This window comes from Alosa pseudoharengus, unplaced genomic scaffold (assembly GCF_046254945.1).
Source record: "Alosa pseudoharengus isolate Yale_2024_CS ecotype anadromous, Long Island Sound unplaced genomic scaffold, YU_APseudo_1.1 YU_APseudo_1.1_scf_22, whole genome shotgun sequence".
Classification (NCBI taxonomy): domain Eukaryota; kingdom Metazoa; phylum Chordata; class Actinopteri; order Clupeiformes; family Clupeidae; genus Alosa; species Alosa pseudoharengus.
The window spans coordinates 18,059,086-18,129,819 of NW_027468680.1; the positions used below are offsets into that span (position 1 = coordinate 18,059,086).

The window sequence follows — 70,734 nt, forward strand, 5'->3', positions numbered from 1 at the left end:
TAACCCAATACTTGCGTGGAAAAGTGTCTTTTAACTTGTGCTGCAACTATTTGTGAAATGTTCCCTATTGTATGGTGTTGCCACCAGGCAACATTACCCAATTTGGCTTGATTAAACAAAATGAGACATCCATTTGATTGAATAATTCTTCAGCAGGGATGGGAACCCCAGTGCTAACCAATGCAATTGCAAAAAAGAGGTCACATGAATCTCAGGCAGTCATTTTGCTTCCTCATTCAGGGCTTCTGTAGGTGTCTTGCAACATCAAATGTTCCCTTGCAGAAATGGCATTTTTCAGTTATTTCCTTCCAGTAAATCATCAAGAACAAATATCAGCAACCTTTATTGATAAATAAGATGTGTTATCAACAACTTTTCACAACATATCAATGTAGGTGTCATCAGGGATGAGGAAAAAAGCATCAAGATGTATCTTAAAATAAAATATAAAATTTGAAGTGCATCAAAATAAACCTCAAAATATAGTAGGCATGTATCAAAAATATATAAAAATATTTATATGGAAATTAGGGAAATGCCACACTGGCCAGTGTGAAGATGACCTGCTATTAAAAAGGTATGGGACTCTGGGACCATAAAACTAAAATAAAACTAACACAGTTAAACTAACCTCCATCTTCATATAAAAAATAAAATATGATTAGATTCAGCAGTTCAGCTACTGTCCTTGTTCCTGTATGTTGAGCAATCCCGTGAGGATCAGAAATAATGAGATAGAAGAGAGATGTGTAAAAACAGCTCAAGAATGGGTCGTGTTGATGGGGTATAAAACATGCAGAAAGTTCTTGGCTTTACCCTGCAGCACAAGGTGTGGTCCATAGATCAGAGATGAGGACAGTAATCCATCCCAGACCCAGTGGGGAAGCCCTCTCTTTCTTCAGGCCAGAACATCTACAGGCCTCTGCAGGCCTTTAGGTTCCATTGACATAATAAGGACTGGACATTGGTTCCATGGAACATAAAAAAACTTTGTGATGCAATCATGGCTTAGGATGAAAATGTTCTAAAATCATATTTATCTAATTTTCAAACATCTGTCTCCTATTCACTGTGATTTACAACTCTATACAAGTTCCCTATCCAAATAATGGTCTTGATATCATTTTTTAACCTTTGGACTTGGACTTTGAACTAAGGACTTGCATTAAACAAGGTAATTTATTATGTATTATTTTTTAATTATATTGTCAAATATTAGACCTAATGAATAAAATATATTAAATAGATTCCAACATCCACACATAATTCTGATTTAGTTATTTCACATAATTAGTTCAGTTTTAGTTGAGAATAAAATGTTTTCTACATTTTGCCCTTTAGTTTCCAACACCTCTCTTAAAAATGAGTGAGGAAATGCGAACCCGTGGCAGCAGCAGGAAGAGGAAACGGTCCTCTCGACAGTCTCGCCGAGCTGTTTAATCAAACAGCGGCTACTACTTGCTGTCTAGCCAAGATGGACACTCCTCACAGCCAGGACCCTCTGTCAGTCACCACACTGATCTACAGGACCAGTTGAGAGCTGACCCCCTCTTTCTTCTGAGGGATGATGTTCTCGTAAGTGATGATGAGGACTCAAGACGGTCCAAGAGGTCCAGGCCAGTTGAGTCTTCCATGCCAACCAATGGCAGAAGGTCCCCACAACCAGCAACCTCACGAGACCTCTATGCCCCTTCAGAATTGCAACAGAGAGCAAGGTCACCATCTCCACCAAGGGCAGACATACCCATTACCACTATTAGTGATGGTGAAGATACTGCTTTACCATCTGTGACAAGTGCAAACACCTCCAATCATCATGAGTGATGATGTTGATGATCAAGATTGAACTTGAGGATGTCATTTTTGTTGCCGTGCTTCACCCTCCTCAGATTGAGGTTGAATTCTACCTGGTGCACCAATTCATGATCATTTGGGAAACCACCAACCACCTCCCCATAAATGTCACTTATGACCTTCCCACCATGATCTTCAACCCTGAGAATGCCAATGGACAGATGGATTGTAGAAGCTGTGTGAATCAGTGGCTTCAGCAGAGCCCCACCTGCCCCATGTGCAGAACACAAATTCATTAGAGCACCGCAAACTGAGAGACTGATTTTCAATAATAATAATACATTTTATTTAAAGCGCCTTTCAAGTCACCCAAGGACACTGTACAATAAGAGAAAGGATATAGACATAAGAGTAGCATAAAAACATCAAACAGAGACAGTATACAAGAGAACATAGACATAAAAGCAACATATACAGGGACAGTACAAATAGACAGTACACTTAGTGAAACACACTAAACATTCAGCAGGGGACAGACATTGCAACAACAGTATAAAAAAATTAAATAAAACAGTAATAGAGGAGCAAGTGGGATGGAGGAGGCAAGGTTATGAGTAGGAAGGAAAAGCAAGAGTGAAAAGGTGAGTTTTTAACATGGATTTAAAGGTGGACAGGGAAGTGCTTTGACGTAGTGCAAGTGGGAGGGAGTTCCAGAGTTTGGGGCCAGCCACGCTAAAGGCCCTGTCACCCATGGAACGGAGAGGTGCAGTGGGGGTGGATAGGAGGTGGGCATCAGTGGAGCGTAAGGTGCGGGTTGGTTGGTAAGGGGTCAGGAGGCTTGAAAGATAAGAGGGTGCAAGATTATGTTGTGCTTTAAAGACAAGAAGGATGATTTTGAATTGAATACGGTATTGTACAGGGAGCCAGTGTAGTTGATGGAGGATGGGAGTGATATGTTGCCAGGACCTGGTACGGGTGAGAACTCTTGCAGCGGAATTTTGAATGTATTGTAGCCTGTCTAATCTTTTTGCTGAGACACCAAAGAGCAGGGCATGTAGTCAAGTCTGGAGGTTATGAAAGCATGAATGAGAATCTCAGCAGTGGTGGGGTTAAGGGACGGGCGGAGTTTAGAAATGTTTTTGAGGTGGAAGAAGGCTGTTTTAGTGATGTATTTGATGTAAGAGTCAAAGGAAAGGGTAGAGTCAATTATGACACCAAGGTTTTTGACTTCAGAGGTAGTGGTGGTGAAGTAACCAGGGATGGATAAATGTGATTGTTCCAGCTTTTTCAGTACAGATGGTGTGGCAATGAGTATGGCTTCTGTCTTGTCATGGTTTAATTTGAGAAAGTTGTGTGTCATCCAGTTGCTTATGGCATTGAGACAGGTGACCAGATTGGAGGGAGGGAGTGTGTGGGAGGGCTTAGTGTGAATATAGATTTGTGTGTCGTCAGCATAGCAGTGGAAGTTTAAACCATACTGACGTAGAATATGACCAAGGGGGAGGATGTAAATGACAAAGAGCAGGGGACCTAGGACAGAACCCTGGGGAACACCATGTGAAAGGGGTGAACTGGGGGACCTGAAATTACCCATGGAAACAAACTGTTCCCTAGCTGTGAGATATGACCTAAACCAGGAGAGTGGAGTGCCAGTGATACCCAAGAGTGTTTCCAACCTGGTGAGCAGTGTGTTGTGACAGACCGTGTCGAATGCAGCTGTAAGGTCCAGCAGTAATAGAATGCTGACGTGGCCTTTATCAGCCGCAAGGAGTGGTCTAAAATCTTTTCTTTAGAACGTCAGACCAAACGAATGTCACTATTTTGTTGGGCGACATGATAAAATGGAGGCTTTATTCCTCAAAATCTTTTAAAGTAAAAATGTATATGTAAATCTGCAAACAGTCAACAGATCAACTATGCTGATCTGCCTGACATCCCATAGCCTAAATACTGTTTCAGAGATGTACTCAAAAAGTCACAAATGAACTTGTAAAGTGACAGGCCTTCAAACTAACCACAGAACCTATGAGTGCTATAGAATGTGGGTTTAAAGCAACCTAATGCAGTTCTATTAAATAAGTCCTTCAAACTTATGGTACACTGCCATATAAGTTTGATGATGGTAAACGCACACCTTGTGAGGTGCTCATGATGGTGGATAAAGACTTGAAATTAGAGCTAATGAAGGCGCAAGCCGAAACGTTGGTCTAATAAATAATTGCATATTGAAGTTCTGAGTGTGCCACAACACTTCTTCTTATTTCACACTGCCATATAATACAGAGAATGAAGTCTCTGACATTGGTTTTTGACTAACTGGATGCAGTCTCAGCGCTAAATGGTTTTATATTGATGCAAGGGGCAGACATATGAATGTTTTATTGTGTTGATTTAGATCAGGGGTGGGCAAACATTTTGGCTGTGTTTTTTATGTTTTATATTTATATGTAAATGATAATAATGACAAAGTAATTTTGTTTTAATAGGAATATGAATAAATGAATATAAATATGAATTAATTTGATGCTGTTTCACTTTAAGAGCCAGCTCCACTCAAATATAGCCTTTGGTGCTGTGCCTATGGCTGTGCCCTCTCACAGTGTATAATGGTCAGTAGTGGGAACTACTACTGATTTCCTTCTAAAAGTTTCTTTTAATTTCTTTTATTAAAAAGGATATATCAGTTATCAACAATGACAAGCCAGCTGGAACCGGATCTGGCCCGTGGGCCGTAGTTTGCTCAACTCTGGTTTTTGAGCAATGTTGCAGGGTAACCACATAACTGGTTCCATGTGTTCCAATTGGATGGTCATGTTAATTTGCTTTCTGATTATTCAGGTTCTCATGAATAAGGTGCCTAAAAAAACAAAAAAAGTTTACCAATATCTGAGGAAATACTCAGGAACATTGCCCAGCAACAGTGCTCAGAAAGATGCACAACAATGCATTGTACTAGTACAGTTTTGTCAATGGCAGATGTGCTAACATGGCCATCTCCCAAACATCCCTTATGAAAATGAACTATAGTATTTTGGGACAAAGTATTATAATAATCTTAATATACACTTATACTTATAAACTATAGAAGTACTTTAAGACTGTATGAACACTATAGAGAGTAAGGATATTATAGCGGTATTACAGAACACCATAGAGGTACGATACACTACCATAGAACTACTATAGAAATCTTGGTGTTACCTTAGTAATTTGTCTGGTGAGTGTTTTCACAACACTGTCACTGTTGCCCGCATCATGAATGACAGCACATGACAGGAGTGTGGTATCCCCACCTCCACTCCCATGAGCTCATTAGAACTGCATGACCCCAAACCAGACCAGGTGTGTCTGTGGGAAAACACAATTAGTTAGGGACCGTTCATTATTTATAAACGGGATCACCGGAGGGATTTTGAGTGCTTCGATCAAAAGTTGCATGACCCTCCACCGCCTGCAATATAATTTTCAACGACCCTCCAGCAGCATTTACAAAAATGACATGACCCTCCCCGGCCAATTGACGATGTCGTCCGCCCTCGCTCTTATGCGCTATGCTATGATAACACATCAACATATGCTAACGTCCTAAAATCAACCTGTGCTTTCTGATCTTACACATCACACTTCACCAAGATGGTGGCCATTTCAGTAGATTTACTCGCTAACATTGTTGTGGAAACACAATAAGCATGGAAACTAAATGCACACTTCCTGCAACTGCATTATTCTACTTGAAAAGTTACTCCTCTAGTAAGTATTCACATGAAATAAAACAATAAAGCATTGAGACCATTCAACAAAGCACACTGGGTAATAACAAATTCAACACATGAACTTGTTGCTTTTTTCCAGGTTTATCATTTTAACGTTTCCTTGCTGTCTTGCTGTTTTAATATTTTCCCGTAGAATATCCCATATTTCTGTAATACTCATAACATTAGTCCTGCATTCTGGCCTGTCTCTGTGTTGTCCTGTTGTTACCCCTTGCCCTTCCAGTGAAACAGATGTATTCAAATCATCGTTTTGCTTGCTTGAATGCGAACTCAGAGTGATGTTAACCTAGGCCTATTTAAGTTAACGACGTGGTTGTCATGAGAGCAAGATTCATTAGCGCTTGCGGTGTTCGGCCGTAGGCTATGCCTATGTGCGCACCTGCCAGGCTACTCAGCTAGACAAAGAATTCCCCCTGTATATTCACTCCAAGTTGGCCTACCGTAACTTACCAACTACACTGTAGACCATAAACTGGCTATTTATATGACCAAATGTATTTGTTCAACTTTATGAAGCAGAATTACGCACTACTTGGAACGTAGGATTAACACATTTTTGTTGGCAGGAGAGAGAATGACAGCATTAACAAATTGCACTTGTTGCTGGTTACCAATAAATACTATATATTTTTTTGCAAACAACAAAAACAGAAAGGATGGAGACAGCAAAGCTAGAGATGGGCAGGAACAAGGTCAATTGGTAGAAATGCTTGTCAAAACGTTAGGAGCTGGATGTGTGGATGAATGAAGCATGCTTTGCGTTAAGCATGCACACTGTTTAAAGTTAGGCTACACGGTAAACTACAAGTAAACCAAAGTTAAATTTAGCTTGTTTAGGGCTGGATAAAGTTGACCAAATGGATATAGGTTGTTAGGCGTGAATAAAGTAGGCTACTTTGTTGCTCCAACCCTTCCAACGTTAATGGGGACGAATGTTGACATTTTCCATATTTTGCTTGAGAAATCCGGGAAATCTCCCTTATTTTCATTGTTCAATGTTGACAGAGCTATGGAACGAAAGAGAACGTTATGGCGACAGAACAACAATCAAACAAGCCACTTTTATTTTTTGCTGTTTTCATTATTACAAAAGATGGGTGACCCTCCCTCCTAGACAAAAAAAAGTTAGGTGACCCTCCCCTCAACAAAGAATAAAAAGACATGACCCTCCCCTATTTTCCTCCGGTGACCCCGTTTATAAATAACGAACGGTCCCTTAGAAGTTGAAGGAGTTCATAGCTTCCTGATGATGTGTTATTGACCAAAGTCACAAAGTCTTATCTCCTAAAACAATGTATGCAAGGTGAATGCCAGTGCTGCCATTGATATTTTGTTTTGTATCAATTGAGTGTTCTAGGTAAAAGAAGACACTGACATAGAATATCATGTAACACCTTTACCATCCTCCAGATTAGAAGAGTATGATTACTGTAAGTGAAGCCCCCCTCTGAACAGTTGAAGTGATATAACCCCAAATTGACCTAATCTCAGTCATGTATGCATGCAATGGTATGTAGGCCAAGAGCAGAGACAGACATTAAAAACATTATTTGAGAGCCTGAGGATTTTTCTTTTCTTTTTCTTTTTTTTTTAAATCTGAAAGCTGAATAGATTTCAACTACTGTTTATCAGTTAAGAGCATCCTTTTAAACATGGTAGGATACAGTTGTACAACTGTCCAAACAAACAAAAACATAGTTAATAGTTAGGGCAAAAATGTGCTGCTGCATTTGCAGTGAATGAAGAACTGTATATGCCCCTGGACATACAAGCTTTTTTGGACAACAGCCTAAAAATTGTTAAACAAAGAGAGACACTTTAGTTTTCTCTTCCCAGATTCTATCATTCCCATTTTTACAGCTTGCTACCTGTAATTAGCTACGGCTAATTCATATTATTAATATAATAATCATTAATATCCCTGGTGTTAATAAAGTAGTGGAATGGCTTGTGTAGTGCCGCTGTACTCTCTTACTGCAGGAGGCACACCACTCAAATGCGCTAAATTACATAACGTTGGCTGGTGACCCGCCACTAAACATGCGTCCTGATCTGAATGTACTCAATGCGGGAGCGTACCCGACCGTCATACAGCCCGCTCACAAGGCGTCCGCAACAAATATGGAAAAAAGTTGAGGGTACTTTGTACTCCGATGACGCAGCTGAGCATTGCAATGCAGGGGAGCCAATGGTGTGTCCTGATGCGACAAGAGGGAACCAACTGGGGCGGCCGTTCTGGGAGTTCCCTGGACGTCATATGTGGATATATAAGCCGTAGATGGAGTTTATTGTGGGGTTTGAAGGGGGCGCGTCTCCTAGCGAGAAGCAAACAATTCGATGATATTTGTTACTGGTTGCATGCGTAACCATAACACAACTTGGACAGTTTGTTATTCATCTTTGACCAGGTTAACAGAAAGCTTTGCTGTTTTTGTTTTGTGATGAAACTCTTGGAACTGAGCGCAGAGCAGTAAGATCGATCCATCCTGACAATTTAGAACGGTTGATGTGATAACTTTTGTCATAGTGATATCCTTACTAAAAACAACTGTAGAATCTGCTTTTGCACAAAAAGTGCGTTGTGCATGTCAAGTAATTGTATTGGTCAAATACGAAAGCGTGTAAGAAGGACTTGTGACATCCAGTTTTGACTATGCCTCTCGATTTGGGAATGTATGACAGCCGTGCGGATTATAAATCCGAAAAACAGTGTCAGAGAACATCGTTCGCCTTTTACCAAGCAGTGAGGGACTTGTTACCAGTATGGGTGCTGGAGGATATGCGAACAATGGAGGTGTTTCACTGGGAGGACGATGGACGTGCGTGCGCTTACTCCCCGTGCGAGGCTATGTTGTATGCACTGGTGCACGACCATCAGCAGTACGCGAGGTACCTCCTAAATCGCTATTCAATCCAAGCGCTGGAGATGCCAAGTCGAAGCTTCTGCTGCTGTCAAGCGTCTACCACGCCGCACCTCAACATCGCCGTCCGTTACAACCGCGTCAACATTCTTAAAATGATCATGGACTCTGCCAGAGTCTTCTCGGAAACTGAGAGGCAGAGCTATCTGAACCGCCACGGTTGTGTTCACATCGATGGCGGCAAGACCGCACTGCAGCTCACTTGTGACTTGGTGCGCCCTGAATGTTTGATCCTGTTGCTGGGGCACGGTGCCTCCCCTTACGTGACGGACCGCTCTGGTGATACCGCTTTGGACTGCCTCCTGAATCAGATATGTCAGAGCGATTTCGATATGCGGCGGAAGCACGTTTGTCTTGGCTACCTCATCCTCTTCATGCCAGAGTTGCGTTTCCGGATGAAGAGCCAGCTGCAAACGGACGCGCTGCAGTGGAAGACGCTCCTGGGCGAGCAGGCGTTCCAGTGGCTCTCGGGGACGGCCCCTCCGTCCCTGTTCGTGCAAGCCACGCAGAAGCTCACACAGTCCATCCCCCCTGAACAGCTGGATTCTCTTCCAGATTTCCTCAAGCCACCTGACTTCAGACTGCACCAGCTGCAGAAAATGGCATAGACTTTTTGCCACCAAAACTCAGGGATGGAATACATTGTAAATAGTTTCACAGACTGGAATGTTGGGACTTCTGCTGTAAATAACTGTTGGATATTGTGGGTATGGTTTTAAATATTGCATTTAAAAAGACTAGCATTTTAGCCATGTACAGTGTGTAAATAAAAGGTCATTTTCTTTGTAAAAAATTATATATATATATATCTTGCCCTATTTTGTTGCTGTGGCAGACAGACACAACACAAGTATTAACTCCTAAATACACCTGTGTGATGAAATAATCAATCAACCTTAAAATCACCCACTGCCTAATTATACAGCGTTGAACAGAGCATATGCCAGAAGAGCCATACTACTCCTTACTGCATGCTATAGTGTGAAACACACCACACAGAACAATTGTAAACATCTTTATTTGTGAAGTTTGTGAAGCATGGATCAAGTACAGAGCAGGGAGTCATTGGTGTTTTAACTCATTCTGTTAGCTGCATTGCTGACTAAGTCAGGCATACATACAATGGAGCACACTGGGGAGGGGGAGGGTTAATGTTATTGTGTTAATTCCTGGGGCAGAAGAGGCAGAGGGTTGAGAAATATGAACTCCGCAGGAGGGTAGAGGGGGGTCCTGAAGCTGGGCCACTGGGTGATCCATTCCAAGCACTCTTGACGAGGCTGCACAGCAGTCGCCTCTTATGCAACAGATACAGTGGCAGCCAAGGCTAGATCAAATTTTATCACCACAAGCACAACCAGTAACCAGCGATAACTGTCCTCTTGACATAATCAGTAGTGATCTCTTTGGATATCCATTTGGAAAGACACTTTAAGTCAAAAGTAAATTTGGATCTATGTAAGAATGACCATGGCAGGCAATTACAGTGCCCGAGACAGCACTATTCTGTCCGACATCCTGTATCTGCAAACATTTCCTGTGTATTTCATGACAAAATTAAGGAAAGACTGACTATCTGTCTGCATGATAAGGGAACACTCAAGTCAACAGTTTGAATATTTGATGTTTTTTTCCTTAAGACAGGAAACCAACAGAAACCAGAGATACTTTAAGTGAGACAATCAAATACTTGTTCAGCACAATCCTTCAAACATTTCTCCAATCAATACCTCACACCTAAAAGGTAGATAAAGCTGGAACAAAAGTGCTGTTGCAAAGATTATGTTGCCAAGACAAAAGTGCTTTCGCAGGAACTAGGTGATCAACAGTGTTGCAACCTGACACAATTGCAACCTCTAACTTGTTGGCATTTTGTGTGAATGAGGCCCTTGTGACTGAGACACCCTTGTGGCTGGCGCTTCAGGAGACCCACTATGGGAATGACTTATTTCAGGCTTATCAGCATGGGAAGGAAGAGAAAGCACAAAGCCAAGCTCGGACTGGTAAGCCGTCCCCAGTTTTTCACAGTTTCACAATGGCCATCATGCAGTCCATGGGCAGTAGCAGCCAGCCTTAGAGTAGAAGCTGTTCAAAACCCCGCGTCCCTACTAAAAGTCAAAGCCGATGAGCGAGCAGATGAAGAAGACCCCCCGCACACACTAATAAATCCTATAAATTCACACACATGACTTCATTCATTTGCTACAAGGCCAGTGCATATCATAAAAACAAAGACAATTGTCCAGCATGAAACAACAATCATCTTTCACAAACAGATACTTCTGTTAACATCATTTCCCTTTCACATGTAAAGAGTGAAGTGTTAGAGGTTAGACAGCAACCATCTTAAAATGGCATATATTAAAATGCTTTACAGATGTATACCCTGGTTATGTTCTGAAGAAAATTAAAAACAAAAAAAAACTGGGAAATGCCACTCTGGAGTTTCCTTGTACAGTACTTCCCATGACGTATGCAATACATGCACACTATCTCTTGAATGTAGTACAGTACTTCCCATGACTAGTATGCACTACATACACACTATCTCTTGTACACTATCTAGTACAGCTACTCTTTTCCCATGAGTATGATATTTACACAATTCCCTATGTTATCCTCAAAGCTACTTTGACATATAGTGATTCTCATTCGGTTGCATATACATGATAACGGTGTCACAGGCTGTTTCTGATCAATCTGTTCTTAGAGGAGTACAAAACTGCAACAAGTCTAACCATTTTTTCTTGATTTCTTAATACTATGGGTATCTGGACTTGTTTGATTCAGAACACTATGTCAAGTAAAGTTAATAACGGCCATGATCAGTCATCCAGTGTCTCTCACTTTGTGATGGTGACTGACTTCTCATAATTGGTACCTCACAGATCCTTTTAAAATAATTCCTTCTTGTAATAAAAAAGATAATCTCTTCTAGAGAAGATGTAATAAATTATTCCACAATTAAAATGGGTAGATTAAGACCAATTTTGATGAGCCACAATATCAGTTGAGTGATCATAAGTCTGTACAGCATAAAACAACAACCACACTTGAACCAGTCATGCCTACCAAGCATGGCCGATCCCTTTTGTTACCACATGGTTATTTACACAGGTTAGAAAGAAAACAATTAAAGTGCACACTAGCCAATCAAACCCAACCATTTCAGCAGTGGCATGGTGTGACTGGACACAAAACACAGGGCTCGTGGTTGGAGGAGGGGCTACAGAACGAAACAGCATAGGAGACAAAAACAAAATAACCGAAATTAAAAACTAAATAAAACTTCACTCTCTTAACTAGGAGTTGAGGGAGCAACGGAATCAAAATGAACCATAGGAGACGGAAGACAAAGAGAGTTGTAAACAAAAGCAAAGCCTTCATCAGTACGCCAAAGAGTTCTATCTGGATGACGGCGTGGTTGGAGGCTGGGGGGGGTTAGATGACCTCCCACTCGTCCTCCAGGTCATCGGTGCTCAGGGAGCCAGTGGACGGGTGCGGTTTGGGGCTGTGGGGCTGCAAAGCCTTGGTGAGGCGCTGGGTCAGGCCACCGGCTGGAGTCACTGCCCACAGCTCATCCAGAGGAGTCACTGATGGGAGACAAGCAAGAGGTAATCAGCACCAAAAGACATGGCGCGCGTGCACGCACACAATTTTATTTTAGCCTGTCTTCTGAAATGGAATCTTGTATGAGGATGGTGGTTGTCTCACCTGTTAACCAGTTGACCAGGCCAGGGATCTTCTTCCAGTAGTCTCCTGCAGGATTTTTGTCTGTAATTCCGTACCGCCGAGCCACCTCGCCATTGGGGCACCGCACCCACACCGTCCTCATGCTCACAGCCAGCTGGCTGGCCTGCAGGCCTACAGTCACAGACGGACAGGCGGACACAATCAGACAGGCAATATACCACATGTTGTAGTATTTTCGTTGCATTTCAGTCACATTGTTGACAACCAACTCAAAATCAGCGTTTAACATAGTTTTTTACACGGCTCTTCACAATGCAAGTAGAACGCTCCATTGACTTGAATGGGATTTCCAAAAGTTCTAGCGGTCATTATTTTCGAGGAAAAGACCTCTGAAAAAAATAATGACCGCTTTTTGTGCTTCTAATTCAGGTCTTTCATATCTCTACGCAAGGACTGGAACTTGAAGTGGTGTTGATGTGGAAGTGATGTACCTGGAATGTGTTCCCAGTCTGTGCCCACCGGCATCTCATCAGTAATGCCCACCCTCACGTGCACGTTGGCCCGGCTGTCCAGTGCCCACAGCATGCGGTCATTCGGACTGGTGTAGACTCGAACCAGCTGCACTCCAACCGGCTACACACACACACACACAGAAATCAGTGTAAATCAAAAGACTATTTTTATAACAGTATCTTGTAATGAAAAACTGATGTTTTGAATGATTACAGTACTTAGATGTTAAAGTGAAGAGTGTCATACAAGCCGTAATTTAAATCAAGTACAATATATAAGATGGTATACGATAAATCCGAAACACCTCAACAAATACATGACAACGCATGTTTTCGTCTGATCACGATAGTCTGTAAATACCATGACCTGTAAAGGCGAACCATGAACGAGTTAAAGAAGAAACACGTGTTTGGAGTTTTCACCCAAGAGCCTGTTAAATCTCACTGGCACTGAGACACCACAACGTGTTGAGCTCTCTGCCGGGGTTGGGTACAGTACTCTTCAGATAGCAGCTCCACTCAGTGACGTCAAATGAGCCATATTTGTGTATAGGCTCATACATACCACTTTTCCACCAGAAGATTTCTGAGAGCTATGTCTGTGCGCAAGAGAGTGTGTGTGTGTGTGTGTGTGTGCTTTTAGATAACACCAAGACAAGAGTGTGTGTGTGTGTGTGTGTGTGTGTGCTTTTAGATAACACCAAGACAAGCCCTCAGACTCAAGTCATGCCTGCCAGAGTCTTGTGAGGAGGTCATGGACCTTGGAGTTTACTTTCTTAAGAGTGTGTTTTCTGTGAGTGGCGTCACAGTAAAAACTGTGTGAATGAAAATGAGGGGGGTGTTCCTACTGTTATCTAGGGAAAAAACACACACGCACAAGCAACTTCAATCAGGGGCCAAACCGTCTCTTTAATCAAGTCATATCAGGTCTTTCTTGAGGATCAAAGTCTTCTTTGTCTTTAAGATTCTTTGTCCATTTTGTTTGTGTCTGTGTGACTGTGCATATGAGACAGGCGGACAAACTCTGTATCTATTACGAATAAGGACAGGTTGCAGAGTATGGGAGTGAGCGAGTGAAAATATGTGTGTGTGTGTGTGTGTGTGTGTGTGTGTGTGTGTGTGTGTGTGTGTGTGTGTGTGTGTGTGTGTGTGTACATACATACCAGCGCGGGTGACTCGATGCAGATCCAGGCGGGGAGCATCATGCTGGGATTGAGCGGCTGAGTCCCCACCCTGAAGTAAACCATCCCGCACGAGTCACACCCCCACACATTCTGGCTCCCGCATGACAGACTCACCAGCCTGGCGCGACCTGCATGAAACAAACACAAACACACACACACACACACACAATCAATACAAAATATTAACAAACTTGTCAAAAAGCAAGCCACTTTTAGGGTATATACAGAACTCCTGAAGTGAAATTCAATACCTTTTAATACCTTTTTTTAATACCTTCTCCAAAAAATGTAAAACCTCAACGCCAAGGTGATTTTCGTTGCCAAAACCTTTCTTTGTCAAATTTAGTAATTTAATATATTGATCGGGGTATGAAATTAATTGATTTCGAATTTCAGTTCATACCCATCTGATCCTATTCAATCAGATTTAATCCTATTTGTATAGTCTACAGATTTTGTGGAAGGGTTCACATTCCAGGAGCGGCTATTTGGATATTCATTGTTTAAAAAATAGTTATGACATTTAATACCTCGTAAAATTGTGATTACTACATTTTAATACCTTTTAATGGCCTTAATTTTTGCTAAGTTAATTTACTACATTTTAAAACCTTGAGGACACCCTGACTTTACACACCCAATACACTGATATACAAAAGCATAGAGAAATGGTTATTTGACATTATATTAAAACAAATCAGCATGTTAAGCAGGAAGACCCACATCACAGCCTTATTATTTACACACAGAACTTCTCCTTTCGTGTGTGTGTACATATTTGGCGTGACCCTTCACCATCCTCCTCCAGAGAGCCCCACCATGGCTCAAAACATGCTCTCCTTGTGACATGCTCTATTCCTGTCAATGTCCTGACAAACGATGACCACCATCAGGATGCTCCTCTGGGCCAGAATGCTCACGTGCAGTTTAAAAAGGTAGAGACCTCACCCTACCAACAACGCCAGAAACCAGACCCCTCCACAACAGCGGACGCCAGATTCTTTTTAGAGAGAGAAAAAAAAAAAAAAGAAGGCAGAAAGTAGACCACTGGGAAACGGCAGCGACCTGAGCCTAAAGCGTAACTGGGCCAGGGTCACCAGGACAGGTCCCTGGGTGGACAACTCTCAAGGTGTCTCACAGCATCTCGTGAAACGTGCAGACGCTGTGAAATCCTATCAGTACCATCTTGTCAACGGTCAGGACCCAGGAGTCTTCCTTGAAAGTGCTTTTGCGCTGAGATTTTTCACATAAGCACAAGGGGCCGATTTTACGTTCATGGATTTGCCTCCAGAGTAGGCTAACGTTTAAGCCAAGAAAAGTCCGTAGCTGTTAGGAATTTTAAATGGTGGCTAAGGTACATGAAAAGATTTTGAGGGGGTAGACCCATGTTAAATTCAATTTCTAAACTCGTTTGATCATGTTGATGGGTATATATTTGTTGCATGACTCATACCGTGTAAAAAAATATATACTCGTAACTCGTTACAGAAATGTGCTGAAGTTGTTTAACTTCTGAGAAAAAACTGAGAAAGTCCTGTATTTTACATGATGGTCTATTAAGACCAATGGTTTTTAGCCTCCAAAGCCCCAGTGTGTCGCAACATATGTGCTGAGTCTAAAAGGGGTCCAAACTAAAAGAAAACTTCTCCACTGAACTCATTCCCCACTGAAAACTTCTCCACTTTTACTTTAGGACTAGGCTTAATCCATGCACGGGAAGCATCTGGGTCCACTGTGGTGCTGCTCCAGCTGATTGCTAAACTGTCTATGCCAGTACACACTGAAGCAGACTTCTTATTCTGACTGACTGCAAAGGGCTTTACACTACTGTCTCAATACTAGTACAAAAAGGTAATTCAGACTTATGGCTGAAAGCCATTGTGCTTTGGGTATGAAAACTGCCTGTTCTTACTTGTGTTCTTACTTACATGTGAGTGTGTGTGTGTGTGTGTGTGTGTGTGTGTGTGTGTGTGTGTGTGTGTGTGTGTGTGTCAGAAGTGGGTCAGGTACAGTAGTAATGGATAACATGTGGTCGTCAACTGTAGAACTACAGAACCTTGGAGACAATGGAGCCTTTACAAGCTTTGTTTACGTTACTAGGCCAGTTGTGACTAAAACAAAAGGCAGTGCTGTTTATTTTTTTTCTCATGTGCGTGGCTTGGTAAAACAGATCCTTGTCTGCACAGCAAACGAAGCACTTGTTGATTCTGTGGCCATTTTGCTGATGACTCTTTCAAGGAGCTGTAGGGTCCTGACCCAATATTTGGGGTTGGGGTGTGTGGCCACTGAGAGGGTGTTGGTGACGGAGGAGGACTCATCATATGTCCAGTAGCACGGAGGAACAGGCTAAAAATGACTGGCTCATACAGATCCTGTTACACAGACACACACACCTCCCAAAAACGGGCATGGGTACAGCTGCCCATCACATGCTCCTCTATTTGTAGACCAGTCCCAGACACATATACATTCTCACACACACACACACACACACACACACACACAGCAAAAACACAGCGTTCCAGGATGTCCTTTCAATCTCATCAATCTCCTGCTACCCCATTTCATCCACACTCTTCTGTTTAGCTCTCCTTACTCAATCCAACTTCCGCAAATGCACACCCAACTACATATGGGTATAGTACTACATATGCACCAGCAACATTAGAACAGAGTTTTAATGTTGCTGGTGCATATTCTCCATACAGCTTTTCGAGAAAAACTTGTTTGTTATAATTTTTGGCACTGCCACAATCGCTGCTAAAATAATACAAGAAGCAGAATAATTTGAGCAATAACTGGTAAACATAATAACATTCATACAAACAGTCCCGAAGGCAGTGCAATGTCAACCTATAGGAGTCTCTAAAATACATGCACATAACACATAACCTTAGAAATGCACATAACCTTAAACATACACCAACATGATGGTGACATATATTGAACCTTGAGACCTTGCATGGGGACAAGGCCATTATTATGGAACATGTCTTATGCAAGAACCACCTGGCCTTGTAAAAATATAAACACGTCCCTCAACAGAGAGTCTGGATATGTGAGAACCCTGCAGTGTCCCCCACAGCACCCCCCCCCCCCCCCGCCCAGACGAAATGTACACCGATCAAAGTAGAAATGTCACACGGTGTAACTACAGGATGTGAGGACCATGACTGACAACTGCATCTCTGTCACGGCAACATTTTTCTCTTCCAAAGCCTTACATACAAAAGTATGTACATACCAGACAGCATAGAGTGAAAGTGTGTGTGTGTGTGTGTGTGTGCAATATTTAATATTGTATAATATATAATAAATTATTGCCAATATGTGGAGCATTTATTGTCAACTGATCTGGGGGTGTGGCTCAGGGGAGGGTGTGTGTGGCTCAGGGGAGGGTGTGTGTGGCTCAGGGGAGGGGGTGTGTGGCGGTGGATTGCTGAGGTGACCTGTCTTGTTCCAGCGGAGGAAACTATGTTCCCCACGCAGCCTGGCGTCACTCCTGACCTCAGCGCGGTGTACCCAACACCAAAACAGACCACTGACATTTCAGCCGGCTCTTCCAAGAATGTGCCCAATTTTTGTCCCTGCAGCAGGACGTTGGGCTCGTTTATGCACACAGCTTTGCCCAACAAAAACATGTCAAATTGCTTATTTACTGCAGTGAAGTGCACTGAAATGGTGTGATTAAATAACTTCAACAGCTGGTCTAGGGAAATCAGCTAGTAACCAGGGTTTTATTGATGTCCCCCCCCAACACACACACGCGCACACACACAAACACAAACACAAATGCACACAAACACACACAGCTGATCTAAATTTAACACCCATGTGACCTAGAGGGTGTCTGCTGTTTACTCTGCTGATGCAACAGACTTTGTACATGTGAGTTTCTGTGTGTGAGAGAGCATGTGAGTGTGTGTGTGTGTGTGATGCTTGTGTTTGGAAAGAAAAGCCTCATCCCATGCCATATGAGAGGAACTCATGGCAGTCTTCAGGTGTGTGTGTATGTATGAGAGAGGACTGCCAAGTCCCCATAGTGGTCTTGCCTCTAGGGGTAAGGGTTGAGGGTCAACCCCGGGCCAGTGGACGAGCGCTGCGGGGTGCAGAGGTGTCGTGGATGTCCATGTGCACCAATGGTATGTCTAGGATGTCAATGTGCACATGATGGTGTGCGTGAGTGCTTGTGTGTTTGTGGACTTGCATGAACGATTTTGCAGATGCCCCAGCACACACAGTAACAGAAGACTTATGCTGACCACAAGACCAGGGGTAAAGTGCAGTGGAACTATGCATGCAATGCTTCTCTTTTATAAATATATACAGTGGTGTGAAAAAGTGTTTCACACCTTCCTGATTTCTTATTTTTTTGCATGTTTTTCACACTTAAATTTTTCAGATCATCAAACAAATTTAAATATTAGTCAAAGATAACACAAGTAAACCCAAAATGCAGTTTTTAACCCATTCGTGCTGGATGCTGCATGACGCAACATTCTATCTCCCGCCGGTTGCCGCATAGCGCAACATTGAATCTCCCGCCGGTTGCTGCATAGCGCAACATTGAATCTCCCGCTGGTTGCTGGTAGCACAGCATGCTTTTTATTTCATGTTTCTGGGTGTACAGAGGCTTAGATATAAAGGTTTTGGTAGACGTTGACAATTCTTAGTATTTTTTCAGAAAACCCTCAGGAAAATAAGGTTATATAGTCTAGAAAACCATAGGATTCTATAGGCGTTTTTAGCAGGCATTTTATGAGTAAATGGGTTAAATGAAGGTTGTTATTATTAAGGGAAAACAAAATCCAAGCATGTGTCACACAGGGCCATGTAGGTTTGGATTTTTCCCCTTAACCCATTTACTCCTAAAATGCCTGCTAAAACGCCTATAGAATCCTATGGCATTCTAGACTAAATAACCTTATTTCCTGAGGGTTTTCTGAAAACATACTAAAAATTGTCAACGTCTACCAAAATTTAATATCTAAGCCTCTGTAGAACCTAGAAACATGAAATAAAAAGCATGCTGCGCTACGCAGCATCCAGCGGGAGGGTCAATGTTGCGCTACGCAGCATCCAGCGCGAATGGGTTTTTAATAAAAACCTTAATTTAATACTTCATTTAAGTATTTTGTGTTTATCTTTATCTTATATTTAAATTTGTTTGATGACAAACATGCAAAAAAAAAGGATCTATTGGATGATGGATGGATGGAATTTAACTGTCTTATGCAAAAGGTGCAAAAGGGTTGTTCTTATGTTTTATGTTAATCAGTTATGGGTGTTTTGGGTGTAACATCCTTTAAACCAATGAGGATGACATCTGTCATTCCCTATAACAGCAAGCTGTATCCCTATAATTTCAAACAGCGTATCGGTATTTTGATAGTCAGCGGCGCATTTGAAGGAATCTGCTTGCACGCAAGACCATATGGAACAGGGATTCCATTAAACCTTGCTTTACTAAAACCTGTTTGTGACTAGCAGAGTATAGCCTATATGCATCTGCACAAGTCTAGTATTTGAACTCATAGGCAAAGTCTAACTAACTTAACCACGGTCTCATAGCCAATGACAAAACAGTTAATTACTTTCACTATTGACTGACAAGGGGTAACCATCAAAAACATTAAAAAAAGCAAGCAAAGCTGAAAAAAGCAACACTTACCCCAATAATGTTCGAATGACTGAATAAAAATCCTAAGGATATTCCTTCAGAGGAGTTGTTGCTTACATCTCGTGACAGTGCATCTTCAGCTGTGCTTTAAATGCACCTTTCGCTATTGACCAGGATTTTCTTGGTCAGTGGCATAATGATTTTTAGAGGGTGTAAGATAGCGATTTTTCGATCATGCGCCAGAACACACCTTATGTCGCTAATTACCACACCCCTAGGCGCAAGGTTTTAATAAAAGAGGAAAAATCAACACTTTATTGAGTGTAAGATAAGAATAAGCCTTGCGTCACGCTTTGCACCACCTTGCACAGGGTGCACGATAGAGGCCTTTAACTCTTTAACACTGACTGTGCGTGCTTACAGTTTTAAACTCACAGTTTTTATGTGCGCACATATTGCATTTGTGTGTGTGTGTGTGTGTGTGTGTGTGTGTGTGTGTGTGTGTATGTGTGTACAGTATGTGTGTGTGTGTGTGTGTGTGTGTGTGTGTGTGTGTGTGTGTGTGTGTGGATGTGTCTGCATGTATGCTTGTACATGTGAGTGTGAGACTCAACACCTACCAAGCTGGTTGAGGTCCAGCAGGGTCCAGTGCATGCCCGTGGGGCAACCCACGCTCAGCGGGCGAATGTGGACGCGGCCGTGCTGGTCCAGGCCCCACAGGGCGTCCCGGCAGGCGGAGAGGTGCACCATCTCGGTCTCCGGCGGGAGCTGGACGGTGGAGGGGCGCAGCTGTGGGTCCCCGTCCCACATGCAGAACAGATCCTTCCTGCTCTGGCCCAGCCACAGAAAGCTCCCTGCACACACGCACACGCACGCGCACGCGCACACACACACACACACACACACACACACACACACACACACGCACACACGCACACACACAACGCAAATCACTGAGCCATCACTAGTGGTTACTAATGGTGCTGCTTATCAGAGTATCGAATGGCCTTCTGTCTGTGTGTGAGCAACTGCCTTCAAATTAATACTATATTTTGGGGCGAGCTCAACGGCAAAGTGAGACACAAATGAGTTGCTTGAGGATTTCCAAAATGTCAGAGCTGCAGCAACTCTTAACAGCAGTAGAGCAGTTAACAGCAGCAGAGCAGTTAAGCAGAGCAAAGGGCACTGAAAAAGGCAACTAGTCCTATTGTATCTACTGTATGCCAATGCTTAACAGAAACTAATTACAGATATCTCAATGAACCACAATGACATCAATAAATGCTCAGTCGCTGTGGATAAAAACATCAGCTAAATGATTAAAAGTAAGACAAATTGTGATCGCACTACATGAACTTGCATATAGTACTATTTGGTCACAGGAGCCACATTTTATAATCATCTCACAAAACCCATACTTGTTGGCCATTTTTTTCTTAGGCGACTTCAATTCTTAATCTGATCAGACCCCTTTTGAGAGTTTTTCCTACCAAATTTGATGCTTTTATCACAAAGTGATAAATTTTTGTGCTTAACTTCTTTACTATAATTGATGCTTATGACCATCCAAGCATACAGTAATCTATTGTACCTACCAATCCGAATACTTTAACCTGTCAATGAGAAGTACTAACTGTGGCCATTAAATACTATAAGAGAGTTATGGTCAAAGGGGTAGAAGAGGACTGCCACGCTTTTTCCACCAGGACAGAAAATGTACTTGTTTATTTATATCAGGATCTAATTAGCTGCTACCTATACAAATCTCTTAAAAATGTTATTGCACCAACTTATAACAGAATTGCTCATGTCCACATTATTTCAAGTGTATAAGAGTGTTTCAGAAAGGGTGCATGGCTTCTGGTAATCATGTGAATTAGTAATTAGTACAGAATAACAAGGGTGTGGCAGTGTGTTTAATAACTGGTTGGTTAGTTTGCGTGAGGTTTTCACCTTCTTTAGAGGGTACAGCTGAGGAGAAGACAAACGCCCACTTAGTGGCAGATGCTGTTCCTCTAGGGACCACAGTCCTCCAGTAAGTACCTGTAGACACACACACACACACACACACACACAGAGAGAGAGAGAAAGAGAGATGACACAGATGGTATTGCAAAGAATGTGCTTTGAAGAAGGTTATGGTCCAAAGGTATGACAGATAGCTGACTTGTCCAGACAAAAGCTGTGCCCTTAGGAAACAAAAGGGTGCATGATAGCCACCTCAGATAGGTGGTTTATCAGTGAGTCATTTCACAAGCACACACATCAACATTTATAGTTCTAACATGCTCTAGACAAAGAGCCTCGGTAACATCACACCCTACCACTTGAGTGAGTGAACACAAAATTGGGCTTTCCATGTGATTGGCCATGCCTGGACTAAACCGGAATAGCATTGGCTGTCTCGAGCTGATAGGATGATTTGATTGGCTATCACAAGCTGATATGATGATTTAATTGGCTATCACAAGGTGATATGATGATTTAATTGGCTGTCTCGAGCTGATATGATGATCTGATTGGCTGTCATGAGCTAATGTGATGATTTGATTGGCTCCGCTCAAGCGGTGCTGCCCCTACCTATGAGGCTGCCCTTGGCCACGTGGAAGTCGTTGCGTCCGGAGGCGATCCAGACACCACTGGCGTTGGTGCTGACCAGGCTGGGCTGGCACTGCGAGTGCTGTGAGAGGAATGCCACGCGCAGGCACTCAGCCACGCGCTCCACGGGGGCCCGCGTCGCCGTGGCAACACTCTGTGTGGCGTGGATGAGCGTCTGGAAGAGGCTGCCCTGGTCGAACACGACGTAGTCGGTGATGCTCACCTGTACACACACAAAAAAGAGGGTTGGTGAGGAGAGGTCAACTGAGGGTCAATTAACAGTTAGAATGTAGTGCTGAGTCAGGGCATTTAGCTGCTTCCCATTGATTCATTACATAACGTGGAGCTTGCAGCCCTCTCTTCATCATGGCTCAGTATAGGTTCAAGAAGTTTCTCATTTGTCTTTCATTCAATAGCTTATGTAAGCTTGATGATGTTTGTTTGTTTGTTTGATGTGTGTTTAAATCAACCAAAGTACGCTTGAGCTGAGAAACCTTTGACCTGTTTTCTAAGGATGAAAGTACATTTAGGAGGTGTTCATACCCTCTATTCAGTTAAAAATGTATAACTTTATACTGCACCAATCAAAGAAGAAGCACCCCCCCTTACAAATTCCTGGATCATTCAAAATACATGATAAATATATCCTTCTATCTGAAACAAACAGATCTCAAGATCACTACATTTACTAGTACACTCACTCACTGATATATAATCTAGGCAACTGTGGTACACTGACAATATGTACCCGTATGTATGGGCTGACAACATGTATGTATCCATTCAGGATTTATGCAAGCTGTATTCCTTAGGATGTGTTAAACATGTCTATTTCTGTGCCTATTAGACAGCTGTGTTTACAGCATTCACCTGCCACCAGTGCTGGTCCTCTCCCTGGGGCAGTTTGGTGGAGATGCCAGTCCTGAACCACAGGCCTCCATTGGTGTCCAGAGCCCACAGAGTATTATTCTCTCCCAGCGCTATGCACATTGGCTCCAGGGCATGGTTCTCACTACTCACACACACACACATACACACACACACACACACACACACACACACATACACACACACACACACACACGCACACACACGCGCGCACACACACACACACACACACATACGCACATATGCATACGCACGTACGCGCACACACACACACGCGCGCACACACACACAACCAGACACAGACAGACACAAACAGACATGTTAGGTTATCCGTTTTGTAATAAACAAAGTCTGATTTCAAAGAGCTTTCCCCAAAACCAAAAGGTGTTGGCCACCTGATTTTATCATTCTTCCAGACTTCTCCCTCGGGGCAGTAGGCGTTGAGTCCCTCCCTGTAGAAGAGCGCCCGCTGTTCGCTCAGTGCCCACACCACCCCGCCCCTGGCACACACCTGTGCCAACGGGCACGGGCACTCCACCTTCACCGACCTCGCGCACGGCCGGTCCACACTCAGCCCTGCAAGCACAGCCACTGCAGTGAGTACACACTCCATACACACACCAGTGTTTCCCATACATTGACTTATTTGTGGCGGCCCACCACAATATCAACATTGACCACCACACAATGATTTTCCAGGTTGTACTAAATTGTGCTTAAATCTGGTTAGCATCATAACCACTCTGTGCTAGTTTGTTAAAACTGTTGTATTTAAGAAGTTAATTCTGCAAACCAACCACCACAAATGGAATTCAATACTGTGGGAAACACTTCACACACTCCACACACACACACACACACACACACACACACACTGTAGTGGAGTGGAGGACATACAGAGTGCACAAAGCAAATTGAATAGACTGAATTGAACTATGAACCATGGTCATAAATGCCTAAACACCATCTTGTTTTAATCTGGCACAGATCAGGCACAGATTAATATGGATTATACTGTGCAACAATACATGTAAATCTGAGATCAACTCAGGTATGCATTAATGTATATGCAATTTGAAAGAGAAATATGGCAAAATGACTTGCTTGTCTCTGGAGTAACTTGAACTCTCTCTCTCTGCAGTAACTATGTTGTGTTTGTGTGCTGGGGGTGTCTGACCTTCTCGTATGTGTGTCCAGCTGGCTATGCGTGTGACCTCTACGATGCTGTGTGTGTGTGTGTGTGTGTGTGTGTGTGTGTGTGAGTGTGAGTGTGTGAGAGAGAGAGAGAATCTGAAAGAGAATGTGTATGTCTGGCCAGCTGGCTGTATGACCTCTACCCTGTTTTGTATGTCTATTTGAGTGTGTACTTGCTGTGTGTGACCTCTACTTAGCCTATGTCTAAGTGACTGAATGGCTGGCTGTGTGTGTGTGTGTGTGTGTGTGTGTGTGTGTGTGTGTGTGTGTGTGTGTGTGTGTGTGTGTGTGTGTGTGTGTGTGTGTGTGTGTGTGTGTGTGTGTGTGCGTGTGTACGCTTGTGAGTGTGCTTCTGATCTTGAGCTCAGGCTAGTTATGTAATGTTTAAGCAATTCATTCACACCACTGCAGCAACTTGTCTACACACACACACACACACACACACTGCAGAGGTTCAACGTCACACTTAACTAGAACACTGAGACTCCCTCCTTCTCACGCACACAAAACCCAGTAGTTTTACACAGTCCTCACCAAGTCATCCTCATAAACTTTAGGAGATTAGCATGTCCTAAGCAAAAGGTATATGAAACCTGGCGTCCTATTCTACTACACTACATTAGGCTAACACTGTATATAGCCTTACATAGATATTAACAAATATTATGGTATCAAAATTTTATTATGGTTAATATCAAACAGATACTTGCGGGGGCATAGCACAAGATCCTGGGCCCTATGCATAGTCAGTCCTGATGATGGACCCCCATAATAAATATAATAAAATATATTACAGACTTTTCAACGGCCCTCCCTCCCCTTGGGGCCCTAGTAATCAGTATTGGTCTTTACCCCCAGTCTGACGCCCCTGGATACTTGACAGAAATGTAAAACCAACTCATATACTGTACACATTCAGAGAATACACCCTGAATGAGAGGACTTCCTGCAAAACAATTTGAAGACTACGATGAATTCTGAATTTATAGCACCATCAAGTGGAGTCAAGAGGAACTGTTAAACACAGACACTCAAAGCCTGTAGATTCTGTTGTGAGTTCTTGACATGGAACTCTTTGTGTGTTTTTGTAGCCTTTTGAAGGTGATCTCATTGTGTGACAGAACATGTGACTTACAGACCAAAATGGTTTTTGTGGTGTGTTTGTGTGTGCGTGGTGTGTGTATGTGTGTATGTGTGTGTGTGTGTGTGTGTGTGTGTGTGTGTGTGTATGTGTGTGTGTGTGGTGTGTATGTGTATGTGTATGTGTATGTGTGTGTGTGTGTGTGTGTGTGTGTGTGTGTGTGTGTGTGTGTGTGTGTGTGTGTGTGTGTGTGTGTGTGTGTGTGTGTGTTATGTGTGTGTGCGCATGTGTGTGTGCTTGTGCAGAGGAGATGGTTTGCTTGTACCTGTCTGCAAGTACAGGTCTCCATTGGTGCGAATGATCCAGGCTGTGTCCTCGCTGAGGGCCACGCAGGCTGTCTCTGTCAGGGCCTTGTACCAGTGCCTCTTCCCCTTGATGGTGACCTTACCGCAGGCATACGCCGTCATGGTCTTCTGTTCCACCTTCCATAGCAGAGCACCTGGAGAGACAGCAGCCCTTTGAACCTACAGTATGCTCTCACACGGAATCTATTCTTCAGCTAATGTCCACCATATATCCCGCAGCATCAGTGTCTATTCCATTGGAATGGAAAATGGAATTATCAGAGCCCACAATGTCATTACAGTCTTTGGGCAAGTCTTAAGATCTGTATAAGATCTTACATTGTGATTTTGTGATTTCCACTCAAAAAGCTCTCAGAAGTACGCAACAACTTTATCCTTAGGATTAACCATTGGGTAGTGTTATAATCACTGTGAATGACCTTCTTCCCCTGGCAGCTAATGAAATGGGTTAAGTTGGTATTTCAAACACTTCTAATTCAAAAGAAAAAACGGAAAATGGCATTTTATGTAATTCAATTCCATACATAGGAAAACATCTCAGCAGTGCACTGCACTGTCAATTTCCATTGCATCAATTAACCTATCCGCTCCTCTGTTCATGCTATTGAGCTCATGACTCCAAACTCAAAATGATCTGCAGAACGCAGGCACCACTACAATGACAGGGAGCACTGATATTTCTTATGCGTTTCATCTGAACCTTGTCGGTCTTAAGAAGCAGCAAAATGCAGTTGTCCTCCGGACCTGAGGGGGACAGTGCCACCTGCTGGACGTTCTCCTCAAACTTCTGCCAAGTGAGCCCGCTGTTGGGCAGTGGGCTGCAGTAGAGGCTGCCTTTGAAGTCCAGACACCACACATGCCGCTCGGTCACCACCAGGCTCAGGATGCCACAGCCGGGGCCTGAGTATCCCATCCAGCTCTCTGCCAACTGGACAAGCGCAAGAGAGAGAGAGAGAGAGAGAGAGAGAGAGAGAGAGAGAGAGAGAGAGAGGGAGAGAGAGAGGGAGAGAGAGAGGGGGAGAGAGAGGAGACAAGGGGGAAAGGACAGGAATTACCATTTCAGTTCAACAAAGTGTGGTCAGTGAGCTGTCCAAGTAGGCTCAGGTGAGAACAACACCGAGCTCTCACTATCAGCAAATGGAAGTAAATTAAATATTGATTCCTCATAAAGCTACTTCACTTACTTGTGTGACATCTGAGGCACTTGTCCAGTTGGCTACTGATGTTACTGACACTGACATGTGTTTTTTTTTTTTTTATCTAAGGGGCAGTAAGTACAGCAACTTATATTATCTTAAGACTAAATGGGCTCATCATAGTTTATACCTGATCTGCTTTGTGTAATCTGGACTCCTCTTGTGCGTTCTGCTTGGCCCCCTGCAAGTTCAGAGCGTCCAGCCCATCCCTCAGTCGCTCACTGGAGGCTGAGCCAGGTAGCCCATGGCCGTAGATGTCCTCCTCGTCACTAGAGGGCGATGGAGAAGGCTCAGGCGATGGAGAGTATCCCAGCGGTCGGATGGGGAACTCCAGATCCAAGGCCTCTGCGTGCAGGGGATTGGTAGGGTCCGAGGAGTTGGCGTCGTCGGCAGGATCTGTGAACACCGAACTCATGTCCTCCATGGGCTCGGGCGCCTCGGATGCCTGCATGTAGGAGAAGGTGCACTCCAGCAGCAGGTCCACATCCGGGGTCACCGCCTGGGCCACGTCCGATTTCGCCTCCTCCGACAGGTCCTCAGGGTCAGGTTGACTCTCAGCTCCATCTGCCGAGTCGCTCTTTCCATCCTCACCCTGTTTCTGCTCAGCCAAAGCTGCTGAGTCAGGCCCTGCTCGCTCGACGCCCACCTGGCATTCCATGTCCTGGGTGGCGCCAGATGGGGTGGCAGACGCGTCTGTGTCTGCTGCGGTGCCCTGCGCGGGGCCAAGGGGGTCCAAGGTGATGTTGGAGTCGGTGGTGGTTGTTGGCGTTCTCTCCTGGTCGGGTGACACGTTGCTCTGGAGCTCCAGGCTGCTGTACAGGAGGCTGGTGGGGTCAGAGGGCGGCTCGCTCAGGGGGGTGCTGATCGCCTCGCTACTCTCCCCGCCGCACCCCTCACCCGCGAACATGCTCTCTGACCAGCTGCTGCGCTCCAGAACACGATTCCCACGACTACCACTCTCTGCGTGGCAAAATGAACATGAGACACAGAGAGGCAAGCTCGTTGGGAGGTCCGTATAAACATTTCGTTCAAGCAAGATTGTTACACGGCATGCATGTGTACATTTAGTTGCATGGACATACACTTGAACTAATCTATATGACAAACAAGCACACAAGCACACACACACACCCACACACACACACACCCACACACACACCCACACACACACACACACACACACACACACACACAGACAGAGAACCCTCACCTTGTCGTCTCCTCTTGCCCCTCTTCTTCACCCTGATGGCCTTCACTACCAGCTCCTGCTGCAGCTCCTCGGGCGTCAGCATGCTGTAGCGACTGCTGGAGAGGTCTGAGGTCGAATACTCGCCCGTGCCCGGCACACTGTCCCACGAGGTCACCGAGCTGCTGCGACTCCGTGACTCGCTGGTGCCCAGGCTGGTGCCCAGGCTGGTGCCCTTCAGCGCCAGCAGCTCCCCCGTCAGGCTGATGCCACGGTACGCGTCAGTGCCCACCGGTGTGCCGTCCTCCTGCACCTCCTCCACCTGCTCCACCTCCGCCCTCTCCTCGGGCTCGGCGATGATGGCCATCGTCCTGATTGGCTGAGCCATCTCCACAGCGCCATTTGGCGGGAGCAAGACGGTGGGGGTGGAGAGAGGGGAGGTGAGACGCATAGAGAGCTCCGACACTAGGAAAGGAGGGATGAAAGGAGCAAAAAGGAGAAAAAGACAGAAAGACAAAGAGAGATGAGCAAGCTTGGAACATTAACTGCACCAACAGACAGAGTATTGTATCTAAATAAGGGGAAATTATTTTGGCTTGAATTTAAAGTAATTTAAGGATAATCATTTGTCAATAGCATTAATATAATGAATAAATTACTCCACTCACAGCTTGAGGACAGGCCCTCAGGGCAGTTGGAGATGCGAACAATATCCCGATCACCTTTCAGAATGAAGATCTCATTTTCTGTACAGGAGACGGACACAATGTCCCCACTGCTCTCCAGTCCACCAATTATGACCTAGGATTTAAAAATAACCACAAATATTCTATATTTAAAAGATTGAATTAAGACATTACATTTAGATGAATTTCAGATAAGATTATTAAATAATATTACATTATCCAGTGACATGTATGTTTATAAAGTGATTTTGCTGGCAATAATATAGGCTAATCACTTTAGCGCCTGCATCTGACTCAGAGACGCAGAGAAAAGGACCTTGACAAAAAAGCCCCTGGGAATGCAACCTAGAGCCCATTCTTTTATTAGCTTAGAACTGCCAGACACGGCTCAGTTGCCTCTGCAGTTGGCTCTCGGTTTTTAACAATGCTTGTCCCAAAACAGAAATTATCCCTGTGCTAAGTGAATGATGGGGTCTATGACAAACTGTGATTTATAACATAAAATACTCATAACATGAGTCCTAGTTTTATTAGTAGGGGTGTCACGATCTCAAACTTCAAAATCAAATGTATAATGCATGCATGCCAAGAGAGGGGGGAAAAAAACACACGCGTGTTGAAATGCGGCGCGTCAACATGATCTCCACAAACTTTATACTAGAGCCACTTAAAAAAACACATCAACTGAACTCAAACCCCCTACTGCTTCTCTGAAATCACGGGTGTGGAAATATTTTGAAGTTCATTCATTCACATCAGTTAACACTTACTTAGGTTACTCAACTTTGCAAGTGAAGTTCTAGTCCAAAATTACTTTATGGCATAAAATGCACAATAACAGTGTAGTATTCTTGAGCCTCTTTGGAGTGTGCCATCAAAATCAAATTATCACTGTGTTATCTCATCACTCCGTGTTATCTCAGGTAAATGTAATTCAGGTTTCTAGGCCAAGTATACTTATACTTGTATATGCGTATACAAGGTATTTGATCTCTGCATTTATCCCATCCATGAATTAGTGAACACACAGAACACACAGTGAACACACAGTGAGGTGAAGCACACACTAACCCGGAGCAGTGAGCTGCCTTGCTACAGCGGCGCTCGGGGAGCAGTGAGAGGTTAGGTGCCCTGCTCAAGGGCACTTCAGGCATTCCCACTAGTCGGGGATCAAACCGGCAACCCTTCGGTTCCAAGGCCGAAGCCCTAACCAGTAGGCCACGACTGCCTCAAATTGGCATGGTTTTATTTCAGTTAGCCTAATAGCTGGTTTGGTTCGCATTGAGAGATGATCTTATGGAAAGTACCCCATGCCAATTTCTAGGTATGGTGAAGGGTATGTGATGATGTGGGGCTATTTTAATTCCAAAGGCCAAGAGAACTTTATCAGGATGCATAGTATCCTGGATCCATTAAATAACTGGCCTTTAAAAATAAAAATCTGCCTGCCTCTATGGGAATTTAACATAGGGGGGTGTATACTTATGCACCCTGTATTTTAATGAAGAACATTTATTACGATACGATACATTATTCATTCACAAAGAAAATTGGTGTCCTTAAAGGTTGGATTTTTCCTCATTTTTTTAATTAAGGCATTAAGATCAATTTCCAAAAAAATGATTTTGATTCCTCTTTTTAGTCAACTTTAGCATGGGGTGAATACTTATGCAACCCACTGTAGCTGGAAATAAGGCAAAAAAAGTAAACAACATAATATTATGTTGTTACATTTTAGATCTTTTTAAATATAATTTCATCATCATTAATAATGAAATCATGATGAAATTTAAATTGAATCGAGGATTGGAGAATCGTGACAACCCTATTTCTTAGTTTTTGAATTACTGAGTTATTTGTCCCAAAAGTGAGGCCGCTGAGGCTTGTGGGTTACCTGATTGGTGCAGTCCAGGATGTAGACGCTGTACTCATTCCAGCTGAGCACCCAGCCCTCCTTCAGGAAGCAGCAGACCAGGCCCAGCTGCCGGTCGGGGGGCCGGTAGCCACCTGTGGGCCCTGGCCGTGGGAAGAGCTGGAACTGGGGAACCTCCTGGTTGAAGAGGGGCCTGAGCACGTGCGTGTCCTCCACGCGGCCTTTCACGTCGGTGCGCCACAGACGCAGGCCGGGACGTGCCGCGTACACCAGCAGGTCACTCTGCTTGCACAGCGCTGGCTGGAAGCAGGCCCCAAACTTGCCATTACTGAGAGAGAGAGAGAGAGAGAGAGAGAGAGAGAGAACAGAGAGAGTGAGAGGGAGAGAGGGGTGAGGATAAATAGACAGAGGAAGAGAAGGTAAAGGGGTATGAGCGTGGACAGACAATAGATAGATAACCGAAGAACGGGAGAAGGCACAGGGCGGGAGAAAGAAGATGAACAGAGAAGATAAAGGAAAGCAGAAAAGAAAGGATGAACAGAGAGGATAAAGGACAGCAGAAAAGAGAGGATGGACAGGGAGAGAAAACGATAGCAGTTTAAATCAGCTCAATGGGAAAAGCTGAAAAGACATTAAAGGCATATAAAGGCATGCAATGCATGTAAAGGCATTTAAAACAATGCAGGGGTGAAAAAAGGAGCATACAGGATACAACATGTGGAGCCATCATTTAAATAACAGGCAAAGTGCAAAGTCTAAAGTGTAAGTAACACTAACATAATAACTTGCCAATTAACGGGACACTTTGCTCAGCCTGATCATTCATTAATTTGAATTAGGGCCTATAGAGTGAGTTAAGTGATAGTCTCTGACTCTAACTCTGAATACTCTGATTGTCTAACACTCTGTAAAGCGCCATGAGACATGTGTAAGTGAAATTAAATTTGAATTTAAATAGTGTGAACAGTGGACTGACATAAAAGTATGGGGAACACAGAAGAACATGACAAAAGTGTGGGAAACACTGATGATGATCTATTCAATCATTTTACCTCAAAAAGCACTTATTTAATGTTACACAGCATATGTTACTGAACATATGGACGACAAGTGTTCTCTCTCACTCTTAGCTTGTGATATTACAGCTGGGATATCAAAACAGCGAAACGAGGCAGTGGAGCTTGTGAAAACAGTAACAACTGCCAGAGGATCTGAGATGTAATATCCTAATACCTAGCACCTAGCACCAGTAACCACACACAACAGCATGCATGCAGTGGGGTACCTCTTGCGGGGTTTGGTGCCCAACTGTTGCATAGTCTGGTCCTGGGTGTAGAAGAGCAGAGATCTGTGGTAGGTGGAGACCAGCAGCACTCTCTGACTGTAATCGAGCTGCACAATGGCTGAAGGCTCCTCCAGCAACACCACAGGGTTACACACACCCTGGGGAGAGAAAACACACACACACACACACACACACACACACACACACACACACACACACACACACACACGTTAGGTTATCTGTTTTGTAATAGACAATAATATTCTTGTGTGCCTTTCCTGAAATCGTGTTATTCAGCCCTTGACTCAACTCGTTTTTATTACTGGCAACTATTTCAAACACATGAGAATTCATCTCATATAGCACCATGCTAAGATTTGCCGCCTCCCTGCCTTGAAAATGGAAGCAAAAAATTAGCATCTATCGTCAGGCTACTGCTCTGAATATTGATCACTCTAGGCCAGCGGTTGTCAAACTGGGGTACGTGGACTGATTTCAGGGGGTACGCGAAAAAAGATCTAAGTCATAGCCTATGCCTTTTCAAACATTTTCTCTATCCCACGTTGGTAAATTAACTTCCGCATTTGCACTGCACATTAAAAACTTATTTTCTACGCATTAACAAAATATTCGAGAGTGGAGACAGAGAGGGTAAAGCAGCGTTTCTCAAACTTTGGGTCGCAACCCACTACTGGGTCGCGGAGACATGCGAACTGACGTGAAAAACAGGAGTTTTATTTATTTTATTTTTTATCTGTAGCCTAGGCCCAGGTAGCACCCGATGCGCAATGGACGCACTGTGTTATTCATAGGGAAGCGCTCGTGTCAAGGCAGCTTAGTTAGTCCCGACCTGAATGAGATTTTGAACGAGGTTGTGAGAATGGTGAATTTCATCAAGACCGGGCCCTTAAAAGCGTGTCTATTCTCCGCACTTTGAGAGGAGATGGGAGCTGACCAAAAGGCTGTACTGTTTCACAGCGAGGCAAGGTGGCTTTCCCGAGGTAAAGTGCTGTCGCGTGTTTGAGCTCCGAGTCGCCTCTTCTTGGAGGAAGAGCGCATGTTTGAATCTGCAAGCACGTTCACTAATGAACATTTCTTGACGAAGCTGGCCTATCTTAGCGATATATTTGGAAAGCTCAATGAGTTAAATCTCCAGTTACAAGGCAAAGACAAGCACCAGATAAGATCACTGCATTCAACAAGACGATTGTGTGTGAGATTAGGTGCAGATCTATTTAAAATTATTATTTTAAAATAATTAATAATTCATTTTTAATAATTAATTAATAATTAATTTTAAATATTCAGCACATTTGTAGGCCTATCATATGTTGACTATTGATGAGATTTGTATCATATGTTTATGATCCTATTCACTATTCTCGACAAAATTTATAAAAATAAATATTAATAAAACAATTTTAAAAAATCTTGTTAACAATTGGGGGTGTTGGGGGTACTCCGGAAGATCATAATGTCTCAGGGGGTACATTCCTGTTAAAAGTTTGGGAACCACTGCTCTAGGCCAATACACTCCATTTTACGTGTCAGTTTTGAGGGTGAGGCTGTGCTGATGTGATTGGGGGAGAGGCCCAACACCTGGCCACATAGTGCAGCTGGAGCATCACCTGATCCAAGTCGACCGCGGAGAACACCACTTTGCCCTTGTCGTCCCCAGAGAACAGCTTCATGCCGTTAGCGCTCCAGGCCAGCGCGGTGATGGTGCTCTTGTGCAGTCCGACTACGTCGAAACGCCTCAGCTGTGGGGAGAGAAGAGGCAGGTTAATTAACTCTGACCTACTCATGCAGCCTGACTAAAATTAATTACAGTATGTGCTGGTCATGGTGGAATCGGTGGGTGAGTTAAGCAAGACAAATGTTTCCATAAAACAACAAGACGGTTTTGTAATGAGATTAGATTAGCTTAACCTATCCCTGCAAGAAAAGTGCTGGTCAAATCCAGTGATTCTGTTTTGAGATCCCATAGAGAATCTCAATTTTCAAGTGAACAGAAGCCAAAAGAACAGTTTGACAATGTCAAATGACATTTCTTGAAAGAGTATTGCAAGTCAATGGGATAAAACTCTTTTCATCTCATTACATCGGAAATTGCAAAGGAAATAACAACAAAGAATTATTGTTATAGAAACAGCCTTCAGCCACTTGCCTGCTTGTTCCTGCCTGGCAGTTGAGAGACAAGCTGAAAAAGTGTGACACGACCAGACGCCGTGCCAACAGCGACCAGATCATCAAAACAGCTCAGCAACTTCACTGCTGTAATGGCCTCTGATTTTCCCTGGGAAAAGGGGAAAAAGGGAAAGTAAACCTGAAATCTCACAAAATCCCAGAAAATTGTGATTGAGAAAGTTCAAGTTGGCTTTAAAGTATTTTGGCAAAAAAATGTGTAGGTAGACCATTAAGCTGATGATACACAAGGCGACCTTTTGAGCAGTGTTCCTGAGTATCGTTGTTCTGGCACATTCCCACTGATACTGGGATACTTCAATCATCGGTAGGCAAATTTTCATTATCATCATGATCAGAACCCATGGAACAAGTTATGTGGCTGTCCAGCAACTTTGCTCAAGAATTTGCCCCATGTCTCATCATTTTTAAACTTTGTTTCAAATAGGAATGTGATTCTCTGCTGTGCTCACCTCTAGATTGTATTTGTTCATCTGACTGACTCGCCTGCAGTACAAATAAAGCATGCTAATACTGCTGCCCACTGCGATGTAGTCACTGTTGCTGTCAAGGGCCGTCAGGTAGACAAGCACAGAGCGGAAACCCTTCTGGACTTTGGCAGGGATGGCATTGAGCAGGTAGTAGAGGGGGCAGAACTCCCTCAGTGGTGCAGTGGGACTTGGTGTTGCCATGGCAGCTAAAGAGGGGTCTGCTTCTGTAACATAAAAAGTACAAAACATATATGAAATAAACCTTAAGAAAAAAATCAGTCAGTTACTTCAATTACTTTTTGTTAGTAAACTATAACTTGTGGGAAAGTATATGGTATGATGATACACTTTGAGCTTGTGTTAGGAAGTCTCAGTTCTATCAGGGCTGTCTAGTGGGGGGCGTTAACATCCTGTTATCAAAATGATGGCTAGATCGACTGCATGTGGTTAATGTTAAAAGTAATGACGCAGAAACATCTTGCTGTCTGAGTGCTGAGTGCTGACTTTCTGCTCACTCATACCATGCAAGGGTTCTCAATGAATTACAATCTAACTGTGCCTTGCACCTGACAGCAACTGCACTCTTGACAGGCACTCACACGTGTAGACGATTCATAATTGCAGTTTGATTTTAAGGTGGAGGTTTAAAGTACATAGAGTTAAAGTAGAGCTTAAAACACATCTGCGTGAACCGCTAACTTGGACAGACAGAAACCTGACAGCACGAGTTCATCGGACATCAAGCTAGCTCGTGTGCTAGCTGGCTACAGCACACGCCCTGACACTAACGTTACACTAACACTATACTGTGAATAACCAACAAAAAGGGGCATATTATGAAATTATAAATAGGATTACAATAATAATCATGTCCCTATCATGCACACGCAAATCAGTCTGATTTCGTTTGATCTGTCGATATCTGTACCATTTCGAACAACTGCCCATACTGTCAAACAACCAAACGCTATCGCTAGCTGGGTTGACGATACAACCAAATAAGACATTACGGTAAATGTCAACAAACCATCTTTGTCAATTAATTAACACTAGAACACTTAGAATGGTGAACCATACTGATTTAACCATCAATATAGTAACATGCACAAGAACAGAAAACAAGTCAAGTAACGTTTTGGTCTCACACACCCGATTCCATAACAGCAGCAGTTATCAGGCTAACGACCAGCTGTTAGCCTGGGGACAGCAAGTCAGCTACGTTACCTGCTTAGCCGACGTTACAAGTTGTAAAATCATTGACAATAAATGTCAACATTTACAACAAACTTACGATCGGTAACAAATCTTCTGTCCTTTTAAGGCACAAGTAACACAACAAGTTGGCAACGGTGACCGAAGACATGAAAGATGCGGATCATTGTTGACAATGGTTCAACAACAAATGCACGTATTCTTTTCAGTCCAAAACATTGGACATTGAGACCATATCTTACACAATACTGCCACCAAGTGTGTCGGAGGGTCAAAGGAAAGATATGGGGGGGGGAATCCACTAAGGAAGTAAGCAAAATTTAAGTGAGAGAACCTGTGGTAGGCAGCTACTACTTATTTGATGAAATGTGTGCCCTGTGTTGTACAGTGCTGGCCAAAAGTATTGGCACCCATGCTAAAGTTGACTGAAAAGAGTAATATAAAGTCATCTTTTGGAAATTGTTCTTAATGCCTTAAGTGAAAAATTAGGAAATATCTAACCTTTAAGGACACCAATTTTCTTAGTGAAATATATATAATAAATAAATAAATGTTCTTCCTTAAAATACAGGGGTCATAAGCATTGGCACCCCTATGTTTTATTCCCATAGAGACAGGCAGATTTTTATTTTTAAAGGCCAGTTATTTCATGGATCCAGAATACTGTGCATCCTGATAAAGTTACCTTGGCCTTTGGAATTAAAATAGCCCCACATCATCACATACACTCTGGAATTTATCACTACAGTATCTTCAATGGATGACAGGATTAGAGTTGCTGATGGGGCAAAGATGTTGATGGTGAAGGGTATACTTTAACATTCATTTTAATCATCACCCCAGCCTTTGATCATGCCAAACCTTTTGTCAACCAAACTGCTCTTGTGACCTTTGTCAATCAAATACTCACATGACCCATTGCAACCACATGAGGACACACGACGACAATTAATCATTTGATGATGAGTCCTTTCCTCTTGACATAATCAAAGAAGGTGGGCTACGCTTTAAATGCAGAGGGAAGACACTGCTCTGGAGGTTCAGTTGGCCACCGCCATAAGCGGTGAGCTATGCTGGCCTCCAAGCTCATATGCTGGCCTCCGAGCTCGTAGTTGTAACACCATTGTTAACCAATAAATGTTTCACCATGTTCTCAGTTTTCAAACCTGCCTCTGTCTGCTTGCACTCAATTTTTCTTACAACAATACACAGTTCTTATTTTCCGGGACAGACACCCCACTGGTGTGCAACCTATATTCACAGTTGAGATAACAACACATTTTAGCTCATGAGACAGCAAAAATGTCATTGTCTGACCTGAGGCGTAAGAAGCAAGACAAACCGGAGACTGTACATGCTGAGGATAGGCTAATGCAACCCAAACAGGATCCAGAACCTTCCTCTCCATCTTCTTGCTGTCCATGATGCAGCAAATTAGCACATATGGTATGGCCCTATGCCAAACTTTGATAGAATGATTCAAATTAAGCCACAGGAATAGAGAAAGCAAAGAAGTAATTCATTTTATTGTGAATTTGGTAAGAGAATTAGGGTAGCCCACATCTTTTCACCCCTGCATAAGAAGGCTCACCAGCGTCTTTTCTTTCTAATACTAAAGTACCTGTCTCATGAGATCCTGGTGAACTTTTACCGCTGCACTGAGAGCATCCTCACCAACTGTCACAGTTTGGTATGTCAACTGCTCTGCCTACTACCGAAAAGCACTGCAGAGGGTGAAAACTGCCCAGTGCATCACCGGTTCCTCACTCCCCTCAATCAATCCGGCAAGTGATGCAGTGTTTCCCAGACTTGAATTCTATTTGTGATGGTAGGTGACAGGGGGTGTTCACAGTTTTAAGCAAATGTGCGCAACGTGCAGATGCTGACCGGATTTAATCACAATTTAGCCAGTTCTTCTATGCCAACAACAATCCTTGCAGGATATTTAATGTTTTCTTTAAACGTGCAGGCAGGTTCATTGAGGGACAGAGAGGCTGCACAAAAGTGTGCATAGCTCTACAACGAAAGGATTTCACCAGTTTAAGTAGTACAACATAGAAAATCATTGTGTGGTGGTCAATACTGATATTGTGGTGGGCCGCCACAAATAAGTATGGGAAACACTGTGATGCTTGTGCAAAGCGTGCAGCATCATTAAAGACATCTCACCGCAACCACAGACTGTTCACCCCACTCCCCTCCAGAAGCTTCTTTACTGCGGCTGTCAATGATCTTTCCACATCCCGGTGACAACCAAGTTGTCAAGTCTGCTCCAGTCCGAGTTAATTGTTCTGTCACATCTGATGGGTCAAATATCTATTATTTCCCAAAGGCCTTATAGCAATTCTATATCAAATTTTCAAATGTGGTGTGTCCTGACTGACAAACATAGAATTCATTTAAGAAAGGGCACAGAATTGGCAGAAGGACTGACTGAGACATTGCCTGGAACTGGAACTGAAGAAAAGATAGCTACAGGCCAAAGAAAATACCCAATCAATAATGCACTTTGAAAAGCACACAATATTATGCAACAATGTGTGAAGAAAGACAATGAGCTGCTTTCTAAAGGTTTTGAGCAAAACCCAATGGTTGAGAGGAATCATTAGTAACTCAAACCATTAACGTTAATGAAAACGAGTTTTGTATGCATTTATAGGCCTATAGTTTATAAAAAAATAGACATGTGGTATGGTGGAATAGAATTCCTCCATTTGAAATATGGATATCATCTGTTCCTTCATCTAAGCCATCTGATTGATTGTTTTTCTTTTTAAACTTCGTTCGTTCTTTTATAAATTGTGGTGTATAATTAAGGTAGCCTACGTGTTTGAATTTCATTACTCTGACAAACACATTATGACCATACATGTGAGCATATTTTAGGGGCTGACAGTTTTATAAGATTTCGCCACATTGCTTTAACCCATTTATTATTTTTGCTGTATATATCTTGTACCAACAATGTAGGCTACTTTATTATTAGAGTGAAATGGTTGCTATAAGTATGCGGCGTTAGTTTGAGCATATTTTCGAAGTATGTTTTGATTTTTTGAATGAGAGTCAATGGTAGCCGTAAATCTCAGACTAGCGGCGGTAGAACCAAGAATATTTTGCCTAATCTTGGATAGCGTTGACAAACGCAACCACTCAACATTACCTTGTTTGCACTCAGGGAATGACTTCAAAGTGGGAAAGAACGCTAACGTTACACTGACGGCGTGTGACTGACTGCCTCACATAACTAAATGTTCACGTGCACAATTAGCAACAGATAGGCTACTCCATAAAGAGTTGTTTTCATGGGTTGAACAATCTTCACGATGTTGTTGATCTTCATTACATGCGTGCACGCAGGGTGCATGCTGTGGCACGGTTGATTGAAACAATCGCGCGCACTTTTGATTAACGAAGTGGGCGTAGAGGAAACGGAAATACGTCATATTTCATCAAGCCTCTCCAGTTGTGTATTTTCTATGGGAGCCAGTTATATGGAAACTTCTACCATGCACCACTGCCTTCTAAAACATCCAGATATTTGTTTGTCTACATATTTTTGTGAGAGAATACCGTAAATCCTGCCTCCGTCACTCTATCTGTTTCTGAGTGACAAAGGAGCGTTTGATTACATTTTCACTGCATGTAAATTTAACGTTAGCTATCACTAGTCAAAATGGCGGACAACGACGACGAGAGCAATAACATGTCAAACGATACAGCAGCCGAAGACAAGAATAACAGCTCGCAAATTCAGTCTGTCTCCGAGGTGGCACGCGGCGAGGAATCAACGGTGTCTCTCGTCAGTTTAGTCAGTCATGCCGCAGTAAGTAACCAGTGTGTTGTAGCTGCGAATGTTGCTGGAGAGGCTACCAACACAGACAGCTTAGCAGCATTTTTCCACAGTACCGAAGAACCATCCAAGGAAGAAAAGGATTGTCAAGCGGTCACTGAGTTGGTCGACAACGATGGTTTGGCTGAACAGCATGTTGTAACCTCCTTCATCCCTAAAGCTGAGAATTGTGAAACAGCAGTAACAACAGCCACAGAATGCACTGCAGTTACCACAGAGTTGGTGAACGCTATTACGCCAACTACCACTATAATTTACGTTCAACCCGATGGTAGTTTCGTGGAGGGCTCTGGGTTGACTGCAGAGGAACAGAAGCAGTTAGTTGAACAGCTTGCAAAACAGCAGCTTGTTCAGGTATCGGAAAGTGAAGCTGCTCGCATATTAGAACAGAGCCAGGCCCCCAAACCACAACCTGTCGCTCCTCCGCAGCATCATGGATCCCTCGTGCCAGTTGATCTGCAGCAAGTGATCGACCACGTCAACAAATCACCACAGGCTGTTGTGCAGCTGCAACAGTCTCATGTGATTTCCCCAAAAGTATTACCGAGAGTCGTGAATGAGCAACCTGCGTCTTACATCACTCTTGATCCGGGCAGCCTGTTATCAGGTGCCGGGCAGGTGAGTGTGACAACACGCCCCCAGCCTCTTACCATTGTTCAGAATGCTTCTCAGCGGCTTCAGAGCGTCGCTAAGCACGTTGCCCTCCAACAATCTCAGAATGGCACCCGACTGATCCAGCAAAAGGTAAAAAGCTTCAGTGCGCTCTGTCTGACCTCGGCACTTGGCTAACATTTTTATTTACTCGTGGAATGTGTTATGGTCCTCAGGACTAGTAAAAACCTGTTATTAACACTGGGGTATACAGTTGTTATCCTGAATGTAATACTTGAAAGTCAGTGGTAGCCTTAATACCAGTAAAAAAATCATTTCATCATACATTTTTTCCAACCATGTAACATTATGTCAGCTTATCATGGACTGTTTATCTGACTACTGTTAGGAGTGTAAGAATTCTGAAAGTGTCCCTATCTGTTTTACCAGCCGGTGGAAACAATCCGCATCCAGGTGCAGGTGCCTCCGAAAACCGAGACCAAGGAGCAGACGGTCACACTCCTTCAACCCAAGCCAGTGGCTGTGACTCCTATCCGGGGGAAAGTCTCCACAGCCTCGATAATCAGCAGCCCACAGGTCATTCATATCACGCCCCTGCCTGGACAGCAGCAGTACATCTTGCAGAACCCTGGCGAGCCGCCCATTCAGCTGCTCTTGCAGCGGCCGGCTCCGGTGGTCACTACAAGCCCGACCCCTGTGCTGCACAAGCCTTTCGTCCAGATACCTGTCAATGGCTCGCCTGTGCGCCCACCCGCACCCAAAGTCACCCCCGTGGCCGTGCCGGTGCCCACATCCACAGCGGCAACCAAACCTGTGCCTACCAAACAGGCAGCTGTCGCCCCGCCTGCTCCTGCCCCACCACCCACTGCCCCTGCCAGGGAGAAGGAGAAGGAGAAAGAGAGGCCCCGGGGAAGGAAAAGGGCCAAGAAGCCCCAAAAGATCCAGACACGCTCCGGCAGGGTGTCTCGTCCGCCAAAGCACAAGGTGCGGGACTACAAGTTCATCAAGACGGAAGACCTGGCGGACAGCCACCAGTCAGACTCGGACGACTACTCTGAGATCAGTGTGGAGGACGAGGACGAAGACGGCAAGAAGAAGGGCTCGGATGTCAACTTCAACCTGGCACCCAAAGCCTTCAAGTGTGACACTTGTGAGAAGTCCTACATAGGACTGGGAGGACTGTCCAGACACTACAAGCTAAACCCCTCTCATGGCACTAGCCCTGCACCAAGCCAGGTCACTGGGGATGCACCCACAACGGTGAGCACTGCAAGTTGCAAGTGACCATTACAAGTTGGATAGCTTACACCTTTAAAGGGATATTCCACCATTTTGGGAAATGCACTCGTTTTCCACCTCCCCTTGAGTTAAACAATTGAGTTTTACCTTTCCCCAGTTCATCCAGCCGTTCTCTGAGTCTGACAGTAACACTTTTAGCTCCAGCTCATTGAATCAGATTAGACCGTTAGCTTACTGTCAGACTTAGAGAACGGCTGGATGAACTGGGGAAAGGTAAAACTCAATTGTTTAACTCAAGGGGAGGTGGAAAATGAGTGTATTCCCCCAAATGGTGGAATATCCCTTTAATAATTCATCAAACCCAAGACATAGGCTACATTGCTACATCTTGCTATTCTTGCTAGATATGCTATCAAGTCAAGTCTCCTCATGAGTACCATATTTGGCCTAGTCCATGAAAAAAGTAATTGAACAGGGGTTCTCACACATGCAGTGCCTAGAGGCTGAACAACCATGCTCAATAAAAAAATAATTGCAGTGGCAACTGTTAGCAAGAATGAACAGCCTTGTGGTTAAACCTATGTTTTTAAGCACTATATCTGAATGGCACCTCCTCTTCTACAGGCTGAGGCAGTGACTGGTGGACAGCAGCAACAGTCGCGAGGCCCTGGGAGGCCCAGAGGGCCAGGCAGACCAGGGAAAGCCCGCCTCGTAGGACGGCCCCCCAAGAGAGGTCGGCCTGGTCGCCCACCTAAGATCCAGCCGCCCAACGCCACAGAGCAGCAAGCACAGAGACGAAAAGCACGGCTGAGAGAGGTATGGCCACAGAGGCAGATTGGGAGAGGGACGGTACATTCTTTACATTCAGAATGGTAGTACAGGGCCGAAGATGTCCAGGTCAGAACAACAGATATAACGCACACAACCTTATGTAGCACACAGACTGGTCAGGCACGATGTTACATTACATTACATTTAGCAGACACTTCTTGACCAAAGTGACTTACTTGAATTTCCCCTAGGGATCAATAAAGTATCTATCTATCTATCTATCTATCTTACATATGTCAGCTATATTACAAGGGATCACATTGTCACCGGAGCAATTGCTCCGGGGCACAACGGTGGAAGCCGGGAATTGAACCGACAACTTTCAGGCTACTGCACACTAGCCCAGCTCCTTAACCACTACACTACCACCGCACCATGTTGGTGATGATGAAATGGGACTGTAGCATTTAGACAACCAAGCATATCAATAAAGGCACTTCTCCAGAGGCATGATTTAAACCAAGCTGTGTTGTACTTTGTTGAAACGTGTTATTTTGTTATGCTTTGTGGCACAGGTATTAGAGCAGTGCAATGATGAGGACTTAACGGATGTCGTGTTCCCAAGGCTGACGAAGGTCATGACTGTTTGGGAGTTCATTCTGATGAAGGTAATACTTGAGTATGCACATTCTTGTTCATGAAATGCTACAATGCTGTGTTCACAACAATATCTTTGCTTGGCTGGAGAATGATTGGCTGTGTGTTTATCATGGTTCACATGGCCGTATGTCATCATCATTCCTGAAGCCATCAACTGTGCTCAGTTAAGTACCACACAATCATTAAAATGCCCCAGAACTCAAGTTCTCAAATCTTCATGTAGTACTTTGGACAGTCATATAATTGACTTGTACCGGTATGTCTCCAGAGTCATAGTCCAGGGATATGGTCCAGGCAGACTAGTCAGGTCATAACCATCCTGTGCTCCACTGGGCCCTATAGTGTTGCGCTCAGTAATGAGGTCCAAACAAAGCACGCAGTCATCAGTGCTAATGGCTGAGTGACCCTGACACGGACACCCTTGCTGCAGGTGGAGAGGGGTCGGACAACCAAGCCCCAGTTCTCAGACGTGTACCGCGAATTTGAGCAGCTACATGGCCAGGTGAAAAAGATGGCTCAGCATCATCCGGTCGGCCAGCCTCTGGAAGTGCACAACATGGAGGTGTGTGTGTGTGTATATTCTGTGGGTGTGTGTTATATTTCTATGCATGGAGACATGTGTGTTATGAGCAGTTGTTATGTCATCGGTGTGGAAGTGAGTGAAGTCTCTGCTCTGTTCACTCAGGTGCTGCGATCCCTCGGCATCACGGATCGTCCCAGCCAGGCAAAGCCACTCGTTTCTGCACCAACACCAACAGCCACCCCCACAGGTTCTCAAGAAGGAACGGCCACTAAGAACATTAGACATATGGAGGTGAGATCTTTAAGACAGTCAAACAAACAAACCCCCCCCCCCACACACACACACACACACACACTTCTGCTGTGGTTAATGACATCTAAATATTTATTTTATATCATTTTAATTTTGATAATAACTCCTGGTGTTTCTTCAGTATTTTTTGTTGTGTATGTATGTCACATTATACAGCCGTGTTCAGCCGTGTCCAGAGTTCCCACAGGTCATGGAATTTCTAGAATTATTATAGAATTTCGTAAAGTCTATTCCAGAAATGGAAAGTCAGGGAATTTAATTATTTTGGGGGCAAAGTCATGGATTATCAGGGAATTTTGTTGTAGCAGTTTAAAATGTATTTGCCAAATACAAATATATTCTAATGCAGAATTGGTGTATATCTGGTTATTAGCTTTACTGCTTGCTTGAGTAGATGTGATTAGCTCAGCTTTGTTTATTCAATGCCCATTTATTCATCTCCCACTCTGAAAAAGTAAAGGATTCTTGAACGCTACACGATTTGCTCTGGAATCTTTGGTTGATATATTGTGCCTTTTTATTATATAGTATGTCATGGAAATTCCGGTTTTTAGTCAGGGAAATTTGAATTAGAGTGGGAACCCTGTGTCCTTGTTGAGTGTCGAACTCTGAGTTGCTCAATTTGATGCCCACTTGTTTGTTTGCGCTCAGAATACCAAAATGCTGCCGCCAGCCAAAAGGTTCAAAATGGAGAACCGCTGTGGGGAAACAAATGGGTTTCAAATCAGCCAGAATGGTCTTCAGAAGCCTCTAGTGCACGAGGCCTCCAAAAAGGGTTTGTTTAAATCTACACATTTTATTTTCACTGAGCGTTCCTCAGACTACAGTATTAATATATGAAAATCACAAATTTTGCTGATAGGATAATCAAAACAATAATAGAATAGCACATGATCCTCTGAGCTGGGATATACAGGTGGAATGTTGCTATATTAGTCAAGTTGATCCACAGAAATATTCCAGCATCTAAATGAATATTGAGAATAACAATGTACTGAGGTGTAGGTTCTTAACATAGGATTAGAAATGTAGGATTTATTCTGTTTATTTTGGAGTTGACATCTGGAGCAGAATGATATAATGCTTCTACAGGACCAGTTTGCATGCGTGTCATGTAGTTGCATTGGCTATTGTACTTAAGTTCTTATCCATCCCTGTGCTGTGGTGTTCCCACAGTGGAGGCGGCTGGACAGGCTGCCACCGCTGCACTACCGAAGCAGCCCCAGGCCCCGGCGGGGCTCTCTGTCCCAGACTCGAGCACAGTAGCAGCGTTGGCAGCCCCAGCAGCTGCGGTAGCCGAGCCCATGGAGACGGGCCCCGTAGCGACTTCCCTGGAGCCCCAGGAGGCGCCCGCGCTAATGGAGTCCTCCGGCGGCGAGATCTCGGAACTGTCTCAGGACGAGGGTGGTGCGGCCGTGGACATTGCCGAGCAGATGCAGGAACTGGAGCAGGCGCTGAGCTCCGAGCCTCTGCAGCCCGAGGGCCACACGGAGGAGGAGGAGGAAGAGCAGCGTGGCGGGGGTCAAGTTCAGGAACAGGGACTCGATCGGGTCTACATGCAAGCAGAGGGCGGCGAGCTTCTGATGCAGCACAATCCGCTGACGTCGGAGGGCATTGTGATCGTAAATGTGCCCAATGTCGTCACTACCACCGCCACCACAGCCAAACACATCCAGGCTCCACAGAAGGTTGCCCTCGAAAATGTGGACACTCTGCTGAGCTTCGAGGTGGATGACGCCAAAAAAGAGAATGCAGATGCTCACGTTGCTGGATCTCAGCACTGATCTTAAACACACAAATACATGTGTGTTTCACAATATCGCATAGTATTCCTGTGACGCAGGACTGCCCACCAGTTCTTTGGCGATCAGCCTTCCTTCAACGCTAATCTGACTTTTCATATTGTATTCGAGTTTTGTTCATGTTCATCTAGCTGTTCGATGAAAACTCTTCTTGCTCAAGTGATTTGAGATGAATGTTTCATAAGGTACACCAGCAAACATCCAGCCCCTGTGTTATGATTAGAGTTGATGGTTTGGTGCATTATTTGCATATTTATGGGGAACATCAAGCTCTTATTTTCATTAAGCTGTGAAATAAATAATTAATTAATAATTATATATTTATCCCGTTTTAAGTCATCCTTCTGACTGTAATCATAACTCAAAAGAACATGTAACAGCAGCTAATATTGCAACTCAAACTAAAGTTTGAGGTGTGATTTTAGCTTTCCGTTCAGGCTAATTGCACAATATGTTTAAAGAGTTCCAGGCAGTAATAAGTAAGTGTTTTGACTTTGGTTTCATCTTGAGGTGTGTAGCTTTTTAGGTCTCCCAGATATGTAGTGGACTGTTTCAGTTTTGTGTTCCCCAAATTTCAGTTTGAGTTGAAGTTTTGTTTGTGTGTGAGAGAGAGAGAGAGAATGTGTGTGTGTGTGGGGTATGCCTGGAGCAGAGAGCACATTTCCTGCCAGTGTCACTGGCCACCTCTGCAGTGTATCATAGTTTTGTTTGTTTTCTCAATTATATTGTTTTGTAAGCATGTTTACTCTCAAATGAAAAGCAAACAATAAGAGCTCTTTTCAGTGTTTTTGTTCCTTTGTATAGATTTGTAGCTCTTTGTTGATCAAATTTGTCTGTGACATGTTTATATGTAGATAAATGTCCTGTTTGAAGGCAGTCTTTGAAGTTGTTGCACTATTTTATTACTTTTTTTAATATAAATATTCCACTGTACCGTGTTTTTCTTTCAGTCATATGTTTGAAATATCAAGAGGGACATATGTAAAGGGGAGAATTAAATTAAATCTCCTAAAACTCAGTGGCGTTGTTAAATGTTTCCACACTTTAACCATTTACAGTACTTCTATTCCAGAAAAGGCTCATTATCAAAGCAATAATGAGTGAGGCAGTCCTTTTCCTAACAGTTCACACTCCAGTTTAGACAGCCAAACTTTTGAGTTGATGCAGGGTCATTCAGACCTTCCGAAGTGTAATTCACTGTCCACACCGATGACTTCCTATTGGAGGAATTATCAGCATCTGACCATCTTCCATTTAAAGGTGCAATCGTTAGCTGAAACCTTGTGGCAGGACTTGGAGATCACAAAAAGGCCAGTGTATTCCTGAGCAATGGACACCTGGACATTCAAGATTGTACCAAAGGTAGAATTCTGCCATAAGAGCTAACTGTGTGTAGGCTGGCAGATTTACAATAGATCTTAGTGCCCGGTAATCAAAATCTCAGTTAGTACAGTAACCAAAGTGTAGTGAATGTTTTTCAAAACCCAGGGCCTTGTGAATAATGGACACGTTCAAGGAGGTTGTGGGGTGATTTACAGTGTCCTGTGTCCTGTCTCTAGAAGCAAGCTCTCCAGGAGCAGTTTGGTCTGGTCATCTAAATACGGCTGGTACAGCCAGGAGGAGAGGTAGACCATGGACAGCTGCTGGTCAGAGGTGTGGGCCAGCTCCCGTAGGATGAGCTGCTTCAGTGCCAGCTCCTGCCTGTAGCATTTGCACAACCTGGAGGACACCTCCGCTGAGAAATCAAGAGACAATTTTTAGTTCATGAAGGCTGGTGAAAGTATATGATTTGTATGATCATCAGGGCCCAGTTGTATTTTACATTATGCAAAGATTACGAAACAAAACAATGCTTGTTTTATCTTAAACCAACAGGACATCTCCTGTCATTTATTTGGAATTACATAAATATAAAATGGTTATCTCTGCATTCATCTTGTCTTACCAAACTCAGATGTGGGCCATGTAAGGAAGAGTGGACAGTCTCTTCCTTTGGCTCCAAACTGAAATTTCTCCAGGTCACAGATGCCTTTCTCCGATGACACTATTTTCTCCATTTTTGAGACAATATGAGCCTGGAGAAACAAGATAGTTGAACATTAGGCATTTATGTACTAGGTAAGAGTAAATTACCCTTGACCAATGAATGCAAATGAAATTAATGAGGTTGGTCTCACCATTTTCCCCACAATCTCCTGCAATTTGGTGCACTCCTCTTCAAGGTCTTTAACAGACTTCAGTGTGTCTGCCCCAACAGGGGGTGTAACTGACTGGTCAGCGTCTGCCCCCGCCAAAAGATGCATCTCTTTCACTGGCCTAAAAGGTTGGAAGTAATATTTATCTTTGTGTAGTATAAAACCTTTGTAGTATTAGTATTCAAGTCATTTTCCATTATGTATCTTCCATAATCTTCAAACCATTATGGCCTGTATTCACTCTCATGTTATATAAGCCCATGACCACATAGATATTAAACAACCCTGAGACAAATTAGGGACATCAGCCAGGGTTTCCTCTGATAATAATGTAATGAATGAAGAGGGAGAACCTCTACCCTCTTCCTCCCTGCCTTCCTGGAAGACAAGAATCTTGTGTGTATGTGCCAGTTATTGGATGTCCCTGCTGGGTTTTAATCAATGTGCCAAATGATATAGCCCTGGTTTCCTTACTCCACATGGAAAGATAATACTTACTCTTTATTTAATACCAGGTTGACTATTTTAGTTGCAGTTGCAGATCCTTCATCATTCAGTCGCTCCCATTTCAAAATGAAGTTGTGCCAATCTGCAGCATTGTCCTTCAGTTTTCTTGCACTTCCAGTCAAGTTCCCTTTCCTTCCTGGGGTTGAGCTCTCTAGTATTAGGCCAAGACAAAAATGGTATTGAACAAAAGTAGGCAGTCCATAAAAACACGCTGCTGTCAACTGCCAACATATAGACTATTATATGAAGAAAAGACATGGGTGAGTAAACTATAGATAGATACTTTATTGATCCCCAAGGGGAAATTCAAGACTTGTCGACTAAAACAAAGATCGAAAGCGTCTTGTGTTGGACGTGTTTGGGCATATTAATGCAACTCATGCAAAGATTAGCTTAAATCAAAAAATAATATATGAATGAAGTGTTAAGCTTGTCAAGTATACCTAGCGCCACCAACAACAGTAAGCTAGTTTCTGCTCCTACTGGTAGCCTACAGTACTAAGGTCTACAGCTTACCGTCCATTGTGGCTCACGTTGTCTTTTTCCTTTCCCACAAACAAAAAGCTGTCTGAAGTACCTGTCGGCACACAAATAGAGACTATCCGTACACAAATAGAAATGCTTAAATTCATATGACTTGCCTACACTTCACATGCTGAAATAACCTTAGGCTCCTATTCCTTCTTTGGTGTTGTCAGTGAGCGAATCTGTGCTAAGTATAGCCAATACTGCCACCTATTGTTTGCATTAAGACAGGGTCAAACTTTGTGACGTAGGCCTACGGGCCAACTTACATGTAATGTAGGCCTACACATTTTCTTCTTTTTTTTAATTAAAAACAACAATGTTTTTACATATATCTGCCTAGATCTTTCTAGGCACCAAGTGTAGGCTTACATGTCTTGTCACTAACATTACATGTGTGATCTAAAACATTTTATCTGAAAATAGTGTTAAGGTTTAGGTCTACTGTCCAAATTAACCTTATAGACCTCCATCTCTCAAGGCAGGACCTTAGTGAGTTTACCACATTGTTTATTGGCTTTGTTGTGAATGCTTACTGGGTTTTAATTGGCTACAGCCTACCATGTGTCAATAAAATATGAATTATTGCAGAGTGGGACCTCTTGAACTATACATGGAATGATTTTAGGCCTACAGGTCTGAAAAAAATGTTTACCAAGACTATTTTAAGGGAAACTTTTGACCATAACTAATAAAATATGACACTGTTACACCACATTTATCAAACAAATGTCTGTGGCAGGCAGCAACAGTGTCAGGAGCTAATGCTGGAAACATCTAAAGAACACCTTAAGCTACAGTATATAATATGCCAGGCACCTATCATCCATTTAATGACCATGTCACACCAGCAACTTTATTGTTTAAACAAACTTAGCAGAAAAACACATTTGCCAGAAATAATTGAATAAACAAATAAACAATTGCATTCGCCTAAAATAGATAGATAGATAGATAGATAGATAGATAGATAGATAGATAGATAGATAAATAGATAGATAGATACTTTATTGATCCCCAAGGGGAAATTCAAGGTTCAAATATGTGGTTACAAGTTATTAACTGTCACTCTACATCATGCCTAAACATTACGACACTGATTATGAAAACAAGTGAAGGAACACAGAATGTTAATATTATTCGAGATGTGGTACACTTTTTCACAGAGAGACCACTGATCCCAGTTTTGGAATATGTTATATGTTTGTCCTCACTGCATTGCACACTGACCTTGTAGAGAGAGTTAGGCCAAAGACTTAAGCCGTACGGCCCAACAGTTCGTCTAGTGTACCTTTAACAGTGGCAAAATGTACAGCCCACTGATCGAACATGGTTGCAACCTTATGTCTGACTGTCTCATATTTTGCACTTCTTTCATTCTGATTTCTAATCCATTTTACCTTAGCAAACTGATCTACATAAGCCTCTACCTCATTCATGTGATACACAATGAAATCCACATAATCCCTGTTGCCCTGAGTAGGCTCCGTCAGGAATTCTGTAAGAGCTGTCTTCAATACCCTACTGTATACACCATATACCACTGCATTAGCATTGATATACAGTTCGTGTTCATCAAAATTTGCCACTAACACATTCATAATGTGATCTTCTGTTTCATTATCAAGGGGGCGGTCCATATTGAGTGTATTTAGATGGAAGCGCACCCCCAAACCATCAACAACTTTACTGTAAATTCGAATTACATCATTATTGATGACATGCTCACCCCTTCTGGACCGTTTACCATGATCATCAAGAGGCTCTGCAAACTTAAAATTTTGGTCAATGCGATGGATTTTCGCTAGTGTCTCATCTCGAACTCTTTGCACTTTCTGTATGCGAGCCTTGTCTTGTACTGGTTCAGATCCTTGTTTCCCTTTCTTCTTGTGGCCCATTACTTCTATTATGTGGGCCATCAGGTTCATTTCCAGAACACCTGAAATAACGTAAACAGCAGACACAATCAGACATGTCTATATACTACTATAACAATAAACACAAATAAATAGTTCAGCTGACACTGATCAGCAGAACAGAACTAACAGTAAATGCGGATACAAAGTAGGCTACAACTCACTACAACAGTTATCACATTGGTCAGTAGAGGAAAACGTACGTTCCACATGCATTGTAGGCAGGCTGGCTGATTTCTTCCCAATCGGTGAGGAGCTGCCAGATGTGCTCTCAGAGGAATATCCTGACAAACCCTGTGATGAGCTGGCAGATGTGCTCCGAGAGAAATATCCTGACGAACTCCGAGGAGACCTGTTCTCTTTCAGCTTGTCCACCTCTCCGAGTCTTGCAGTGATGACCTTCAGTTTCTCTTCGGCCAGAGTGGAGTCATCTGCAGCAACAGCCAGGACCCACTCCACAGCCTCTTTTACAGAGCTTACCACTGGAAGGCCCTCTATGGAGCCCACCCACACATGGCTTTCAGGACTGGCCATACTGAGATGAATTCACCAACTGTCCCAGAAGAATAACATAATAGTTTCAAGTTTTTAAGTGCTATTTCCACAATTAGCCTAATCATTATACGTTAGTGGCCTTACAATTCCAAACCAATAGTGGCAGGTATACCTGAGTAAAATTCCTGTTAGTTGCAAATGATAGCCTAGTATATCACCAAACCCGTCTCAGTGAAAGGAAGTGAACGTTATTGTGAAAGAGACGCAGGAGGGTGGGGACAAACTAAACATGACTTCCTTATCACAAGTTTTCCTTGTTTTTACACTTTGCCTTCAGTTTGAGTAGGATATAATGCAATGTTCAGCTCCAGCTCCACCACCAACAAATCACACACACTTAAGCATATCTGAGAAAGAAAATCAATTATAAATAGCCTACACATGCCTAACATTTTTGCCTTTGATTCTGCCAATAAAGATCAGAAACAGAAATCAGCTGTCTTCGTGTCATTTTCAGATAGGCCTGTTATAAATTGGTCTAACTGAATAATTCTAACTCTAGGACAGATTTGAGTTTGCTACATTGATTCCGGGCACCTTCCAATAATCACACTATGCCACTTACCAATCTAGCAGTCACTCCTCTGCAGGTCGTGTCGTCTCTGTGGTGCGATACCAAAGTCGTCTCTGGTGATACTGCAAAAGATAGCCTAGCCTACTTGTTAAAGCCCTTTTTAAAGACGAAAGTGAAAGTAATCCAGTTCACAAGGGCGTCAGTTTGGTCGGAAGCTTTGGTGGGGACACCCCCCCCCCCCCCCCCCCCCCCCACACACACACACACACACACACACACACACACACACAAAAGGAAATAAACTAGTGCATGTTGCACACCCTTTGTATGCATTACTTACTGTAAGCAGTCAAACAGTAAAACATTTAGTCAAAACACACCATGTCAAATTTACCTGTAGGCTAGCCCTGAATCTATCTGAGACAACCTGGCCGGGGTTCCTCTGTCACCTGATAAATAAAATATTGATGTCATGAGCAGTGACACCCCTGATAGCACAGGGGTGTTGAATCCACGTTGAATCAACCTCCGCCGCTTCAAACAAACGTGGATTCAACGCCCCTCAGCTATCTGGGACAGAACGACTCAAATCTCGAAGAGGACCAGTAGGCTAGCAATCACTAGAGCTACTTTTAATATTATAACTAGCTAACACTTAAAATTGTCTGAGGGCGGCTGGGTTGCTTCTTCTGACAAAGTAACAAATCGATCGCCATTAGAGTGCGAAATAGATGGTTGCTATGGCCTAGGCCAGTCGTTAGTTTGTCTTGATGTAAGTAATCAACTCAGTAATTTTCATGGTGATATGTGAAGGTTAATTTTTTCCCCTATTTGCGTGAGAAAAATACTGAATAGGCGCATGAATAGGGTATATTTAGGTCTTTTTCTAAACTTTCCCCTATTGGGATTCTTCAGGGATTTTTTCCCCTTACTCAGGACATATTGAGGATACAAAATCAGTTGAGTTTTCTTCTGTTGCAATTTGTTCCACCACCTCCCCCCAACATTCTAAATAAATTGTATGCACCATATTGCTATATAGCATAGTAATGTTATATACCATTTCAAAGCTTTGACTCTTGGGAATCCAAAAGTCCAAACTTTTTTCATGTACAATCTGTATAGTGCTTTACATTCTCAGATTAATCTTATTATGTCTTAATTAATCCAAAATGCCCCCCCCTCCGCTTTGGTGCTACCCTGACTTCTGGCTGCAGTGTAGCTGCAGCACAATAAGTAGATGCAACATATTGGGTACTGAAATATTCACAAGAATCCATAGAAATTTAATCTTCATGTTGTATTATCCAATATTAGTTGTACAGATGCATAGTCTATCTTATACACACTCATTGAACCAACAAAGTAAATGCAAAAATAGAGACTTTTTTGTAATTATTCCATATTTTGTGTAGTCAGTCTATATCAGAACACATGACATACAATCAAAATAGTCCACAAGAAACCTCAAAGTGTTACCTTTCATTTGAGACCAGGATTATGCCTCTACACAAAGGGGTTCATGTGCAGTAAGCATTTGATTGTCAGTATGCATTTTGGATAACTAAAAGTCCTATGGGGAGTTTCCATAGGCATTTCACAAAATGCATGGGCATACCTTGACAAATAATGGTCTAAAGCACTCATATTTTCATTCTATATTGATCTACTTTTGCACACAGCTTCAAAAAAGACCTGGTGCTAGGGCTCAGTTGTGTTTCTAAGTGATATCAAGTGACCTAAAGGGCTGAAATGTGGTCAGTTCAGAGATGTTTGTAAGAAAAGAAAAAACTATATTCTAGCCTCTCAAAAACTTGAAATTTGTATTGAGATCAGTGTTAAACTTTATCCAGAGACAGTTGATAAACCATCCATTTAGAACGAAATCTCTGATGAATCACGCATTTGGTAGAGGTGTTTTGGGAACACCAAAATAAACATTTACAATAAACAGATTTTAGCGCACTCTCAGATGAAAAACAGTATAGCATTTTGCTCTTTTTACAAGGCATTGTAGCAGGTCATACCGACAGATTGAGAATTGCTTCCCCCTCCAGACTTTGTGAAAACTGTGTTGATTAAGGGTAATTCATTTCTACTTTTTATCATTGTATGCTATTAATAAGTTCATCCATGTTATAGTAGCCTAAATATTATGGAGGCGATATTTGAGCAATGTTTTTGTGTGTGCAAAGAACACATGGAGCCAGGTTATTCTTCTTGAGAAGGGCCTTTACAACAGCTGTTTAAAAGAGAAAACAGCTGAAGGTCTAGTAGAGCACTGCCTGTTGACGGTCCTGACCGTGCTAGTAAAAAGCTGCATGGCTACTGGCAACAGTCTCTGCAGAGAACATCATGTGCTTGAGTGGGGATGATGAATGATGGGTATTTAGGGGAGTTGGGGTCAGATTCTGGGTTGTTTGATTGGGTGGTGGGGTGATGGGAGATTAGGGGTGGTTGAGTGGGCTACATGCTCACAGTCTCCATTTGACTGCTGGGGAGTTTGATTGAGTGGGGGAGGTGATTGGGTGTGGTTGATGATGGGAAATCAGGGGAGTTGGGATTGAATATTGGTTCATTCCAGCAGTGTCCAATGTTGTCGTGTCTGCGGTAACAAGGAGTCGGTGGAGGTGGGATATTGATATCAGCCTTAGGATGGTTCGCTGTTAGTAGATCAGGCACTGATGTTTCAGGATGACCCTTCTTTCCTGATAGCCTCTTAGCAGCCTTGATAGGTGATATAGATTTCTGATTTATCTCCTTGTGCTCACTATATCCATTTGTTTGCTGAGATTCCGGGGAGTTGATTGGGTAGTGGAGGCTACGGGGTGCGGGGTGATTATCAGAGGGCCCCACAGCAGGGGGGGGGGGGGGGGGGGTAGTTCAGCATGTCTATGTCAGATTGTACAGAGAGTGTCTGGTGCACACTGTCTAGTCCACTAATCAACAGGTTTTCTGTTAAAGCTTTTTTTGATTAGGCCATTTCTTATGTCCATATAGAACTAAACTCTTAGATTTGTGTCAAGCATCTTACAAATGGCATGAATAAAATGAAAGCTTATTGTGAAGGAAACACCATGCCATTTTTCTATTTTCATAGAAAACTTTTAATTGAAAAGCACCAGGCAGGCCAAAGCAGAAATGGCAGTACTCTTTTACCATTGTCTGAAGAAATGGGGAACTTTTCTCATGTAGATAATGTCTCTGTCACAACACACGACATTTTTTACATTGTTGAACAAACCTAAAAGGTGAAGAAAGGAGATAAACCATGTTAGACATTATATAGTAACCAAACACATGCACATGTAGATGACAGTTTTTCACACTCTGGAAACTATACAGACTTCAAGTACCAAGGATGAGTGAGAGGGGGGCTACCATTACATATGGCACTCATAGGGTTATTCTGTGTCAAATCAAATAAGGTTATTATCGTCTCAGACCTCGTCATATCATGAATGGGCCCCAAAAGCAAGAAAGCCTGCAAACTATTTCTGTTAAAATCCTGTCAGTCATCCTGTCGTACAGAGATCTATGTGAAAAGCGCCAGAATTCTTCTTTAGGTTTTGGGACCTAAGCGTCATGCAGACAAACTTTGAGCAAATTCTGAGATGGTGTGGCAACGATTTTCCTGGATTCTGTCTGAACTGACATGGAATGACTCATATTCAGTATATAAAGTACAAAGTTACTCACACTGATTGTACAGATATGCCCTCTATTCAGTGTGAATATCCTCACTGGTCCTCATAGGTCTCTTTTCCTGTGTGCACTTTCTGGTGGGTTTTCAGATGGCCTAGCTGAATGAAAGTCTTGTCACATCGGGAGCAGGCGTAGCACCGCTCTCCTGTGTGGCTGCGCTCATGCATTTTTAGGCCACTACCGGTAGTAAAACTCTTGTCACACAGAGCGCAGTGGTACGGCTTCTCTCCAGTGTGAATGCGCTGGTGCCGTTTGAGACTTCCCAACTGAGTGAATCTCTTGCCACACACATCACACTTGTGTGGCTTCTCTCCGGCATGAAGTCGCATGTGCACCTTGAGACATCCTTCCCTGAAGCTCTTGCCACACTGAATGCAGCGGTACGGCTTCTCCTCTGTGTGGGTGCGCAGGTGTCGCACGAGATCTCCCCGCTGGGTGAAACTCCTGCCACACTCTGTGCACTGATGCGGCTTATGTCCTGCATGGATGAACTGATGCGCTTTGAGACCACCTTTATGTCTAAAGCTCTTATTACACTGAGCACAGGTGTACGGCCTCTCTCCAGTGTGACTACGTATGTGTCTGCTGAGCTGTGCTTCTCGACAGAAAAACTTGCCACAGTGAGAGCAGAGAAACACGTCTCCTGAATGAATGCGCTTATGCACGTTGAGCTGTCCCTTGTCTCTGAATGACTTGTCACACTGATTGCAATGGTATGGCCTCTCCCCGGAGTGAATGCGCTGGTGTCGTCTGAGATCTCCCGCCTGAACGAAACTCTTGCCACACTGAGCGCAGGAGTGGGGTCTTTCTCCTGTGTGGATGAGCTCGTGTTGCTTGAGTCTAGTCTTGGTGGCGAAACTCCTTTCACACTGAGAGCAAGAGAAAAGCTTTTGTTCTGTGTGAATGAGCTGGTGTGTGTCAAGATCTTTCTTTGCTTTAAAATTCTTGCCACACTCACTGCAGTGGTATGGCCTTTCCTCTGTGTGAACACTCCGGTGGCGTTTCAGGCTGTCCTCTCTGTTGAAGCTCTTGTCACACTCAGAGCAAGAGTATGGCTTTTCCCCTGTATGAATGGGCTGATGTTTTGTCAGATTTCGAAGATAAGTGAATCTCTTGTCACACTGGGTGCAGGAGTATGGCTTCTCTCTGGTGTGATTGTACTGGTGCCGTTGCATTTTTCGATATTCAGTGAAACTCTTGCCACACTCGGAGCAGGAGTATGGCTTCTTACCTTCAAAAGTAAAAATACACATCTCAGCACCAACAAACATGCGTTCTTCCATTACAATGTACATGTCACCACATCAAACCACACCTACACCCATGGACAATCAGAGGTGTGATGGTACACAAAATTCAAGGTGTGTACGTACTGTAGTTTTGGAATGAACACAACATGAAGCTAAGTTTACATACATGTCAACTGAGATGTCTTACTGGGTTTGGGCTGTTCTCCATCTCTGTTGTTCTTGTTCTTGCGTCTTCCTTGTGTTCTACTGCAGTCCACCAGCACCACCGATACTCTCCTTAATTGAGCTAGAACCAAAGGGTCTGTACAGTAAAGTTCTGCTTCAGAGCAGAGGACTGGAGCTATGCCTGGTTGTTTCTCCTGTCCCTGAAATTCATGAAGAAAAGAGAGAAATACAAAGTGCAGCTAGTCAACTGGCAAATTTGGTCAGTTTTGAATGTTTGAATGCTGGGAACAGACCTCGCAATTTTTAAGCCCAATTTTGAAAGGACACGTTTGTGATGATATTGGGAAAACTGAGGTAGTCAACGGTCCTTTGCGATTTTTTCCATTGTTGATGCTATCCAGATTCAGGCCTTGCTCACATTTAGCCAGGTAAAAAGAAATGTGCATATGTGAGGTGAAAATGATTTTTAGTCCACATTATTGGTTTTCATAGTTTTTCAAAGGTTTTGCGTCCACACAAGAACACTGTGTGTTCTTACTTAAGAGGGACACTATTATCTTGACCGATCCGTTCTATGGTCACCATGGTTGTAATTATGATACTACCAACTTCCAATTGCAATTCCATTTGCACGTTTGATTGGGGGGAAAAACAACAACAACAACAAACAAAAAACAGGAGATCTATTCCCAGCTTTAGCATGTATGATATGGTTTTACTCTTTCATCAGAATTTAATTATGATTTTTGTTAGCATGTCTGTTGATCAGATGTTTAGTTATAGTACCATTTTTGCATCGCAAATAATATGAATTTTACAAAACAAACTCACCTTTTCAGTTGAGATGATCGTTTCTATTCTGAGGTCAGTTCCCACTACAGGAAGGATTAAAAAGAAGTGTTTTTAACTCATGCGGTTTAAAGAAACAGCAGCAGCCATTTGCAAACTTGAAAGGATATGTTTCCTGTGCAGGTGGTTTCACTGTCTTTATGAAGGATAAAAAACCAGGCCCGTCGCTAGAAGGCAAGCAAACCAAGCAATTGCTTGGGGCCCCGAGCTGGCCAGGGGCCCCAAGACAACGACTGGTTAAGAATAAAATGCAACGACAAACTGTGAGCGCCCCTTTGATAGTCAATGCAGTACAGTGCAACAACACTGTTACCGGCAATACCGGGATCCCCTCAAGGGGGCCCTTCTCAGTAGTCGCTGACAGCAGCCAGCCAGCCAGGTTTGTGGTCTCCGCTGCTGCCGCGAAAATATAAAACCTCGGCAGTCATAATGAAGCTGGAGTTATGCGTCCGGAAGCCAGAAGAGAAAGGAAGAGGATGACAATAAAAAACAAGATAGTGGTAAGTGATAAATTACACTGGATAAAATAGCTCTACTTGTCATGTACAAATGGTGTAATGTCGCAGCAGGAAGGCTAGCCTAGCAAAAAATGTTTATGTTAACTACCTGCCTGATGGCCCATGCTGCTTGTAACAAACTAGTTAGCGCAACTTTTTTTTTTTTTCCGAACGGACGGAATATGGTTACATACTGTAATATGTTTATTAACGGGATAAGGAAGACGCAGATCTGTTCCAGAATCACTGTTTATCTATTTAATGACATAACATTGCTATAGCTTTGTAATAGGTTTTGATGAAAGTGGCATAGCTTCTCTGCTATACTAACTATTCGACCGTGATAATCTATTTACCAAATGGGGGTTAGGAAAACCACACGATAAATTCCGTGCGTCAAAGCAGACTGGAACATTCATGTCTAGTAGTATTCATGGACGCCAGCTGTTTACTGTCTTTAAAGCACCAGGTGCATCTGTCTAATTCTCAAACAGCAGAATGCTTAAATGCTATGTTAAGCTACAGGCCTAGGTCAATGTATAACATTAGCTTGGGATGTTTTTACAAGCATTGGTAGTTGTGAAAGCAGCTGCATCCCTTCTAAATATCAAAATATGGAAATGCTAACATATCTTTTCTTTCTCCCTCAAGGTGCTTTGCTTAAATTTCTCAGCCTAAAGATCCTAAGGATACCTCCACTGATGAAGATGGCCTGAAAGGTTAATCTTATGTGTGTGTGTGTGTGTGTGTGTGTGTGTGTGTGTACTTGTATTTATGTTGGATTTTTAAATTGCCATACAACCTGCACTCTTTATAGTTTGAACAATGCATCCTTTTTCTGCATAAGATGGCAGTGTTTTATTTTCTCACTTTGTGAGAACTGAAAAATGTTAATGTGAGTGTGTGTGTGTTAAAGTATGTTGGATTTAGTTATTGTGCACTTTTTTTTACATTTATATTGGATTTTATGGTACGGTGGTGTTTTTGCAAATGTTCAAATGTTCAAAATGTTCAAAACTAATGCACAGTATATATATGCAACTGCAGTATTTGCACTGTCAAAATGTTGTATTTATATAAACTGTGGGTGAACTTAAACTGTATGGCTATGCGGTGGTTCCTGTAGGCTTCGCGTTTCTCTCGAGCCACGAGGGGCATTAGAAGGAGGCTAATCATTGTTATTGTTTTGTGCTACATGTAGCCTCTAGCTAAACGGCTGGAAAACAAATTGTTACATTGTATTGCACGCACAGCAAGACCGTGCAATGTATGAATTGGTGACTGAATTGAAGCAGCAATGTAATCTTGTGTGTAAGAGCATTGCATCAACATTAAAATGACCAACACAGTACATATGCAAATATGTATGGATAGCGTGCCAGCGGTTTGTGGGAGTGAGGATACGAACAGAAAGAGCTGTGTAGGAGGGGAGCTGTCGAGCAGGGGCGCGTTTCTCAAAACCACAGCAACTTTGTTACTTGCCATGCAATTTCCTATTGCCAACTAGTTGCTAACAGGTTATAACTGGTTTTGGGAAACGCACCCAGGTGAGCTATCAACTAGAAGAGGTTCGACAAAATATAGGAACATTCTTACAATTCATTCAGAGACTGATTTAACGCAAAACGTGAATAGACAATGAAGTAATACATAGACCAGGGATTTTCAACCAGTGGTCCATGAGGACTTTGCTAGTGGTAGTGACCATGGATTCAGTAGTTTCAATGTGGGAATCAGTATTTTTATTCAGTGGTGGTCCTGGGGTTGCGTAATTAGTCAGAATTGTGGTCCCTGGTTCACAATCAGTTGAAAACCCCTGACCTAGGCTACAGCAGTTCTCTAACTACTTTAACCATTTACCGTCTATCATTTGCGGCAGGTCAGTGCAGGAAACGCTGCCTGCCGAATCCTCAACGAAATCCATAACTGGAACTGTTCGACGTGCCGCAAGAAACTCGCCAATGCAATTCAAAGGTTACACAACTTGAAACAGACTGAAATTTAAGCACAAAACATCCAGGCTACTCATCTTATTAGGTCGCAACAACTCTTCTTTCTTCTTCGTTGATTACTGGCAGTTTGCAATCATAAAGCATTACCGCCATCTAGTGGACTAAATTCCAAGTACCTTGGGAGGAATAATACAGTTTTTTCTGATTGCTTAAGCACATTTTTTGTCACTATGGCTTTTTTTGCAAAACTCTACACACAAATGGCAAAACCTCTCACCCAATCAGCAAAACATTGTAGTTCTCTTGCAAAAGCTAACACACCTTGCTTAACTCTTCACACCTTCGTAAAAATGGTGTTTTCGTATCTAACAGTAAACACAACCCATCACAATAGTAAGCACACAATGTGCCAACAACACACTGATGGTATGAATAAAAAACACATCTGGCTTTTGCTTTCTCTGTGCACAAGGTAGACTATGTCAGTTTGAGGTCATACTTTTGTCATAGTTCTGTAAACATACAGGGATCCAAACTTCAAGTATTAGTGTTTATTTACACACATCAAAACAAACACAAGTGTGTTTTTCCAAGTCAAAACACAAAATAGCATTTCACTGAGACAAAACAAATCAGTCTACATCGGGTCGTCTCTCTCAAAATTCTGTCTACATCACATGCAATGTCCTAGTCCGAGGCACCGGGAAAAATATATTCTGGAATGACGTATCCAGCCCTGACATGACAATATCCCCACATGTAGACTGTTTTTTTGTCTGTAAAAGGGTTATTTCTTTCTCTTCTCACTCTTCCTGCTCACTCCATTGTACCCATTGTACATTACCTGTGGCTTATTTATAGTGCTTAGGCTGATTGCAAAGTGAACTAATTATCTAAAACAGTTTTCACATGAGAAAGTGTGCCAAAGAGTTGGCAAAATAGTGTAAATAATAGCCATTGTGCCTACAGTTGTGCAAAGTGTGTGTTACAAAATTGCAAACTGAGTGCAAAGCAGTGTTTGTGCTTTTAGTTTTGCGAACTCAGTGAGTGGTTTTGCCATTTGTGTGTAGAGTTTTGCAAAAAAAGCCATAGTTACAAAAAATGTGTTTAAGCATTCAGAAAAAACTGTAATACATGTGCACGACCAGTCTCTTTTAAAAGTCAAAAGAGTCAGTCAAAAAAAGAAATGCAAAATTGCTGCATTGGTTTCTTACTTTTTAGGGCATACTTCCTGCATTTAAAACTCTAATTTAGGGAAATTAAACTGGATGGGAAAAAATATCCAAAGATGTTAAGACGGAAAAGAAAAAGGAATACAATTCGAAAACATTATAGGCAGGGCACACAGACACGTGTGCCGCTGTATGAAATACAATGCAAGACAATGGAGGCCTGCCATGTGGCTGGTTCAAAACAACTTGAACACAGAATTACATGACCCCTTTAACAACCATAACATTTTATATGATCAGTGTCTTGAAAGCCTGTTGGAAGCTTCTTTCTGAAAAAAAAAGAGCACTGTAAGTAATTATAAGCTATATAAAATATGGCTTTGTATATCTACTTTGTGGGATAGACAATATAACAAAACAAATATTAATTTTTAATTAAATTATTTATACACGGGTGAAAGTCATTAAAAAATCCTGATGGGAGCAAGTGTGCGGACATTCCACCTTTTTATGATTTATACACTGAAAATATCTTTGTGAGTCAAAGCACCAAGAAGGATCTACCTCCACATCAGAAAATAAATTATATGGTTTGTAGTAACACTGGTAGAAATGTCATGTTTTCATCACAAAATGCTTATATCAAAGCTTAAAGGAACCGTATGTAAGAAATGTATTTCAATTAATCATAAAATGGCCCTGATAAGTCACTAGACATTAAGAAATCATGTTCATTTCAAATACTGATATCACTGACAACAGTAGTCCGGCCAGGATATTGTCATTTAAAAAGTTGCAGCCCTCAACTGATGTTGATGTTGTGTTTTGGCCTGATGTGCCACCCTCCACCTATCTAGTAATCACAAAGTCAGTAGTGTTTCGGCATCCGTGTTGGCAACCTCGAGTCAGGGGGGAGGGGGAGGGAATAAACCGCTCTACAGTAATTTGAAAGTGGTTGCAGTACCAGTTTTGGCCACAATCTTACATATGGTTCCTTTAACCCTTAGAAGTGGGGTCAAAAATGACCCAGTTGTTGTTGTTTTTTGCAATATCTTTGTCATTTTAAATTTGTATCATTTAATCTTCCATGTATTCCTCAAATAGGTTGTCTTTGTCTTGAGGCCATTTGGATTTGTATCTAATTGGATACAAAAATTGCAGTTTTGTATCAGTACCACACTTTTCCATACGTGTGGTCATAAATGACCCCAAGCATTTCCTATGGAATTTCAAAGGTTAACCCTAGGAACCTTTGATTTTTTATCAACTGTGAATGTCAGGTATACATTTACTGTCAAAATGAAACAACCATTTGATTGGATAATTCTTCAGCAGGGGTGGGAACTCCAGTACTATCCAATGCAACAGCAAGAAAGAAGTCACATGACTCACAGGCAGTCATTTTGCTTCCTCATTCAGGGACTGTGCAGGTGTCTTGCAACACCATATTTTCCTTTGTGGAAATTGCATTTCTCAGTGCTTTTCTTCCAGTAAATCATCAAGAAAAAATATGAGCATGTTTTATTGATAAGTAAAGATGTATTATCAACACATTTTCATAACATATCAATGTGAAACTGCATGCTGCCCTGATGCAACATTGTACCATAACAGACTTGCATATGGCCATACCAAATATACTAAGTAGGGAAGCACCTGTATATGAAGTGCATGAGTGTGCTTCATGAAGTTTTATAGAATGCCATCACTATGGTTGAGTATGTGCCCTGACTACCATAGCAACATTTATGGCTTTTTGGTGTTGCGGTGAAGCTGCAGACCTGCTAGCCTGTAGCCCCACGTTTGAGGCCTGACTTATCCCTCTATTTGCTACAGTGTAGGCCTACCCCCTGCGTTCTCTTTTGAGACAACTTGTTTACTAAACTTTCAGAAAGTTAGGTACATGTCTCAGAGGGAAAGTAGATGTTGTAATGTATGTATGCATGAGTGTGCATCAGTACGCATACATGAGCATGGGTGTAAGTGTGCAAACTCATGTGTGTGTATGTGTATACCCGAGAATATTTGGGGAGATTTATGGAGCTTTTAACTAGTAAATCACAGTGATCATTTGTATGTTTTAATCATTATAACTTCATATTTGTAAAATTTGATTTTCATTCAGCACAATGTTGCCTGCGGGCTTTAAAATAAGATTTTTGTTAAGCATGAGACTTGTAATGCATTGAAATCCAGATAAATATTTTTTGTGTTATTGATAAGTTATAAGGATAGGTGGTTTAAAATAATAAGTTATCTTTAATTCTTAAAAATAGGAATTATTTCATTTTTCACCGTTATGGTACAATGTTGCCTTGAGTCAACAAATCTTAAAAATATATAAAAAATAAAAATATTATATAATATGTTATAATTAATATATATAATTATTGTTCTCATCATCATCATCCTCATCAAATCAAATCATCATCTTTAACCAAAACGAAAGAATTTTTTAAAATGTACAGCATAAAACGCATTCATTCTAATTGGGGTCATTTTTGACCCCACTCATGGAAGAGTGTAGGTACTGGTAGGTCATGCATCTAAGGGTTAAGCATTGCATAGTGTACTGAAGGTGTGAATGCAGGAGAACTCACTCTAGCATAACTTAATGCAACCTATTTATGCGTTGATGGATTGAAAGCTCATGAAATGAAAATAACTGCTGGAGGCACTGTGATGATGCTGGATGCTGTGTGTGAACACACTACAATATTAAAATTGACAAGGGAAGGGATATGGCAAATGACACAGCCATGTATGTGTGTGTTTGTTATTAGAAAAAGGTTCCTTTGGCCTCAGAGGAACCGCCACTAGTCCTGGGATTGGGCCTAAAAAAAGTCAATGAGTGAAGTGCACGCACATCTACAAAAATTAAACAGGTGCTGTGTATAATGCTTTGTCGACAATTGAAAAATAAAAAGATACCTGCACACTGTTATAAGCTCCCAGAGTGGTTTATTACGTTTCGACCAGAGGGATACCTGACGAAGACCTCTGGTCGAAACGTTGTTAATATAGAACAGTTTGCGGGTATTTTTTTTATTTTTCAATTGAACCTAAAAAATCATGGATTTCCAAAATTTCTATCTGATTTCAGGTTATGCACAAGGAAATTAAAGTTCTGTTCTGAGCCAGAATACTACTCATGCTTGGTCACAGGAAATGTTGATCTAAGTTTGGAACAGAATGTAAATGAGTTGGGCGGTTTCAGTTCTTGACGTGGCAAACGGTTATTCGCCATATTCAACATGGCTCATGTCACCACTGTGTGTTTTTTGCTATAATCCTTGGCTAGTACAGAAACAAAACTGTAAAGTTTGTTGTAAAGGCAGCAGACCCAAATATATTTTTAAAAGTTATATGTATAGTTCAACTGGGTAATTTAATACCAACGCAACAATTAAATACAAACAGCCATGTATTTTCATGAAAATGCTTTATTGAGATTCTTAAGTAAACAGAATGATCTTTTAACAACAATGCATGATAAAACAACCAAATAACACACATTAGCCACAAAATATTTAAAGGAAGTAAATACTGACTAAAATACAATCCAGAAATTATATTTGTACTATGTTGCTATTGATATTGAGTAGTTTGCAAAGAACAGAAGAGATTGCCATATCTGGAAGAGAATCCTATGGCTGCATTTAGGCAAAAATAGCCCATTTGTGTTGCTCTGCCTCTGAGCTGACTCCTGCTCTCTGCCTCTAGCTGCACTGTCCGTGTGCCACACTCTTGCTCAGAGGGCTGGAGAGGGCGGAGTGGCTCAGCTGACAGGCGTAGGTGTGTCCAGAGCGCCAGCGTTCCGGCTGGACCGTCAGGACGCTGCTGAGGGAGAAGGTGCCATCAGACTGGCGCTGAGACTCGCCCGTCTGGAAGTCAGTGCCCGCCACAGCTTTGCCCTCCTCTGACCAGGTCAGGGTGGCACCGTCAGGGTAGAAGCCCTGAGCCAGACACACCACCGTAGCCCTGTCCCCAGAGGAGAGGTCCTGGGAGGGGGCCAACAAGACCAGCTCAGGAGGAGTCGGTGGATGAGCTGAATGGAATGAAAACATGAGGTTATGCCTGTTTAACAAATTATTTACTTTACAGATAGTCTTACTTATCAGATGATTGAACACTAAAGTGATCCTATATTCATCCTCTTCAGAACTGTATGAAACAAAATATTGCATTGATATCCAGGCTTTACGATCAGCCAAAATATAGCAAAAAAAGGCAATAATTTTATAATTGTAATTATTTATGTCCTGCAATGTAGTATTATTGATAATATGCAGTACATTAGCAATATTATCATTTGGTGAGAACACAAGGAAGAACACAAGGTTCTTGTTGATTCACCATAAAATACATGGTGATATAGTTCAGTTTTGGTTTAATTAATTAATGTCAATCGCATTATAGATTGCACTGTCTGGGTTACAGTGGTGCTACATTACGGAGCCCGGGAGGTGTCACTGCAAGATTTTTTTGTGTATCGAGAGTGTTCGCTCATTTACTAAATTGTGTTCTCATTTCACTAGACTGTTTGCTCGTTTTAGTAAAGAGTGCACTCATTTTAGAAAATAGCCCAGAATTCAGTAAAATGAGTGCATGATTTAGTAAAACAAGCATCCAATTTAGTAAAGCACATGATTTGGTAAAAGCGTAAGTTTTCTCAATATAAAACTATATATATAGTAAAAACAATGCAGCACATTGACACATAAAGCTAAGAAGTGCTGAGTATCAAACTGCTTTTGATATAAAGTGATACCAGATTGTAAAGCTAGGTGTAGTGAATCAAGGGTTATATGACAGTGTTTGCATTGTATTCAACATTGTTTAGACAAATATTATTAAAGTCCTAAATTAAATACAATATATTAAAATATAATAAATGTAAAATAATGACATCAACAGAAACAGTTACATACCATTGCTAATGATCAACTGTGTGCCTCCTCCCAAGCTGCCGTGCCACAGTGTTATATCGCCATACAAAAACCCCTCAGCTGCAGCTCACTGTTTGCAATGAGACTGTATGCTTCACTGCTCTTGAAGTCAGGAATCAGACAGTCCAAGAGCAGGAAATGGTCATCATCCAGGCAGGAAGTTGGGTCTCACACATCGTCCCACACTGACTCAGCTGCAGTCTTGAAGAGTAGAGTGTGACTGAGAGATTTAGTTCAGATTTAACTTGAACTCTGGGATCAGAGGGGTTTTATGCTGGCCACCTATTACAATGAAACACTGTGGTGATCTTCACAGATAATGCACCCGCAGTAGTAAACTGCCTCGTCATCTGCTGTAACGCTGTTGATGTTAAGGTACTCGTTAACTCCACTGTCAGTGTACGTAAACCTACTGGGAAGACCAGATGCTCTGGTGCTGTCAACAAGCAAGAATGCTGGAGCGCTGCCTGGCTTTTGCTGGTACCAACTTATAACCCAGTTTCTTGTTGTACTGTCCCTCGTACAGCGAATCTGCACATTTTGGCCCAGTTGAGTAGATATTGATTTCTCTTGGGTCAGGGTAACAATGGCTTCCAAACCTGTAAAAATAAACTCAATAGTTTAAATGCGCCTGTCCATTAAATACATTTTTAAGAATTCTTAAGAATAGGATTTAGTATTGAAAACATGTACCAGATTGTTTGTTACAATTAAATGGCTATTGAATAAAGATCCCAGAGATAGTGCAAACATTGTCTTACCAGAGAGAGTGAGTATGAAGGCTGTGAGAGAGGAGGTGTTGAGGATCATGATCAAGTCTGCTGGGATCCGAGTGGTGAGAGTCTCTGTGTCTGTGGTCCCCTCAGTGCAGGAGAGAGATAACCTCACTGCTCCTTATAAGGCTCAGCACCCCCCTACAAACACACACACACACACCACCCCCTTTCATACCTGTCATCCTCACATCAGGTCTAATGAGTCATACAAGTGTTGTCTAACCCCAGTGTCTGGCATGGTCAGACATTTTACAAATAAGTGGACAATAGTGTAAATAGCCAAATGAAAGACACATTTCAAAGATGAAACTGATCGAAAGCATTTTGTCTTGATTTTAATAATAGTGTTCAGCAACTTATAATGAATATATCCCACAAAAAAAGTATTGAGATCTAGTGTTCCAAATGGCATAAAAACACACATAAACAATTGTTCATAATTTAGTGAACATATCTTATTCCAGAAAATGATGTGAACATTTCCATTGATACATTTGCATCAGGCAGTTTCAGTTCTTCATACTCTCCTAACTCCATGCAGCTGTGTTTCAGCATGGGCAAATAACCGTTTCAGATAGCTTATCTCAAGATCCTCACTTGAACTGATGTCAGGGAGCATGACGGTTCATGAGAGCATACAAACGACCAGAATCATTCTGATTCGCACATAAGATTATTCTGGTTTTTGCTATTTGTTTTCATGAATGTGATTCTGATGAGTAACTATAAACTTTACTACCAGTTCACAGCCATGCGATGAAAGAGTAAACCAGCAACAGTTCAGTGATTGTAGCTAATCACCACATCATGTTTTTACCAAGAGGACTTGACAAACTGTATAGGCTTTTTAGAAAGCAAATTATATGATACCCAAAAGTCCTCTTTTTATTCCTAGAGGACTTTGTTGTAAATATTGTATATACACCTATATATTTAAGTTTTTAGCAGGTAAACCTACCTTTGTCCAAGAAGATTTAGAGTAAAAAAGATCCTATTTACATTTGTATTATGTCACGGCCCCTCTACCATGGGTGCCTGTGCCATGGCCATTGCCCTGTTTTACTGCAGGGGTCCACTGGGGCACTAGGTATCCCTATCTTGTCTTGTGTGTTTTACTGGCTTCCTGATTGTTACACCTGGGCCCGGGTGTACCTTTATAGGCTAGCCTGTGGGAGTGTCCTGGCTTGTCCCTCTTCCCCGCTCACTTCGCCTGTGAGAGATGTCTGGGTGGCTTGACTGCAGCAGGCCCAAATGATGGCTGAGGCGTCTTCTGCTTTTGTTTTGTTACTTTCTTTTTTGTAAATACCTTTTTGTAAATAAATTATTCTCTTATTAACGCTAACCCCTCGAGTTGTCTCCATATTTGCCATGGTCTTGAGCCAGATCGTGACAAAGTGGGGGCTCGTCCGGAATTTGAACCCGGGACCTCTCCTGTAGGGGGAGGGCACTTTGTCACGATCTGGCTCAGCTCTCACAGGCGAAGTGAATCAGGAAGCCTGTAAGACACACAAGACAAGATAGGGACACCTAGTGCCCCGGTGGACCCCTGCAGTAAAACAGGGCAATGGCCATGGCACAGGAACCCATGGTAGAGGGGCCGTGACAATGTGCATACCATGGGTATCAAGCACATTATCTTGCGTTTGTTAGTATATCAGTGGAACCACAGGAAAATAACCAGCTGTATTTATATTAAAGCTTGTTGGTATTTTTCACTAGAGATAGAATACAGCAATATGTTTACTTTTTGGAGAAATAATGCACTCGCGAAAAGCATGTATTGCATTTGAAATAGAGATGCTTTATTGAGACACATTTAAAAAGTTACAGAAGCCTTTGAAGGAGCAAACTTTTAAGATACAATATATTTAAAGGTATGATAACCAAAGGACACATATTTCACAAGTAAGCACAAGCAACTAAATATCCATCAAACACGCAACACACTAACTTACTCCTTAACAATTAAAGAACAGTTGCTCTCTGCCTCTAGCTGCACTGTCCGTGTGCCACACTCTTGCTCAGAGGGCTGGAGAGGGCGGAGTGGCTCAGCTGACAGGTGTAGGTGTGTCCAGAGCGCCAGCGTTCCGGCTGGACCGTCAGGACGCTGCTGAGGGAGAAGGTGCCATCAGACTGGCGCTGAGACTCGCCCGTCTGGAAGTCAGTGCCCGCCACAGCTTTGCCCTCCTCTGACCAGGTCAGGGTGGCACCGTCAGGGTAGAAGCCCTGAGCCAGACACACCACCGTAGCCCTGTCCCCAGAGGAGAGGTCCTGGGAGGGGCCCAACAAGACCAGCTCAGGGGGAGTCGGAGGACGAGCTGGAGGTGGATAAACAAACGATTACATTGACAAAAACGTTTATATTGTTATCCTATGAGTCATGTAATAAATATCTACTAAAATATATTAAATATAAAAATAGTATTAAATATTATATGTATAAAATAGACAAATTTCATATTAAAAGCATCAAAAGAAGATTTTGGCTAGTGTTGAATCTTTTACAGGATCAATTAATTGTCACATAAAGGAATTCACTGTGCCAATTCAGATTAAGGCTTAAAAAGATACAATTTTAAATGTACAATTTAAAAAGGGGGTAAAATGTAAAATGTATCAATACATTTACAGTTACTAAATTTTCATTTTGTTACCCCATGTAATAAGCATCCAGTACAAATATATTAAATAAAGAGAAAGTATTGAAATCATACGCATACAATGGACAGATTTCAGATTAAAAGTGTCAAACGAATTGTTCTAAAGATTTTGTCTAGTATTGAATGTTTTACCTGATTCATTTATGTATGGTCATATGAGGTGCATATTTCATCATATAATGGTTAAATCAAACAGTTGTAGATAAAACATAATCACATGAAGAAATGACAATTTAGAAAGATTGATTAATGGGTGTAGAGTAACCTTGTTCATAAATTAGGTAAATGTTTTACCCACCGTCAGTCACGGTCAACTTTGTGCCTCCACCAAAGTAGGTAGCCCACAGTGAAACATGCTCGTACAAAAACCTCTGAGCTGCATGTCACTGTGTGTAATGAGACTCCATGCTTCAATGACCATGAGTTGTGTGATCAAAAGGGAGGAAATGGTCATCAACCTAACAGGAAGTAAGTTTAGACACATCAACTGACTCAGAATGACCTATCTCTAGATGGTGATGAAAGCTGGACTGGTTCTGTTCATTGTAAGATCAGTTTATAACATCACAGGTTTTTGTCTAAGCAGATCACTACTCTGAACCACTGTGAGCTGATGCAGTGCATCCATGACAGGCACAGTAATAAGTAGCTTCATCCTCAGCAGTCACTCCGTTGATGTGCAGATATTCTTGACTTCCAGACTCAGAATATGTGAATCTGCTGGGTAGCCCGCTTACTCTGGTGCTGTCTGCCAATAAGAACTTCGGGCTGCCATCCTTCTGCTGGTACCATGTTAATGTCCAGGAAGATGTACTTGGTGCACAAAGGATCTTCACATTCTGCCCCAGTTGAGCGCTTGCAGACTTGTCCTGAGTCAAGACAAGGGCCTCCAAACCTGAGGACACTATTCAACAATTTAAATAACAACACTGAATCTCAATGCAATGCACAAACACCCTGATGAAGAGTAAGATTTCATAGATGCTCTCCTACCAATGATAGTGAATGCCAGAGCAGAGAGAGTGGCCGTGTTGAGGATCATGAT

The 70,734-nt window shown here is 42.5% G+C and overlaps 5 protein-coding genes and 2 gene segments (V, D, J or C); 2 read left to right on the plus strand and 5 right to left on the minus strand.

Moving 5' to 3' along the window:
- Positions 1-7,905: 7,905 nt before the first annotated feature.
- On the plus strand, positions 7,906-9,248 carry ankrd9 (ankyrin repeat domain 9). Its single transcript, XM_076299923.1, has one exon. It carries the CDS (start codon positions 8,221-8,223, stop codon positions 9,094-9,096), a length of 876 nt encoding a protein of 291 aa, XP_076156038.1. The 5' UTR covers positions 7,906-8,220; the 3' UTR covers positions 9,097-9,248.
- A 242-nt stretch (positions 9,249-9,490) lies between these two features.
- Positions 9,491-35,933, minus strand: tecpr2 (tectonin beta-propeller repeat containing 2). 2 transcript variants are annotated; one of them, XM_076299167.1, is made up of 20 exons: positions 35,813-35,933; positions 34,504-34,745; positions 34,014-34,142; positions 33,475-33,606; positions 31,847-32,004; positions 30,583-30,889; positions 28,671-28,803; positions 28,027-28,467; positions 26,947-27,776; positions 26,365-26,548; positions 25,581-25,754; positions 23,376-23,556; positions 22,963-23,104; positions 22,075-22,315; positions 21,448-21,537; positions 20,115-20,348; positions 13,854-14,002; positions 12,670-12,811; positions 12,200-12,349; positions 9,491-12,078 (listed from the first exon to the last, which is right to left on the minus strand). In XM_076299167.1, exons 2-20 carry the CDS (start codon positions 34,720-34,722, stop codon positions 11,927-11,929), a joined length of 4,188 nt encoding a protein of 1,395 aa, XP_076155282.1. In that variant the 5' UTR covers positions 34,723-34,745; positions 35,813-35,933; the 3' UTR covers positions 9,491-11,926. The 2 variants fall into 2 exon arrangements, with proteins under 2 accessions (XP_076155282.1, XP_076155281.1); XM_076299166.1 differs by having other exon boundaries at positions 35,671-35,933.
- Positions 35,934-39,196: 3,263 nt separating this feature from the next.
- On the plus strand, positions 39,197-46,520 carry znf839 (zinc finger protein 839). Its single transcript, XM_076299168.1, has 8 exons — positions 39,197-40,327; positions 40,625-41,455; positions 42,059-42,250; positions 42,781-42,873; positions 43,296-43,427; positions 43,551-43,679; positions 44,352-44,475; positions 44,877-46,520. The coding sequence occupies exons 1-8, from the start codon at positions 39,407-39,409 to the stop codon at positions 45,482-45,484; spliced, it is 3,030 nt and encodes a 1,009-aa protein (XP_076155283.1). The 5' UTR covers positions 39,197-39,406; the 3' UTR covers positions 45,485-46,520.
- Positions 46,452-51,875, minus strand: cinp (cyclin dependent kinase 2 interacting protein). 2 transcript variants are annotated; one of them, XM_076299170.1, is made up of 7 exons: positions 51,766-51,875; positions 50,849-51,198; positions 48,721-50,668; positions 48,196-48,355; positions 47,680-47,818; positions 47,448-47,577; positions 46,452-47,237 (listed from the first exon to the last, which is right to left on the minus strand). In XM_076299170.1, exons 3-7 carry the CDS (start codon positions 48,725-48,727, stop codon positions 47,035-47,037), a joined length of 639 nt encoding a protein of 212 aa, XP_076155285.1. In that variant the 5' UTR covers positions 48,728-50,668; positions 50,849-51,198; positions 51,766-51,875; the 3' UTR covers positions 46,452-47,034. The 2 variants fall into 2 exon arrangements, with proteins under 2 accessions (XP_076155285.1, XP_076155284.1); XM_076299169.1 differs by lacking the exons at positions 46,452-47,237; positions 47,448-47,577; positions 47,680-47,818; positions 48,196-48,355 and having other exon boundaries at positions 49,555-50,668.
- A 2,969-nt stretch (positions 51,876-54,844) lies between these two features.
- On the minus strand, positions 54,845-60,228 carry LOC143139320 (uncharacterized). Of its 2 annotated transcripts, none has more exons than XM_076299925.1 (5): positions 60,041-60,228; positions 57,666-57,709; positions 56,857-57,034; positions 55,414-56,650; positions 54,845-54,958 (listed from the first exon to the last, which is right to left on the minus strand). In XM_076299925.1, the coding sequence occupies exons 1-4, from the start codon at positions 60,102-60,104 to the stop codon at positions 55,455-55,457; spliced, it is 1,482 nt and encodes a 493-aa protein (XP_076156040.1). In that variant the 5' UTR covers positions 60,105-60,228; the 3' UTR covers positions 54,845-54,958; positions 55,414-55,454. The 2 variants fall into 2 exon arrangements, with proteins under 2 accessions (XP_076156040.1, XP_076156039.1); XM_076299924.1 differs by having other exon boundaries at positions 56,836-57,034.
- A 4,503-nt stretch (positions 60,229-64,731) lies between these two features.
- Positions 64,732-67,183, minus strand: LOC143138788 (immunoglobulin lambda constant 6-like). The segment is given in 3 exon segments: positions 64,732-65,352; positions 66,667-66,852; positions 67,015-67,183. Coding segments are annotated over 3 exon segments (564 nt in total).
- Positions 67,184-68,809: 1,626 nt separating this feature from the next.
- LOC143139569 (immunoglobulin lambda constant 6-like) lies at positions 68,810-70,731 on the minus strand. The segment is given in 4 exon segments: positions 68,810-69,347; positions 69,988-70,060; positions 70,427-70,584; positions 70,683-70,731. Coding segments are annotated over 4 exon segments (609 nt in total).
- Positions 70,732-70,734: the final 3 nt, after the last annotated feature.

What these genes read in the sequence shown, in the direction of transcription:
- cinp (XM_076299169.1), bottom strand. Translation starts at nt 51,179, where the DNA reads ATGGCCAGTCCTGAAAGCCATGTGTGGGTGGGCTCCATAGAGGGCCTT. An exon ending in GCCTACAATGCATGTGGAAC is followed by an intron (nt 50,669 to 50,848) that starts GTACGTTTTCCT and finishes ACGTTATTTCAG; the next exon opens with GTGTTCTGGAAATGAACCTG.
- tecpr2 (XM_076299166.1), bottom strand. An exon ending in TCCTGGACTGCACCAATCAG is followed by an intron (nt 28,804 to 30,582) that starts GTAACCCACAAG and finishes TTTAAATCCTAG; the next exon opens with GTCATAATTGGTGGACTGGA. An exon ending in GATTACACAAAGCAGATCAG is followed by an intron (nt 26,549 to 26,946) that starts GTATAAACTATG and finishes GCGCTTGTCCAG; the next exon opens with TTGGCAGAGAGCTGGATGGG.
- ankrd9 (XM_076299923.1), top strand. Translation starts at nt 8,221, where the DNA reads ATGCCTCTCGATTTGGGAATGTATGACAGCCGTGCGGATTATAAATCC.
- LOC143139320 (XM_076299924.1), bottom strand. Translation starts at nt 60,104, where the DNA reads ATGGATTTCGTTGAGGATTCGGCAGGCAGCGTTTCCTGCACTGACCTG. An exon ending in CGATCATCTCAACTGAAAAG is followed by an intron (nt 57,035 to 57,665) that starts GTGAGTTTGTTT and finishes CATGAATTTCAG; the next exon opens with GGACAGGAGAAACAACCAGG. An exon ending in TAAGACATCTCAGTTGACAT is followed by an intron (nt 56,651 to 56,835) that starts GTATGTAAACTT and finishes TTACTTTTGAAG; the next exon opens with GTAAGAAGCCATACTCCTGC.
- znf839 (XM_076299168.1), top strand. Translation starts at nt 39,407, where the DNA reads ATGGCGGACAACGACGACGAGAGCAATAACATGTCAAACGATACAGCA. An exon ending in TGGAAGTGCACAACATGGAG is followed by an intron (nt 43,428 to 43,550) that starts GTGTGTGTGTGT and finishes CTGTTCACTCAG; the next exon opens with GTGCTGCGATCCCTCGGCAT. An exon ending in AGAACATTAGACATATGGAG is followed by an intron (nt 43,680 to 44,351) that starts GTGAGATCTTTA and finishes GTTTGCGCTCAG; the next exon opens with AATACCAAAATGCTGCCGCC.